The 72089-nt window shown below is 43.4% G+C and overlaps 2 protein-coding genes and 2 long non-coding RNA genes across 4 annotated transcripts; 1 reads left to right on the forward strand and 3 right to left on the reverse strand.

The window, feature by feature from the left end:
• Positions 1-4027: 4027 nt before the first annotated feature.
• On the reverse strand, positions 4028-5201 carry LOC311022756. Its single transcript, XR_014598141.1, has 2 exons — positions 5126-5201; positions 4028-4304 (listed from the first exon to the last, which is right to left on the reverse strand). It is a non-coding gene; the product is annotated as an uncharacterized lncRNA (long non-coding RNA).
• Positions 5202-11297: 6096 nt separating this feature from the next.
• On the reverse strand, positions 11298-12848 carry LOC311022755. The gene is made up of 3 exons (XR_014598140.1): positions 12561-12848; positions 12374-12482; positions 11298-11574 (listed from the first exon to the last, which is right to left on the reverse strand). It is a non-coding gene; the product is annotated as an uncharacterized lncRNA (long non-coding RNA).
• Positions 12849-17959: 5111 nt separating this feature from the next.
• prkab1b (protein kinase, AMP-activated, beta 1 non-catalytic subunit, b) lies at positions 17960-53059 on the forward strand. The gene is made up of 8 exons (XM_084024279.1): positions 17960-18319; positions 32058-32205; positions 37535-37704; positions 37787-37880; positions 38045-38159; positions 40638-40771; positions 40884-40952; positions 52261-53059. The coding sequence occupies exons 2-8, from the start codon at positions 32059-32061 to the stop codon at positions 52351-52353; spliced, it is 822 nt and encodes a 273-aa protein (XP_083880405.1). The 5' UTR covers positions 17960-18319; position 32058; the 3' UTR covers positions 52354-53059.
• Positions 53060-53076: 17 nt separating this feature from the next.
• On the reverse strand, positions 53077-54373 carry pla2g1b (phospholipase A2, group IB (pancreas)). Its single transcript, XM_084024281.1, has 4 exons — positions 54290-54373; positions 53547-53703; positions 53330-53457; positions 53077-53222 (listed from the first exon to the last, which is right to left on the reverse strand). Exons 1-4 carry the CDS (start codon positions 54324-54326, stop codon positions 53098-53100), a joined length of 447 nt encoding a protein of 148 aa, XP_083880407.1. The 5' UTR covers positions 54327-54373; the 3' UTR covers positions 53077-53097.
• Positions 54374-72089: the final 17716 nt, after the last annotated feature.

Raw genomic sequence — 72089 nt, forward strand, 5'->3', positions numbered from 1 at the left:
TTTAACTGTTGATGCAGGTAACTCTGCTGTCCTTGTGCTCCTAGACCTGTCAGCTGCCTTTGACACTGTGGACCACAGGACCCTTCTGTTACGTTTAGAACAGTGCGTAGGCATCACAGGTACTGCCCTCAAATGGTTCGAGTCTTATCTTTCTGATAGGAGTTTCGCAGTTCACCTGGGGGAGTTTTCCTCTACCGCTGCCCCTCTCACCTGTGGAGTCCCTCAAGGCTCTATTTTGGGCCCTATCCTGTTCTTACTGTATTTGTTGCCCCTGGGATCCATCTTAGCGAAACACAACATTTCTTTCCACTGTTTTGCTGACGATGTACAAATCTATATCCCTTTAAAATCCAAGAGTAAGGATACATTGCAGCCATTGCTTGATTGCTTATCTGATGTAAAAACTTGGATGGACATAAATGTTCTCAACCTTAATGAAAACAAAACTGAGATTATTATGTTTGGGCAAAATATTCAGGATTTTTCTGCTGGTTTTCTGGACCCACTTACTCCAAACTCCCGCACTCATGTCAAGAACCTTGGAGTAACACTAGACAGTGCTTTTAAATTTGACAGGCAGGTCAGCTCTGTTGTCAAAACAAGTTTCTTCCAGCTTCCACTCTTAGCCAAGATTAAGGCCTATCTTCCTCCCAAAGACCTAGAGAGAGTGATCCATGCCTTTATTTCTTCACGGCTGGATTATTGTAATTCTTTGTATGTTGGTGTCGACCAGTCGTTGCTCCGTCGCCTGCAGCTCGTGCAAAATGCTGCCGCTCGTCTTCTGACTGGAAAAAGAAAGCGCGACCACATTACACCAGTCTTGGCCTCACTACACTGGCTCCCTGTCCGCTTCAGGATTGATTTTAAACTTTTGCTATTTGTTTTTAAAGCTTTAAATGGACTGGCTCCACTATACCTATCTGAACTTTTACACAGTCACAATCCAGCCAGAGCACTGAGGTCGGCAGATCAACTGCTCCTGAAAGTCCCCAGGACCAGACTTAAAACCAGAGGGGACCGAGCCTTTGCGGCAGCTGCCCCGAAGCTCTGGAATAGCTTGCCTTGGCATATTAAATCAGCCCAGACCCTAGAGGTTTTTAAGTCCCTATTGAAGACCCACCTGTTCTCCATGGCTTTTAATTCTGGCTGAGCATGACACCCGTCTACTGTATTTTGTGTATATTTTTATTTATTTATTTTTATTATTCTCATTGTATTGTATTGTATTTGTTTTACTGAACTGTACAGCACTTTGGTCAACCATTGGTCGTGAAAAATGTGCTCTATAAATAAAGTTTGATTTGATTTGATTTGATCAAAACTACCCCGATAGGAGAATCCCTCCTTTCTTTTTTTTTCTTTTTTTTGTAACTGGTCGACTGTCGTCAACACAGTTCTCTGTGTCTTGCTAAATGAGTAGAAAACATTTCCATCCTATTTGGTAAAACCATTCTCGGCAAAGTTGAGAATCCTGGATTCAGCTACACGGTGTTTTTTTTTTTCTCTGCCTCAAACCCACGGACTTTAAACCTAGCAATCCTTGGCAGCTTCACAGAGTTTTTCGGGCTTCAAACCCACGGACTTTAAACCTAGCTGCACTACTGGGTTCAAACCATATTTTACCGAATGGTGGAAACCAACCTCACTCAGGAATTTTCCTTACAAAATGAGTAAACCCTTTTTTTTTTTTTTATCTGATTGGTTAATACTCTAACTAATTTCTTTTTGATGCCTCAGATTCCTCCTACGTTTCGGACCCCGTCACTGCTCTCCTCTCCAGCTGGGCCCGCCTTGCAAGGTGTTCAGGTCCGGTAGTTGGAGAAGAGAAACAGATATTGGGCCCCACGTTGGGCGCCAAATGTTTTTTTTTTTTAACTTTTTATTTGTAAGTATTTTTTCACATTATCCACACAATATAAACTGTGGAAAAAAAATAATAATGTAGGACACAAAACAGAAACAGCAAACACGTACACAAAAAAAATAAAAAATTTAACAGGAGGTCATGGGATAATCACTTAATCATGGCAATCTCGCCTATCTCCAAGGCGTAAAAGAAAAACGCTCGCGGTGCAATGTCTATACCAAATCTGTCTGACTAGCTAAATAAACTGACCATTTTTTCCATTGCTTTTCACCGAACTCCTTTTGAAGTTGTATGGAGTAAGTCATTCTTTCCAAAAGATGCAACTGCTCAACAGTGTTGACAAAGAGTCAACAGTAGGGGGCAGTAGGGGCATTTTTCTGAAGCCAGCACTTTGTGACGGCCTTTTTACTTGCTGCCAGCAAAATCTTTAAGAGGTATGCATCATCTTTACTTAGCTTATTAGGGAAATAACCAAGATAGAGAGATAAGAAAGTTACACTGATATTGAAGCCCAATGTTTTTGTAATAACCGATGCCACTCCCTTCCAGAAAGTCTGAATAAGTGGGCAAGACCAAAAGACATGGGCATGATCGACCATAATGTCCCCACAGTCCCTCCAGCAGCCTATCCCTTACTCTATGTAAATCCCCACCATACATAAAGCAATAGTCGATTCTAGAGTGAACTGAGTGTCGCGCAGAATAAAAAGTGTAGCCTGGGACCGATCCATGCACAAACCGCCATACATCATTCAGTCCAAGGTCTTTTAGTACTTTATTTATATATTTCTCAGTAGTGTTACTTTTTCTCTTTCTATTTGTTGTATCTAGTAGGGGTTTAAGTAGCATGTTAAAGTCTCCGGCACATATTAGAGTCCCATATGTTTCAGAGGCTATCAAATCGAACACCTTTCTGAAAAATGATTTATCACTCCCAGGGGGGGCATACACATTAAAGAGGGTCACTTCTTTTTGATCTGTTTTTCCTTTAATGAGAATGAATCTACCATCTTTATCACTTATTTGGGATATAAATTTGAATCTGGTCGAATTTGAAATTAGTACAGCAACTCCCCTCCGTTTTCCGTTTTTAAATGAAGAGTAAAAAGAGTTCCTAAAGCCCATTTTTTTTAGTTTTTCGTGTTCAGGACCAGAAAGGTGAGTTTCTTGCCAAAATGCAATGTTTACCTTCTCCTTTTTTAATTTAGTTATCATTTTACTTCTTTTGATCGGATTATTCAGCCCATTTACATTTAATGACAGTATGTTATAGTGTTGGTATTGCATTATGTGTACTCACGGCACATTGCACTTGAAATATCCCAGACCTCAAAACACAGAAAATAAAGTAGAACAAGAAAACTAGAACTATAAAACAGAACATCAAACTGAGCTTCCAACAAGTAAGGTGACATGTCGCCTCGACAGTGAGGGGAGCAGGCCACAAGGTGGGGCCCCTCTGTAGCAAAAAGTGAGAAAAAAAGATAAGAAAGAAAGTCTCGTGGCTCTCTGTCTGTGCGCACCGTAGGTATCAGCCTTGTACAGTGTATTTGTTAAGTCAAAAGAAAATGCTGGACAGGGGTTTAAATGTTATTAATCCTTGTAGGGGGTAGCCTTAATCCTCGGGTTTATATATAACAAAAAAGAAGCAGACCATGCAAAAATAGAATAAAAATATGAGAGAGAGTGACTTATCTCACCGTCAGATCCGATAATGAAAAAATTGACAGTTAAACCGTTCACCCGTCCTCCTGTGCTGCTCCCGACTCCGTCCTGCGGTACTCCTTTAGTTTTTCCCGGATCTGCCTCTGGTGTCGGTCCTTGTCTCTGCCGCGACGGGTCTCCGTTGTTTCCCAAGGGAGCAGCTGGGCCAGTGTTTCCTCCGTAACACCTGCACTCTTGGTCCCGCGAGTAACTTCACCCACGGTAAATCCCCGCTTGCGCAGATCCTCCGCAGCATGTGTCGCAGTGTTGTACATGACGGTGCCCGTTGCAAATGTGGCGGAACGTGGGGGAAGGGGGAAGTTGTCCAACAACGCCACCTGGGAAAGTGCCCCAGGAAATGCGCCCCAGGAAATACACTCAAACCCTGTACTGGGGCTACTACAGTAGGTCACACAGATTCGTTACACCAATTTATAGAGAGGACAAGAGACGGACTTCCAAAAATACAATTGTTTTTATTTAACAATAATTTACTAGGGTAAAAATGAGCACATATGTCTTTTACAACCTGAGTGTCGGCTATATCGCAGTAAACAAACTAAACAAAACAGGAACAGGATTAACGTTAGTGGGGCGGGCAGACTAAAGCAAATCAAACCACAAAAAGAAATACTACAAACCAAATCACCACGTGCCACAGCAAAACAAATTAAGGGATGTGAGATGGGACCACCACCAGGGAAGTCTGCCGCACACTGCACCAACTCCTGTCCTGAAAAGAAAAGAAAGCAAAATTATGCGGAGGGACACTCAAAGGTTCGACTGTACAGGCAGCAAAGATTAAAACAGAAGGCCTATACTAAACCACACACACAACACTCACACCCACGCACACCAACAGAAAAGATAAATATTTTAACCTAAATACAAATAATCAAAAATGTACTTGAAAAGAAACAACAATTCAGCTGTGGGTGGGACCAGGCGTAGTGATAGGCCCGTCTATACTGACAACCCCACAGCTAAGTAACTAAATAATCAAATTAAAGATAGACTGTTAACTCAAAAAGGAAATAAATTTATCAAGAAACAAAAAAAATGTTTTAAACAGCTGGCCCACAAAGAACCGAACCCACAAAAAAACTAATCAAAAAAACAAAATAATTCAAACCATAAACAAACCCAAATAAGTAGCAAATTAAATAATTAACCCAGACAAATAAACAAACTAAATTAATCAAAACAAAAGTTGTGGTGAGGATGAGAATCCGGCGCTGCCTGGACAACAGCCGCAACGGGAGCTCACAGTGGACTGTGAGAAAAGGACGTCGTCGAAGACGGAGCAGAAGACGGAGCAGAAGACTCCGTCTGTGCAGTCGCTCCCAGGGCTGGAGGCCGTGAATGGTTTACGTTTGGATAGCCGCTGTGGTGCACGTCACTGGCAGTGCAGTGCAGCCTCACACAGAGTGCAGGAGGAGAAACAGAGGAACCGCTGTGGCTTCAACAGCTACAGCAGGACAGAGAGCAGAGGGCAAACAGCTTTTAGCATAAGGCTACTACAGCCAACAGAGATTAATAAGGGAGCACACTTACCCGAACGAAGAGAGCTTGAGCACCCCAGAACCAGTCAGTCTGCAGTGACAACAGAGAGCAGACGCCAACTCCTCACAATGTTGCAACCCAACCAGCACGGCCAACGACACTGAAAGTGACACATCCCGGCAGCTATCACACCATACTGTGCCATAAAGTTGCATGAAGTAGCAGCACCCACGCTTACCTTGAGAATGACCACATAGGAAACACGCCAAACACACCAAGCAAACCGGAGCACGCCAAGCAAACCGGAGCACGGCAAACCAACGGAGCACGCCAAACAGAGCCCTTCCAGGTGAACGCCAGAGAGAGAGTGCGCCCCGAGGGAGCGCAGTAATTCAACAGGTGGCACCAATGCGCAATCAAGCACCGGTGGTGCTGATTGAGTGGGCGTGGAGCAGAGCAACCCTCGACCTGCCACATTCCATCCCCGCTTTCTGCGTCGTCGCCCCGACGACGAACTACACTTGAAAAGTACACTAAACTAGGACCAAGGCCTAAACAGGACAGACTGCGAATTTACCACTGGCTGTGCAGGTTCAAGTACCGCATTACCCCTGATGCCAACAGGCTGGGGAAGACGATGAACATTGGAATGTTGACCGGCGGTGGAACGGCCAGTGCGACGCAAGGCCGACTGAGAAGGACTGGACTGACCACTAGAGGAAGGGGACACCGAGTGAGGGCGTTCTAGTTCCGCCCTTGAGCCTGAAGTAGGCTCAGCACTTGCTGGTGTCATCACAGCAGGCCCTGTAGAGCAGGGCTGGGCTGGTGCCTCGGTGGCAGAGGGTGCAGAAGTGTCACGGACCAACAACCATAGCTCACCACCTTCAGGTGAATCCGGAGAGCCTGCAAGCGCTGCCGAATCTGGTGGAAGTGGCGCCCTAGGAGGGTGACAACTGGACATGACCTGGGCCTTCAGCATGTCTCGGTGTACCTGCCGAGCCCTATGCAACTCTTCTACAGGGGCAATGGTGTAAACCGCTCCATCTCCGGATGGGGCTTTCAGCACCTGATAGAGCACTGAGCTCCATTTGTCATGAAGCTTGTGTCGACCCCTAACACCAAGGTCTCGGAGGTAGACGTGCTGGCCCACCTGCAAAGGAACCTCCCGAACATGCTGGTCGTGTCGCTCTTTCCGTCGACCTGCAGCAGCCAACATCCTACCACGAGCATTCTCAAATGCCACCTTGAGCCTCGCCTGATGCTCAGTCATCCAATCCTGTACTCCCCCTGGCTCAGCGTCCCGGACCCGGCCCAAAAAGAAAGTCCACGGGGAGCCTAGGTTCCCGACCGAACATTAAAAGGAAAGGAGACTCTCCTGTACTTTGATGTGGCGTAGTGTTGTAACAAAATAACACCTGCGGGAGACAAGAAACCCAATCCCGCTTCCGGGAGACTGGCAATGTCCGCAATAGGTCATGAAGAGTTCTGTTAAAGCGTTCACACTGCCCGTTGCCGGCCGGATGGTAAGGAGTGGTTCGTGATTTGGCTACCTCGTACAAGCGGCAGAGTTGTTGGATCAGGGAACTCTCAAAGCTCCGACCCTGGTCGGAATGAATACGATTTGGAACACCAAACCGGAAAAACCATTCGGTCAGTAAGACCTGAGCCACAGTCGCTGCCTGCTGATCTCGGGTTGGGACTGCCACCGTGTATTTAGTGAACACATCGGTCATTACCAAGACGTTTTCCAACCCGTTCCGTGAGGGTTCCAACAACGTGAAGTCAATGGCGACAATCTCGTTCGGCCGAGACGCCAGCACGTGGCCCATAAAACTATGGGGAACCGACCCTGAATCTTTGGCAACTTGGCAACGTTCACATGTCTGAACCCACCGTTTGATGTCGGCGGACATCCCTGGCCAGTAACAGCGCAGCCGCACCAATTCCGTGGTGCGCTCGATACCCTGATGGCCATGGTCCTGGTGCAACTGGGTCAGGATCTCCTCCTTAAGAACAGCAGGTAGGACAAGCTGGAAGCACTCTTCCCCCCCATCCGAACGAAAAGTCCGGCGGTACAGCACGCCCTCCTGTTCGACCAAGCGGTCCCACTGTTTCAGGAGTGTCAAAGCAGATGTGGGAAGTTGCTGCCTTTCCTCAACAGTAGGCTTAGCCCGCCTCTTCCAAAAGGGCAGAAAATGATCACGCAAAAGAGGATCCACCTCTTGCAAAGAACAAAGGTCAGATGGAGAATGGCCCCGGAAGACAGACACCATCGCCTGGGCTGCATGTACCACTGGGGCAGAGGCTGAAGCTGGCTGGGAGAGTGATGGGACCGAAGTGCCAGGTAAGACATGTTCAGCCAGGCTGGACCCTGACAGATACTGTCGGGAGAGAGCATCAGCATTCCTATTGATGCGTCCGGAGCGATACTTGATCTCAAAATCAAAGACAGCTAGTTGAGAGGCCCACCACTGCTCTGTGGCTCCCAACTTAGCTGAATTGAGGTAGCTCAACGGGTTGTTGTCTGTGAAAACCACACATTTGTGCCCCAACAAATACTCCCGGAACTTTTCCCCCATTGCCCACTTAAGCGCAAGAAACTCAAGCTTCATCGAACTATAGTTATCCATGTTGCGCTCAGTGGGTCGAAGGCCTCTGCTGGCATATGCTACCGGTCGGACCCCATGATCAGTCTCTTGTGAAAGGACAGCACCCAGGCCACTGAAACTTGCATCAATTTCCAAGATAAATGGGCGTGAAAAATCTGCGTAGGCCAACACTGGGGCCGAGACCAACTTCGCCTTTAAGGCTTCAAAGCTTTGTTCGCACTGGGGTGTCCATGCAGAGCTCAGATCCTGCCCAGATCCTCGCTTGGACCTGGTACCTGCGAGTGTTGCCACCAACTGATGCAGAGGGCCCGCCAGCTTAGCGAACCCCTCCACGAACCGCCTGTAATAGCTGGCGAACCCCAAGAACGAGCGCAGCTCTGACACATGGCGGGGCCGCTGCCATTTTGCCACTGCCTCGATCTTGGCAGGGTCTGTGGAAACTCCTTGACTGGAGATGATGTGCCCCAGATAACGGACCTCCTTTTGGAAAAAGGCACACTTTTCAAGTTTCACCTTCAAACCTTCTCTCTGCAGCCGACTGAGGACCACCTCCAGTCTCTGCAACTGTTGTGAGACAGAAGAGGAAAATACAACGATATCATCCAAGTACAAGAGTAGGGATTGGCACTGTTGATCTCCGAACATCCTTTGCATGAGTCTTTGAAAAGTGCTGGGCGCATTGCACAAGCCGAATGGCATCCTGTTCCATTCAAAGAGCCCAAAGGGCGTACAAAAGGCTGTCTTCGGCTTGTCCTGCTCTGCAACAGGAACCTGATTATATCCACTCGCCAAGTCAAGAGTGGTGAACCAGCGAGCTCCGGCAAGGGAATCAAGGCTTTCCTCAATGCGAGGAAGAGGGAATGCGTCCTTCCGTGTCTTGCTATTAAGTAGGCGGTAGTCAACGCACATCCGGAGACTACGATCCTTTTTACGGACGAGGACAATGGGGGAGGCAAAGGGACTATTGCTTTCCCGGATCACTTTGGCTTCAAGCAACTGATCAATGTGAGCCTTCACCTCCTCATACTCAGAGGGGGGGATCCTTCGGTACCGCTGTCTCACTGGAGCCTCGTCAAGCAACGGGATTTCATGAGAAATGAGGTTGGTACAACCCAAGTCACCTTCATGGGTTGAGAAAACTGTCTGATATCTCTGCAACAAAGCATGCACCTCCATCTGTTCTTGTTCTGTTAAAGCAGACAGGTCCATGGCTTGGACCCCGCCCGGTGCCACACCTGAAGCTGCCTGAGATGAGACCGAGGCTGTAGTGGGCTTCACCTCAGTTACACCAGCAGGTAAGCTTACAACCTGGGCCCTACTTAAAACACCAAGACCAGTGCGTGGGTAAAGGAGGACATCGGTCGTCCCCACATTGACCACTGGGACATAAGCTGTACCACGGGTAACCTGGACAAGACAAGGAGACACTAGTAGCCCTGCGGGCAGGCTGGACTCTGCTGGTTCAAACACCACGGCCTGATCAGCCAGCTGTTCCGGACAAGTGGTTGCCACAAGCTTCATTACTCCACCAGGTATGCGTACCGCCCATCTGCCACGAACCCTGGCGAAACCAGTGATGTTCCTCTGGGGTTCTGTGGTGGCCCGATGGCACCGTTGCAAAGCTTCAAGGACAGGTACTGGAGCTTGAACCACTGAGGGAGCATCGAAAAGAGCGGGACCGTACACCGCAAAGAGTTCCCGATAACATCGACGGATGATGTTGCTCCCCAAGATCCCAGGGGCAACAGATGCAACACCGGGAGGGTCTCTTACCACTAAGATCCCACAACCAGGGACCACCTTCCCACATAATGTGACATCCAGCTCCAAATAGCCGATGTAAGGAATACAAAGACCATTGGCTGCCCGCAGTTGCAGCCAATTACAAGACCGGAGGCGCTCTTGGCCCCATGGCGCGAAATGTTCTACAAAGAAACTTTCAGGGATCGTGGACACCATGGATCCGCTGTCCAACAAGCACGAGACAGTGATCCCACCCATCAGGACATTAATATGTGGACAGGACGCCATTATCCAACCGATGAGGTCTTGTTGCGAGCCTCCAACCTCCCCATCTGAGCTTTGGCTCCTCAGCTCAGTGGGCTTCAGTTTTCCGGCTGGGGTGCGGGGCGCGAAAACCCAGCCACATTAGAAGACCGACCAGTGGCAGAACCAACACGGGGACGAGGGGGGACCCGCTCCCCGTCACACTCACTGGCATAGTGACCCGGCTGTTGACACCTTCGGCAAATCACAGGACCGTTGCGAGGAGGCCGCGGTGGAAAGGGGCGAGCCTGCAAAGAAGCCATGGTCTGGGCCAACTGGTGAAGCTGTTCCTGTTGACGCTTCAAGAGTATCTTCACTTCACTCAACTCTGAATCATGGGGTGAGACAAGTGGGGCGGGGCGAGAGCTACCCTGTACCCCATACTACAGACCATAGGCCGAAGGAAGAGAGTGGCTACGTTCCCTTGCACCCCTTGGGGACCCCTCCCTCTCCCATCTAATGGCCTCTCCACGTGTTTCAAGCAAAGAAACAGTGGGGTGGTGGCGAACGAACTGTTTCAATTCCCTGCGAAGGGCACCATCAAACACATGCTCTACGAACTGATCGCGAAGAAGAACTTCAGCATTTGGCAAGGCATCCGGTGCAGACTGTTTAACACGCTCCATCAGGGCCATCAAAGCCAAGGAAAATTCTAACAGCGTCTCACCTTCCTGCTGCTTTCGGGAGAAGAAAGATTGCTGCAGTGTTACATATGACTGAACACAGCCATAAAGTTCAGTCAAAATAGCCAAAACCTTGGCTGGGTCTTCTCTCTCCACACGGGGGCGATATTTGATCTCCTCTCTGGCCTCCCATTCCAGATGGTCAAAAATGAAAAAGGCCCGATCGCGAACAGACAGGTGGCGTGCTTGCATACATGCCTGTAATTCCTCTTTCCACTCAACTATGCCTATACCCGTTCTGCCGTTAAACATGGGACATCTACGATCTCTAGGTATAACAACTAACCGTTCAGTGACCAGGGCGCTAGTACCTGCAGCTGGAGGATTACCTGAAGTGACAGAGGGGGAATCCGCTCTGCTGGAACTGGCCTGGGAAGCATCCCTCGCTCGAGACAGCTGCTCGTTGTCTGCTTTAAGCTGTGCCACTTGCTCTCTGAGCTGCTGCAGTTCCTCCTCCATGGCAAACCGCAGAGGCCACACTCACTGCCTTCAAAATGGAGACCTGGTGTTACCACTGGCAGAAAAAGAAGAGAGAAAAGAGAAAGGTGCTGCCGCTCCGTCTTCACTGCTGCCTCAACACACCACCACAAAACGTAACTTAACAAAAACAAAAGAGAAAGAAAGAAAGAAAAGAACCAAACAAAACAAACCCACACTAGTAACAAAAAAATGGAAGTCACGTCTCTGTCCTCTAACAGTGCATCCTGTCAACAACGCCAATTTGTGGCGGAACGTGGGGGAAGGGGGAAGTTGTCCAACAACGCCACCTGGGAAAGTGCCCCAGGAAATGCGCCCCAGGAAATACACTCAAACCCTGTACTGGGGCTACTACAGTAGGTCACACAGATTCGTTACACCAATTTATAGAGAGGACAAGAGACGGACTTCCAAAAATACAATTGTTTTTATTTAACAATAATTTACTAGGGTAAAAATGAGCACATATGTCTTTTACAACCTGAGTGTCGGCTATATCGCAGTAAACAAACTAAACAAAACAGGAACAGGATTAACGTTAGTGGGGCGGGCAGACTAAAGCAAATCAAACCACAAAAAGAAATACTACAAACCAAATCACCACGTGCCACAGCAAAACAAATTAAGGGATGTGAGATGGGACCACCACCAGGGAAGTCTGCCGCACACTGCACCAACTCCTGTCCTGAAAAGAAAAGAAAGCAAAATTATGCGGAGGGACACTCAAAGGTTCGACTGTACAGGCAGCAAAGATTAAAACAGAAGGCCTATACTAAACCACACACACAACACTCACACCCACGCACACCAACAGAAAAGATAAATATTTTAACCTAAATACAAATAATCAAAAATGTACTTGAAAAGAAACAACAATTCAGCTGTGGGTGGGACCAGGCGTAGTGATAGGCCCGTCTATACTGACAACCCCACAGCTAAGTAACTAAATAATCAAATTAAAGATAGACTGTTAACTCAAAAAGGAAATAAATTTATCAAGAAACAAAAAAATGTTTTAAACAGCTGGCCCACAAAGAACCGAACCCACAAAGAAACTAATCAAAAACAAAATAATTCAAACCATAAACAAACCCAAATAAGTAGCAAATTAAATAATTAACCCAGACAAATAAACAAACTAAATTAATCAAAACAAAAGTTGTGGTGAGGATGAGAATCCGGCGCTGCCTGGACAACAGCCGCAACGGGAGCTCACAGTGGACTGTGAGAAAAGGACGTCGTCGAAGACGGAGCAGAAGACGGAGCGACTGCACCAGGGCTGGAGGCCGTGAATGGTTTACGTTTGGATAGCCGCTGTGGTGCACGTCACTGGCAGTGCAGTGCAGCCTCACACAGAGTGCAGGAGGAGAAACAGAGGAACCGCTGTGGCTTCAACAGCTACAGCAGGACAGAGAGCAGAGGGCAAACAGCTTTTAGCATAAGGCTACTACAGCCAACAGAGATTAATAAGGGAGCACACTTACCCGAACGAAGAGAGCTTGAGCACCCCAGAACCAGTCAGTCTGCAGTGACAACAGAGAGCAGACGCCAACTCCTCACAATGCTGCAACCCAACCAGCACGGCCAACGACACTGAAAGTGACACATCCCGGCAGCTATCACACCATACTGTGCCATAAAGTTGCATGAAGTAGCAGCACCCACGCTTACCTTGAGAATGACCACATAGGAAACACGCCAAACACACCAAGCAAACCGGAGCACGCCAAGCAAACCGGAGCACGGCAAACCAACGGAGCACGCCAAACAGAGCCCTTCCAGGTGAACGCCAGAGAGAGAGTGCGCCCCGAGGGAGCGCAGTAATTCAACAGGTGGCACCAATGCGCAATCAAGCACCGGTGGTGCTGATTGAGTCGGCGTGGAGCAGAGCAACCCTCGACCTGCCACACAAAGAAGACGCGCATCCTGGTTAGTGGTGTCTGGAAGCGTATTCCCCTCTCCTTCAGCGCCTTCTTGATGGGTGTATATTCCTTCCGCTTGTTTTGCACATCCGTCGCATAATCATGGTCAAAAAATACTCGTTTGTTTTGGACACGCAGTTCCTTTTTCCAAGCTGTATGGAGAACTTACTCCTTCACTGAAAACCGGAGGAACCGGACCACTATCGAGCGTGGAGGGGCACTTGCAGGCGGTTTTGGTGCCAGAGCGCGATGAGCGCGCTCTATACCCAGGTCACGGTCCCTATCTAAGGGCAGACTGTCTCCGAGTTCGGTCTTAATCAGGTTTTCAATGAAGGTTACAGCGGATGTACCTTCGGCGTCCTCCGGGACGCCATATATCCTAACGTTGTTGCGCCTGGAGCGACCCTCAAGATCAGACACCTTATCCCGCAGAGCTCGTTGGTCGCGAAGCAGTTGGTTGAGGGCGTCCTTCACTCCAATGTCCCACCTTTCCATATCGGCCACGTTTTCCTCCATCTCATCAACGCGTTTCACCGCGCCCTCAATCTGGCCCTCCGTAACTTGCATTTTCCGATCTATTTCCGTGGAAAATTCCTCCATTTGTTTTTTAATGTCCTCCCGAAAACTGGCATGGAAGTCGGAGAGGTCTTTTTTCAATTCGGCACGGAACGCTGCCATCCCCGCGGTCATGACTTCGCCCACGGCTACACGGATTACGGCCAAAGTATCGCCTTCTCCGGGGCCGCCATCTTGACCTGCTAAAGTTTCGCTAGCCGCGACTTCTTTGTCGATTTGCCGATCGGCGTTGTTCCGTAACCCATATCCGCATTTCCTACTTTTATCCCCATCCATTCTTATTCAGTGTGTATCAATTTGAATGAGCAAAAACGCTTGAATTAGGGGGAAGTAAAAGGCTGGTACCGGAGCTCTGTTTCTAAGCTGTCATGCTGTGTCGAGCGCCACCGGAAGTCGTTCGGCGCCAAATGTTAAAAGAATTTTTCCGTAAACGAATAAATTCACCCAAGGAGGAGATCGGAGACATAAGTAAAGTCGACGTCTGACTTTAATCTTGTACAAGAGGAGCAGTTACAGTGCAACAACGTGTGAGGATGCTACAGAGGAAGTGCTCAAATCATTGTTGTGACTTGAGTCTTTTAAAGGCACAGGAGATAACGCGTCATTGAAAACATGTAATACAAGACATCACGTGCACAGGGCCCCTGATAACGGTTAGCTGTTCTGCAGGATAGCTTTAGGCCCTGTTTAGGTCATCAGTGGAAATACTTAAGTCATTAAAACACTAAAATCATGTGGTTATACAAAATTCTTATAACAGAAATACTTTATTCTTATTTATTTATTTTTTTACAAAGAGTGCATCGATTGATACAATGAGCATTTAACACAAGTGCCAGCCAAAAATAACATTGATTTATTTCAACGTACAAAATTCCACATTAGCGTTTGGGACTATCAGAGCCAATGCTGAAATGTGTAACATATGTAACGCCATAAGCAGACACCAATCACATATAACAAAAACAGTATTTTGAGGATATAAAAGGGTACAACAATGTGTTTTTCAACGTTTTTCAAGCAGGGACATTTTTACAGGGGCACTGGCCCATGTAGGCCCTGTGTAGAACCACCATTGGTTTGTATGTTTCTGTTTTCTGCAGGCAGTACATAAAGATCACTCAATATGTGTCAAGTCATATGAATGTGTCGATTATAGAGTACCAGTGGTTGTAAAGTACACATTATGAGATGATGGCTACTACAAGACTGGTCTCGATATGGCTTGTGTGTCTACTGATTAAGTAACAAACATATTATGTTACTACAAATAACTTCTAGTGTACTTCACCAAATGAGATACATAATTGAGAAAAGTCCATACAAATATTGGCCAGTGTACCAGTGTGAGATTAAAAAATGTGGTTTGAATGGAAGTCAATGAGGCGTTTTTGGCCACGAGGTGTCCAGAGGGACTATCTGGTACTACAGAAAAAATACTAATGCAATCAAATCAATTTTGTTGCTAATCTTTGACATATCCAAGACTCTAATACTCACAAAAGCCCCATCCACTTCCTATTTATTATATGGAAAATAATTCATTTTTGTGTTTTTTTGCGGTAAAAAATAAAATAAATAATTTAACTTGGATTTAAAGGGTTACAATCCTGAAAATGATTGAATGTTTGGTAGTTTTGTGCAAGTTGGAAGTTTTAAGTGTGTAGTAAATTTGAGGAGGGCACAAGGCTTAAAATGTTAAAAAAAATAAGACAATCTTCATTCTGTGCAGTAATCCAGGACACTGATCAAGAGAGAAAATAAAAGTTTAATCACCAATCAACCTCCAGTTCGAAAAAGTGAAGCCAAGGCCGAGGTGCCTTAAACTTGCATTCTCTCTACTGGTCATCAGGGGGAGACTCCTCTGGTTGCAAAAGAAGTCAGATTGCATGGAAGTCCATGATAAAATGACCCTACCCGGGCCCGGGTTCCTTCTGTGTGGAGTTTGCATGTTCTCCCCGTGTAAGCGTGGGTTCTCTCCAGGTTCTCCAGCTTCCTCCCACAATCCAAAGACATGCAGGATGGGGATAGGTTAATTGATTACTCTAAAATTGCATGGTTGTTTGTCTCTACGTGTCAGCCCTGCGATAGACTGGTGTCCTGTCCAGGGTGTACCCTGCCTTTCGCCCAATAACAGCTGGGATCGGCTCCAGCCCCCCCGCGACCCTGAATACGGGATAAGCGGTAGACAATGGATGGATGGATGGATGATTATTATCATTGATCTAAGGGACTGGAGTATACACTGTATTCCATATTTGCTTGGCCTGGCACACTAAACTTTTAAATCCCACTAACCTGCAAGTTGGATAGTCACTACAAGTTTGTGCTGTGCAGCCAAACATTGTTAAAACCCTAGATCTAGATCGCATGGTTTCCAAAGATTGTGGATCTTATTAAAATTATGCACATTGTGTTTGTTTGATGGAACGGTCCATGCAAGTCAGAAAAAACATTGAGTCTTGTATTTAAACAAACATCATATAGCTTGAATGGAGAGCAATATAAGAATATTTTCTTTTCAACTTGAAATCTACTTGTGAAACTAATGAACTCATATTGGTGGTTTCTGTCCGATGAAAAATCAGTGATTACAGATTCTATAGCTCTCAGAGTGACCTTTCCTAATAAATACTGCTGACTCTCTGTTATGATTATGTGTGTACAGTTACAAGCTTTTGACACGTGAATCGTATGAAACACGACAGCCGTGAGAACACCTCAGAGAAATCAGTGTGATATGGCAAAAGACAACAGCCCTGCTGAGCAGGAGAAATATTAAAAGTGTACTGACTGTCTGCGTCAGAGACTGTAAGCCATATGAAAATACATTTAAAAGTTCAAATATATGAGCCAAAATACTTGATAAATAATGTATAGACCTTTTACATTTAAATCTTACAGTGAACTATAGCACATTTTGGTGTGGCCAAGATGTGTTTGAGGTATTTTAAAATGATTCTGAATTAATGTAATCCTGATTTTAATGCAACCAAAAAGTAAAAGTAAGTATTTGAATCATTGTTAGAGGCTATACTACTCAGCGAGTTCAACATACCAGGTATCATCCAGTTATCCAGCTTAAGTAACCCTAACAAAGGCAATCAGAGATAAGCGGTCACACGAAGCTGGTAATCAACTCTGTAAGTCAACCAGGGTTTCCCTGTCCAGCTATGAGTGCATGCACATGAAAGAGGCGGGGTTTGCAGCATTTGACTAATCACAAACATGGATCAGTCTACGGGCAGCGGAGCGGCATATTTCACATACGAGGAGCAAACCATAATCTTACAGAAATACGAAGAAGTTAAACATATAATACAGGCGAAAATCAAAAATAATCTGCCAAATGCAGGAAGGACAGGTGGCAAAAACTCATTAATAGTCTTCTAATATGACTGCCCCACCATCAGGGCACGATTAGATCTGACTTTAAGTACATGTTTGTATGCCATGACATGAAGTGCCGTTGTTAATATTTATTAAATAATTAATTCATATTTAATATTCATGTTGTCAGATTTCACTGTGACCTTTAAAATCAGTCTTGGTTTACTTTACTCTATACTTTATGACAGGAACATTACTGAGCAGAATCACACTCTGAACCGATGTACAGGACAGTAACTGTGTAATTAAAGTCCATTCTTTAGACCAGCAGCTTATCTAATGGAGAGAGGAATTAGATACGCTATCACTTTAAGACACATTTACATCATGGTTCTAAGCAAGCAGCTTTAATAAGTCTAAAAGTTAACATGACAGTAACTCTTGTTCAACAGAAGAGACTGGAAGAAGACAATGTGCTTTTAACTTGTTAGCTGGACTACTTCACTGGTGTGTCGTTTTTGTATGGTTCTCCAGGGGGCTAAGCCCCCGTCTTTAAATCCTAGTGACGTCCCTGCTTACATGAATTCTCATAGTCTCATCATGACAATATCAGCCTCATTCTTTCAGCTGCAATCCTGGCCGTGTAAGACGGACTTGGGAGCAAATAAAAAATGAATATAAAAACATAATTCAAAGTGGTAAGCAGGCTTACTGTCATAACTTAGCCAGCACCTCTGTCAGAGCGTGTGCCACCGTACACTGGTTTAATCATCAACCAGTTATTTTAATTTAGCTTATTGAACTAAAACTAGTAAATGATGTGACAGACACGTCTGGAATGCTAAGAGTCTGGAAAACGTTCAGATCAGGCAGTAAAACATGTGAAATAAAAACCAACACTTTTAGATAACATTTTTTGTCAAGTAAAGAGACATGCCGAGTGCTGTCCCGTTTGTGTTAAGCATGTCAGACCGTCACAGCCTCTCACACTCGCCGTCTACCAGGTGACTTTAGGGGACATTGGGATTGACCTCTCTCTTTTGTATGGCAGTGACGGATTTGGGCTTCCGCAAAAAACAACGCAAGGGACAAACTAAAAAAAAGCACAGGAACATTTCGACGAACAGGAGACCGAATCACCGGTTCTTAAAATGACGACCGCGACATTGAGTCGGTTATTCCATCTCTTGGCGACAATCGGGTTAAATATTAAGACCGAAGTCTGACAGGAGGCGGAAGAGGTGTGCTTTCTTCACCGCACACGCGCGCGCGCACATACCGAAGTTTCCACTTAATGGCAACAACGCTCACGTTAACGTTGAAGCTTCCTCGGAGATCAGAAGGAGGACCGTGCTGGCTCCTGGCAGGTACACGGCTCTCAGGAAACAGCGAGCGGCCGCCCGTGTGTCGGTAGTCCGGTGAACGCCGCTCCGCCTCATGGTTGGGTTTCTAGCCGGACAGGAAAACTTCCGGAGTTCAAAGACGGAAACAAACAGCAGAAGATACTTTTTTACACCCAGAAACAACAACCAGATATACACGAGACCCGAGACCTTCGTTCGATAAGACTGCAGCCAACAAACCTCATCTGGACACATTGAGGTGGGTGTTTGTATTATCATGGGCTACTGTTGCTCGATACTTGAAACATTGGTAATGTACATGGCCCAGATCGGCAGCGAGCGTGGAGCTTTAGGTAGCCGAAGGATCCAAGTGCTACTACATTTTCCGGTTTCAAAATAAAGGCTAAAAAAACGTATATTATAAAAAGCAAATGTTTTTATATATACAATAAGTATAAAACACATCATCTATGTCTCTTATAAGTAAGTAAGACCTCTCTGACAACACACATCAAGAAAATCAACTACTACTACTGTGCCAATTAAGAAAAATTACAAATGAAATGTGCTACTTTTATACCAAATAATAGGTAGTTTGTGAGTATTCATGGTGCTCAAAAAATACTTTTCTCATTAATTCCACAATAGGACTGATGCATTTGTATTCAGGACATCTCTGACTACACACAAACAAGTAAAAGTCCTACATTGAAACCGATACATTTATAATTTATGAATATTTGAGAGGCTATTAAAATACTTTTCTCAATAATCCCAGGATGACATTGATATATGTATCTTCAGGGCATCAGTGTTTACACCCATACTGACAATCAAGCATTTTCACTACATTTGCAATTGTACAGCACCTCGGCCCTTCCTATTGTGCTCTTGACAGCATCCCACCCCGCCTTTTTAAGGGGGTTTTCCATAGTATTGGCCCCTGTGTTATGGACCTGATGAATTTATCTTTGATGACCGGCTGTGTTCCAGCTGCTTTAAAACATGCTGTGGTCCAGTCCCTCATCAAAAAGCATAACCTTGATCAAACAGTTTTATCAAACTTTAGGCCCATCTCCAAGCTTCCTTTTCTTTCGAAGGTCTTGGAGAAGGTGGTATATGAACAGCTTCAGTCTTTTATTTATCAAAATGATATCTCAGAGAAGTTCCAGTCTGGGTTTAAGTCACGCCACAGCACAGAAACAGCGCTTTTACATTTTTTTAATGACCTTTTGACAGCTGACTCTGGTAACTCTGCTGTCCTGGGCCCTCATTTATAAAGCTTGCGTACGCACAAAACGGGGCTGGACACGTGCGTACGCCACTTTCCACGCAAATGTTGTGATTTATAAAAAACAAACTTGACGGGAAAGTGTCCGTACCCTTAAGCAAACTCTGAGGCATGCGTACCGGTACGCACATTCTGGAGAGTGGAAGGGAATCAGCAGTAAACGTGAGAAGAACGTTATATTTTTGATGACTCGCACACATTTAATTACACTCTGTTAAAATGTAAGCCTATTTTTATGTTCTCAGGTTACATGACTGTAAATATTGTTTACTCTTAGAGACACAAGAGGGCGCAAGAGCACACACAATAATTAATGTAATGAATGTTCATGTATTGTATTGTGACCTAATGGACTTCCCGTACATGGACATTTTTATGCGGGACGTTTTTCATATTCCAGTCAGTCCGCGCTCAACCCAACCGGCAGATGGCCACATTTCATTGTTCTGAAATAAATGTTCTATAATGAGAGAAGTCGTCAGCCTCCTTCCTACGCATCGTCAGCAGCACCACTCTGCTGATAAAACTCAACACACTCCATATCATACGTTAGATCTGCGTTATCATGATGAACTCCAACAATGTTTTTGACGCTTTAAATGAGTGATAGTTTTTTTTCATGTTAACACTTTTTAAAATCTGACTTGTATCTTAAATCAAAATAATTTTGAAATATTGAATCAGCGCTGTCACCGCAGGAGGAGGAGACGGCATGTAGGCCTAATACATGCATGTAATACAGTATACGATAAATATCTTCCATTAGACACTGCAGAACACAGCGGGAATAACTAAATATTCTCCTTATTTATGTGCATATATCATCAACGCACATACATACAGCCATTAAGCCATCGTATAATTGTTACACTTATCCTCGTTTTTAAACCACCAGAGCGCAGAGGAAATGCGCTATAATGAGTGGCACGCTGGTGCGCGCTCAGTCGTGGAGCGTGGAGAGCGCAACTTTACCAAACTTCAGGAGGCAGGCTCCACTAGTAATGTAAGGAAGACAACAATCAATGTTCATTGTAAACGTATTATTTTATTAATCACAGTGCGCGTTTGCCGTAGCTCATCTGCAACGTTGTTGATGGCGGTGATTGTGTCTCGCTGAAGTTGCAGGACCGCATCAGTGAGCACCCGACCGCTTGATGTGCCATGCGCCCGGGGTGCGCTGCTGCTTTGCGCAGGACCCGGACGCTGTGCCGAGGGCCCGTCACCCTCCTCACATCACCCTCCTCACCCTCCTCTACAGCACACGCTGCAGACTCTGGAAGGACAAAAACTATTTAACGTTTTGTTTTATATACAATAAAAGTTTAAAATCTGTTTACCCTTATCCCTCTGGTCTCAGTCGCGTCCGTGTCTCCCTCCTTTTCAGACACAATCCCCGTCAAAGTCACATCAAAATCAAACCTCCTCAAATACTCTAGCAATACATTAAATTCATGTTAGGAGCGGAAAGATGTCATTTACCTTCAGATCGGACCACTTTTTCGTAAGTTCTGCCACCGTCCGCTCCGTCCAGCTGACGCCGACTGCAGCAGCACCACTGGCACTGCGTCTTTTTATTCGTGATCCCGCTGCTGTGACCACTAAATTGATTTATTGTCCGGGCCTCCACCTCCCCAACAAGTGTCTCTTTCTCCGTTTCTGAAAAGTTACGTTTCTTCGCTTTTTTCCTGGCCTGTCGCCTTGATTCACAACACGGAAACGATTGCATGCCGGCTCATTAACATAGTAAAATGTGGGCGTGTACAGGGCGGGATTCAGGTACGCACACTTGTAGGTGATCCTGTGATTTATAAAGGGAACATTGCGTACAGCTTGCGTGCGCACAGTTTTATAAATCGGATTTTTGTTTGGCGCACGCAAACTTTGGCTTTTTGGCGTACGTACACTTTTAGTAACTCCTACGCACAGTTTTATAAATGAGGGCCCTGGTCCTTTTAGATCTGACAGCTGCCTTTGATACAGTGGATCATAAAATTCTGTCATGTTTGAACACCTGTGTGGGCATTAGGGGCACTGTTTTGAAGTGGTTTCACTCCCACCTCTCAGACCGGAGCTTCTCTGTCCTTCTCTTGGGCCCCCTCCTTTTCTCGATATATATGTTGCCTCTGGGATCCATATTTAGAAAGTACAACATCTCTTTTCATTGTTTTGCCGATGATGTACAACTCTATCTACCCCTAAAGATAAATGGGCGAGCCTCTGTTCAGGCTCTACTAGACTGCCTTAAAGATATCCAAACTTGGATGGAAGTTAATTTTCTGTCTTTGAACAAAAACAAAACTGAAATCATTTTATTTGGGCAACAAAATCTGCTTGATGGATGTGACAGCGCCATTGGCTCCCTTAAGTTTTACTGTCATCCTTTTGCAAGGAACCTTGGTGTCATTTTAGAGAGTGACTTTAGGTTTGACAAAAACAGATATCCTCCATAGCCAAGACAAGCTCCTTCCAACTAAGGCTGTTGGCAAAAGCAAAATTCTATCTCCCAAGAAATATATTTGAGAGATTAATTCACACCTTTATTACATCTCGTTTAGATTATTGTAATTCGTTGTTTGTTGGCCTTGACCAGAAAGCACTGCGCCGCTTGCAGGTTGTTCAAAATGCGGCTGCCCGCATGCTGACTGGAAAGAAAAAATGCGAGCACATTACTCCTGGGTCATTCCGTGCCAACTCAGCCACCCATGTACATGACACCTCTCAGATTTTGCTGAAAAGCGGTGAAAATATGCCTTATGTTACCAAACAAAGGAATCTGAAGTTTCAGGTCAATATCTCAAATGGTTTGCCCATGGCGTCCATTTGAATTTCAAGTGCCACACCCCTTTTTGACACATTGGAATTTCGCATTTAATTTGTTGGCATTTTTGGAGGCCCATAACTTCTGTTCTAATAGTGATAGAAGGCTGATAATTGCTCTGTTAGTTCATTGTAATGTGTACTTCACAATTCTACATGCATCAACATTCCTTACTGTTTGGGTGAGAGGTGGGTCACCAAAGTCCAATTTCTTTTTGACGGCCAAAATTATTTTTCACTTTTTGGGTGCTCCTAGCACCACGATCAATGATCATATTTATTAACAGGATTATTTGTTATATTTGGGACCTTTGCTCTTGCCAAAATGAATTTGAAGGGTATGGTACCACTGGTGGGGGTTTTATGGGGGTCCAAAACCCTCCTGGGCAGAGGTGACTCTTTTGGAACCCCATATTTGGACCCCCAAATGACCACATGGGCACTTGATGATCCTAATGGGATTTATACCAGATAAAGTTACATATTTTTTCTTTCTTTTAATGAAATAAAACCTTTGACTATGAAGCTCCTTAATATGAATTTCATTCGTCAAAATGCACCATTTTGGACTTTTTTTTTTCCAGAAGTCTGGAATGTAGATCAGTGAGAATTGAGTGATGAAAAAGCATTAAAATAGTGGAAATAACTTAGTATTATGCTCAGTGATGGCAAACAATTAAATATTTAGACTGCTGGCCATTCATTTCCTGAAAATCACAAATTAACCCCTTATCCCCGATGAAAGAGACCCGCCTGTGACAAGCGAGTCTGCAGGCCACTGATGCAAACCATATTCTGACAAATTCATCTATGGATAACTATTATCCAAGAAATTGTGGAACAGTAACATAATTTTGTCATGGTCCTTTTGGTCACGTTTGTATTGGCGAGCACTGCGTCCATAGATGAATTTTACAAAAACATCACCATGTTTATCTGAACCTTCAACAATGTTTCCAATGAACTAGTCATCATCATAGATACAGGCAATGTATTTTCCTGGCTGGAAAATGTAGTTTTGTGGCTGATCTGACTGCGAGTATTCTCCCTCCGGGTGTTCTGTATCCAAGTGTTCTGAATCTGATTGTTGTCCTGCATCGACATCTGTGAATATTGTATCCTGTGATATACTTTTCATCCGTATCTTATTTTTGGAAATTGGTATAAAGCAATGATGTGATCGTGTTCCACTGAACGTTTTGGCCAAGGCGTAACGTCTCTCCAATTTGTACGTTTCCTCGTGTTTTTTAATATTTTCTGCACTAACAAAGAATAATGTAATGTTCTTAATGTTTTCTTTTGCCCATTGAAACATCTCCATTGGTGTCAGAATGTGGTTTGCATCAGTGGCCTGCAGACTTGCTCGTGCTGCAAGTCGCTTGTCACAGGCGGGCGGGTCTCTTTCATCGGGGATAGGGGGTTAATTTGTGATTTTCAGGAAATGAATGGCCAGCAGTCTAAATATTTAATTGTTTGCCATCACTGAGCATAATACTAAGTTATTTCCACTATTTTCATGCTTTATCATCACTAAATTCTCTCTGATCTACATTCCAGACTTCTGGGGAAAAAAAGTCCAAAATGGTGCATTTTGACGAATAAAATCCATATCAAGGAGCTTCATAGTCGAAGGTTTTATTTCATTAAAAGAACAAATATGTATCTTTATCTGGTATAAATGCCATTAGGATCATCAAGTGCCCACATGGTCATTTGGGGGTCCAAATATGGGGTTCCAAAAGAGTCACCTCTGCCCGGGAGGGTTTTTGGAAACCCATAAAACCCCCACCAGTGGTACCATACCCTTCAAATTCATTTTGGCAAGAGCAAAGGTCCCAAATATAACAAATAATCCTGTTTAGAATAAATGTGATCATTCATCGTGGTGCTAGGAGCACCCAAAAAGTGAAAAATAACAGTAAGGAATGTTGATGCCTGTAGAATTGTGAAGTACACATTACAATGAACTAACAGAGCGATTTTCAGCCTTCTATCACTATTAGAACAGAAGTTATGGGCCTCCAAAAATGCCAACAAATGAAATGCGAAATTCCAATGTGTCAAAAAGGTGTGTGGCACTTGAAATTCAAATGGACGCCACGGGCAAACCGTTTGAGATATTGGCCTGAAACTTCAGATTCCCTCGTTTGGTAACATAAGGCATATTTTCACCGCTTTTCAGCTAAATCTGAGAGGTGTCATGTACATGATACCCCGATTTTGGCTGTTTTCACATGGAATGACCCTCCTGTCCTTGCATCTTTGCACTGGCTGCCTATTAATTTTAGGATTCAGTTTAAAATTGTATTAATTGCTTTTAAATGTATGAATGGTCTAGCACCACCTTATTTATCTGAGCTTTTACAGTTGCACACCACTGCTAGGGCACTTAGGTCATCTAACCAGCTGCTCCTGGCAGTACCCAGGTCCAGACTCTCCACTCGTGGAGATAGAGCCTTCTCAGTCGCGGCTCCTAAGCTGTGGAACAGCCTACCTCTCCATGTTAGAGCTGCACAGTCTGTTGAACATTTTAAAACACTCCTAAAAACATCTTTTCTCCTTGGCATTTACTCCCAGCTAAAGCAAGCATTCTTGGCTCTCTCTTTCTTTCCCTCTCTCTCGCTCTCTTTTACTCTTTTTATTCCTTCTTTTTAATCTAAATTTGTTTTAAATTGACTACTATCCCTTGTGTTGTTTTAATAGTTTGTTGTAGTGTTGTGATTAACTCTGTTGTGCTTTTGCAATTGTACAGCACTTTGGTCAACTGAGGTTGTTTTAAATGTGCTTTATAAATAAATTCTGACTTGACTTGACCAATTATGAGTATTGCAAATTAAAGTCATACCTCTGTACCTAGAAATTTAAAAAAGCTAACTTCAAAACCCTTGGGATTCTGGCAAAACATACTGAAAGATGATCATAGTAATTATTTCTGACAATGACTGATACAAACGTAAAAAAAAAAAAGATCTAAGAAACCAAAAAACATTTCTACCCTGACAAGCTCAACCCTTAAACGAACATTACAAGGAAAAAGATGTTAGTAGAGCAGGTCTTGGAAAAATCTCTCTTTGCTGCAACAACTTGCAATGTATTTTTTGCGTTCCATTTTTCGTTGGTTTTTGTCACAGTGAAGCAACATTTCAAAGTTGTGGAATATCACACTCTGTCGGTTGTCTTTTTTCACAATGCCAGCAGGTAAGTATTTGTAAATAAAAAAATAACTCCTTAAAGTGTAAGTTTGGCGGAAATTGAAAATAAAGCTATTTTCTGAATGAAAATACATCAACTAAGCCGTGGAGGAAGTAATTATCGCTCATCACGCAGTTCAGAGCTAGCGCGGGTCGGAGCTAGAGTCCAAAATCGCAAACAGTGGGTTAGCATGGGGCAGACAGCCACACGCTTTCAAAATCGCATTTTTAAACCACTAACATTGCTCAAAACAGCGCCAAACCTCGTCAGCAGCTTGCTCTGGGTGTCTACACATAAAACGAAGCACCAACAACTCAGTTCATGAACCCGAAGTTTATAACAGAAGACAGTTAAGAACACTCACCAATTCTACCCCTGCCAGCTCCTCGCGAAGGATAGTCCGTAAGTGTCGATTACCGAACGAGTTCCCGTGTGAGATCTCGCGTGACATGTATGTGCTTCAGATAAGGCTGCTGTCTAACTATCCCGACGTTTTTACCCACCGTTATTAACTTATATTTGGCCAAACTGCCACTAATTTAAAAGTATACTCGTTTTATTCTGGGCGAAATCTTCAGTTTCACTTTCACTTTTGCATTGCGTTCGGTAATCGACACTTACGGACTATCCTTCGCGAGGAGCTGGCAGCGGTAGAATGATGCGTGATGAGCGATAATTACTTCCTCCACGGCTTAGTTGATGTATTTTCATTCAGAAAATAGCTTTATTTTCAATTTCCGCCAAACTTACACTTTAACTTACAGCTTTATCGTTTGATTGTATTTGTGTATTAATTGAGTAGCCTATTATCAGTTTAAGTGTGACAAAACACAACCATCTATGCATTTAGCCAGTAAACTGCTGTATTTCACATCTAGCCAAATAGCCAAATTAGCTCACCTTCAATTCAGTTGTGATTAGCACATGGACTGTCTTGTGTAGATATGCCACCACTCTGTTGTGTTTGTCTGTGGACCCGGACTGAGAGACCAAAGGCTGAGCGGCTTTAAGTGTTTATTTACAACAGGTAATAGTGCGGCGAGCTGGTGCAGGTGACGTGGCCGTGCGGGCAGGTCGGCAGTAGACAGCCGAGGAGACGAGCAGGCAGGTAGGCAGGCAGGAGTCCAGAGGAGAAGCGCTGGGGATTTCCTGGAGAGCGAAGCCACAAGACAGGCGTTAGCGGAAACAGCTACGGTACAAGGAAGTACGTCCAGGTTTACAAAGAGAGTGATACGGAGCACGTCAACATCACCGTAGGGACTGAATCATCTGGCGATGAAGTGGTGGATAGACCAGGGTTAAGTAGGCTGGAGCTGATGAGCTGAATGGGAACAGGTGCGCCTACTCTGTCTCGGCTGCCGGCACACCCACCGGACACACCCCGGTGGAGGGGCCAGTGAGGGAGAGGAAAGGAGGGGGAAGACAGACAGGGAAAAACACACAAACGGGCACAAAACCCCAGACTGTCCCGGCAGAACCGTGACACACTCATTGTTACAACCATACATTAGACTTTAATTGGTGCTGTTTAAATACTTCACCATTGTTGCACTCAATTTATTAGGCTATATTAATCAAGATTGTTTTGGCTTAATTTATAATATAGCCTAATTTTGCTATAATGTAATAACGTAGGTCTATTACATAAACTCAAACTGGTATCATGGTATGCACTCATTATTATTGCATTAAGACTTTTATAACATTTAAAGTGATGGTTCGGAGTGAAATGCACCCTAGGTAATTTCCACCATGACATCCAGCCAAACACCCCCTCGGAAGCATTTTTAGCGATGATCAGCATTGGTCAAGATAGGGCGATCAGCCGAATGGCTTAGTAATAGCGCGATGGTGCATAGTGTATATCTCGTAAATTTCCCCACTAATAATGCATGGAATGTTACCAAACTGCTGCAGTAGTACACATAGGGTCCGTACTCACAAAACGAGGCATTTTAAAGTTTGTAAGTACATCAGGAGTTTATTTAAAAGAACACTTGCCTGATAGCTTCTACTGCTAAAGCTACCGCTGTTGCGTAGACGGCACTTCCGTGTTTACCCAGCTTCTTCTTCTTCGTTGGTGTTTAATGGCAGTTGGCGTTTCCCCAGCTGTTTCCCCAGAGAGTGCCCCCACGTTGAGACTCTGAGGCCCAATGCCAGGTGCCCTCGACCCCAGTGTTGGGTCACCGACGAACTTCTGTCTAAGGCGCATGACGCAGCGGTGCACATCGGCCCTATCCGTAACTCCCTCAGCCTCAGTCATGCTTCACGTCAGGCTTTTGTTCTGGCGTCGAGAGAGCTGGGGCGTCTGAGGTCCATGAGGGTTCGGGCTCGTCACCAGGTTTGGCTTGAGCAGGCGCCCTTGTCAGGAGACATGTAGGAGACCCTCCGTACTGTCCCAATGGAGTGCTCTACCAGGCATCAATATAACTTTCGAAACTAAAGTTTGATCCTCAAAGATCAAGCGGCTGGATTCCAATTTAATTCACTAATGTTCACACAAGCTTTGTCAATACATATTATAATTCTTGTCATATCATCAATCAGTTTTATAATTGGATGTCTAGTTATCACGTTCTGTTTATATGAACAGCATGCCAGGCCAGAACAAGCTTGGTTACATTGCTAAAATGTTTCTTGGTGATTCAATTCAATTCAATTCAATTTTATTTATAGTGTCAAATCACAACAGAAGTCATCTCCGGACACTTAACACATTGAGCAGGACTAAAATACGCTCAAAATTTCAAGAGTGATGTTAGAATGTTTGGTGAATACACTTTAAAATAAGTAATGTAAATCATCAATATACAAGCATGATTTTATTTATAACTGATTGTATGTTGTGTTCACTTTAGAGTATGTATTTGTCCCATACCTTTGGTAAGGTGATTGCTTTTTTCTACTCAACTGTAAATAGTCATGATTCTCAGAGTTTTTCTAAGTTTTTCTAATTTACACATGTGAAAAATATATATGACCCAAATTAAATTTACTTGTTATTTCTATTTAAGTTCAGAACAATTTCCAAAACAGCCGAGGATATTGTGTTAGTGTGTTCGTTGAAAAACCAGCTAAACCAGTGAAGGAAGGATGACACAACTTTCTGGGGTGAAGTGTGCCAGGATCTTCGAATTCCATATGTCTATCTCAATAGGAAGAGATTTAAACATGCCTATAATCGACACAAAAAGGTAATTTTATCATTTAAATATGTATTAATATCTGATCATCTCTATACAGAAATTAATCTATAATTTTATTTTAGATGTTTCCTGTCATGTGTAGACGGAAATTCAGCAGTGAGCCTTCCACAGATGACGGGGTGAGTGCCTACATCCCCACAAATAGATGTCCAGACATCGGGGCCAGAGTAATTGCTACAGTAAAAATGCTTGATTTTCGGTTAGTGTGTAATCAGGGAGGTCCTGAACACATCAGTCCTGGAATTATTGAGAAAAGTATTTTTTATAGCACCTCAAATATTCACAATGTATCAGTTTATCGGATTAAATGTAGGATTTTACTTTGTAATTTCTCTTAATACAGTAAAACAGTCCTAGGTTTTCAGTATGTGTGTAGTCAGAGATGTCGTGGATACAAATCTATCAGTCATTGTCTGAAATTACTTATCCAATTATTTTTTCAGCAACCCACAGCATGAAGAATAAAGACACTTCCTCACAATTTTGTGCCACTTTCCTGAGTGATTGATTTATTGTGAATGAGTTAAAAATATTGTGGTAATGCAATTAATATCATATACAAAATACTTGCTTTTTATAATGCTTTGTTTGGCCTTTATTTTTGAAACCGGAAGGTCTAGCACTTCCGCTAACTTTGTAAAATCCCACACTCGCGCCTGATCTGGGCCATCTGAATGACTTAACCATGAATGTGTATATGGGTGCACAACAATTTTAGTGTCGGCTGATTTGACCAGACTTAAGTGTCGCCTGTTGGTCTCTGTGTACTGTGTCCCCCAGACCAGGTAGTTGGGTCATCTATAGAAGTTCCGTGACCGTGGAGAGGAAAGGTTCGTTTCTCACTGGATTTGTCATCTATAAAGGTTAAATAAAAAAAATGAGCCGGGGTGCCCCTCACAAAAATGTGGGGAAATTTTGGGAGAGCCCTATGTCCAAAATGGCTGCTGTCAGCCAAGCTGGAAATGAACTTTTTAATGGTTTTGCCCACAGTGCTGCATAATACATGGTTTCTGAGACTATTTGGGTCAAGAAATTCATAAATGATATAGATGTATTGATTTGACCTATTTTTGACCTTCAAATTCAAAATGGCTGCCACCTTTGGCTCTTTAAATGTACATTTTTCAAAATCGTCATAGAGCCTTAATATTAGGCTCAAATGAAAGGTCTGCTCATACCGAGTTCATTTCTGGACAGTAAAAATTACAACATACACATATGTCATCATATGTCTGGGGTGGAACCAGTGAAAGTGAGGAGACAGAGAAGATTCTTTAGCTCGGAGTTGTTTATTAACATAACATTAACATTTTTTTATTATTATTTATTTATTGAATTAAATAAAAAGACTCATCTGAATCTGTTGAATCTCAACACTGACTCCACTCATCATCACTGCTACTCTCATCTGAGCAGTCATGAGGTGTGAGCTGCTGGGGCAAGGGGGGCAGGGTTTAACGGCTAGTTCCCAGTCGTGACCAATTGGAGAAGGATGCTCTTGTAGGTTGTAATGGAGCTGGTAATATGTAAGGTAGTTTGACCTTTCCATATGAAGATTCAAAGAGTCATCATCAGGTGGGGGACGGATTGTATTCTTATTCTTCAGTTTGTGCCATTTGGAAACGCTGGCCTGCCCGCAGCTCACATCTGCACTCTCAGCATAAATGATGGAGAGGACAAATGCCTTCATATCGTCTCTGACTCCATGTTTTAATTCCAGACTCTCGCCCACTCATCCCAAGAGCTCTCTTGCTCCAAACTATTTGATAACTGCTATCCCATTTATTAGCTAGAGTTGGAAGAACAGTTATTACATATATTTATGTCAAGAGTGGTGGAATGTAACTAAGTACATTTACTCAATTACTCTACTTGAGTACAATGTTGAAGTACTTGCACGTAAGTATTTCTATTTTATACAAGTCTACATCTCTACTACTGCTACTTTTTACTGCACTACATTTATCTGAAATCAGATTAATATTAAAACAAAATATAATCAACTAAAGAAGGCAAGTTTTGAAGAATTTGCGGTTGTGAATGCTCCCTGTTGACAAGCTGGAGCCAAATGCGGATTGCTGCCTTTGAAAACTTTGAATAATGTATAACAATATATAAAAACTGTGAAATAATGTAGGTTTTGTTGAAAAGCTAAGTGACCAATATTTGAGCTGCGACTGTGCAAATGTATGAATAATATGACAAAGTTGAATTCAAGTGGAAAAAGTCCTAATCTCACAGTTTGAATGCAGTTTCTATCTGGAAGTGTGAATGATGAGATGAGCTTTGAAAATGCTTGAAAAAGTGAATTTTGAGGATTTTTAAAGATGTAATATGTAGAAAAATAAAGAATTTGTGCACAGAAGAACATTCACCTGCCTCCTCCATTCACAACCAACTAGAAAATGCATTTCCTGCTCAAATGCGTGGGAATGCTTTAATACTAAAGCTACACTCCATTGCTGTCTTGAATTTTTAAGAAGAAGCTGAAAGTGAAAAAGTCATAGTGAAAATTGGAAAAGTGGAAACAAGTCAGAGTAGAAAGTGAAAAAAGAATCATAGTAAAAAGTATGGGGGGGGGGGGGGGGGGGGAAATATGAAAAAGCTTAATGAAGGAGTTAAGGGCCAAACTTTCTGACCCGGAAGACATAACAAGTACAACGCCTCCTGCATTCACAACCAACTAATAAATGGTGATGTATTAGTACAGATTAAACTATACCAGCAGTTTATACAATAGTAAAATGAGCTTCACCTTCACTAGCTGCAACATCAAAGTCATGAACACATGAATGCATCAATCATTAGAATAATGTATATATTATTCTGCATACAAAAAGTTCTTTAACTTTTGGTTAAGAAATGTGTTTGTAAAACTTATTTTTGTTAATGGATTTATTTTACATTTTTACAAACCAATATCCATTTGTGTGTGTGTTGAAATGTATTTGTGAGAAGAGAGTCATTCATATATAAATCACAAAATAGTACGTGATGATGCTGCACCAGCTTCTGGCTGCAGGAGAGGGAGGTGTTTGGAGGTGGCTCCGCTTTATCTGATAAATGCAGCTGCAGGTGGTCAGGGTAATTAATGAGCATTGGGTGCCCAGACGGTCCCTCACACACACCAACGTGGAGAGGAGGAACTGTAATTTAGGTCCATGCACTTTAGTCGAGCGCATCATTTACGCGGACTAAAACGAAAAGTGTTTGTGCGTGCAACAAGAAAAATAACTTACGAACGTGTCGCTCCACTAATTGAGCTATTGAGAACGCCAGTGGCATCAGTCCATGCTACCGTTCCCAACACTATCGCTCACTCACAGACATTATGTTTTTTGTTCATCTTCTCAGGCTTACATTTCAAATGATGTTCAGGGTTACACTTGAAACATTCAGGGGTTAAACCTGGTAAAACCATCTGCTGACGCCACTGCTCCCAGAATACAGAGATACTGACTTGATCTTGATGTTTTTTCTTTTGCCAAAAGAATGGGGAACAGCAGCAGTGACAGGTCCAGTGGGGGTCAGGGTGAGAGGTCGTACAGAGATGGACAACCAGGAGGGAAAGAGGCACGTCCCAACATCCTGATTGACAGCACAGAGGACCCAGACCTTTTCCAAAGGGAAGATGCAAAGGTATGATAACAAGTTTATACCTGGGGTCTATTGCATAAAACCTAGATGAGGGATTAAGCCGGGATTTCCCTTCATCCTGGCTGAAGTTATCCATGATCCGGTTGCATGAAAGCATGTTGCATATGTTTCAGCACCTGGATGTCCATCACATGCACGTGCGGGTCGAGTGTTTATATCAACAAAGTCACTGGTGATAGGGGTGGCGTATGCCCCCCCCCCCCAGTACTTAAGGTACGCTCAGCCCGGAAGTGACCTCTTGAAATCTTCTTGTGCGGAAGCAGGTTGTTTGGAGTGTAAACATATTATCGTGGACAAACGCTGGTGTCTTTTCAAACCCAACTGTTGGAGCTGGGATTTTTCTCGCCCTCTTAGCCAGAGGATGGCCACGATTAGTGTCCAAGCTGTCTAGGTGTGGAGCACTTAAGGCAAGGGGTGACAGAACAGGCTTGCATAAACTGCAGTTTCCTGAGAGTAGCAACACGGGCTGCGAGGCTAGCCCAACTAGAGAGGGGATTGAACCCCCAAACACCCCCTGCAAAGAGTTGCTTAGGGTCCCCAAAAGTGCAGAAACACAGGGCAGACACTCCGGAGGTCCCTGGAGTCTTATGGCTCTTGCACCCAGGATACTTCCGGACACAGCTCACCGAGGGGCTCAGTTGCTAGCCAAACATCAGCGATGAAACTCGCGATGAAGATGGCGCTGGCACGCCTGGGCTTAAATGGGCAGAGCACCTTTTTCAGGCAGGCCCCTTCTACAGATCATTTTAGCATTCCTCCTTCAGCGCCCTTCACTGAGGAGTTATGCTGGGCAGACCCCAGACGTTTCTCCCATCTCCCCAGTGACTGCAGAACCCTGGCTAGTATGCAGGATGCAGCCAGTCATGGCCTAGACTGCATGCCTTGTATAGAGCCACCCTTATCTTCTCACCTGATGAAGCATTGAGGCCAGAAAGGGCTACGACTTGGCAGCGTGAGTGGCGCATATAGGCAACTCCATGTCGCACCTCATACTGTCCCCAACACAGACCCTCCAGACCTCTGGAACAGACCAGTCGGCGGAAGTCCCGAGTGAGGCCTCACTGAAGGCATTTGCCTATATGGCGAGAGAGCTAGGGAGACTAATGTCGTCCCTGGCACAGTGCAGATATGGTTTGCTCAGTCACCACTGTCTGAGCCCTGCAGGAAGGCTCTTCCCTCCCTCACAGTGTTTCCAGGGCAATTCTTTGGGCCTGCCGCACAGCAAACACTGGAGTGCAGCCTACAAGTAACAAGAACCAGGCAGCAGTTTGCTAGCCTGCGCCGCAGATCAGTTTGGGGACAGAGGCCCACTACTCCTCAGCCAACAACGTGGACCTTTGCACAGGTGACATCTCGCAGGGAACCGCGCACACCTCGCGCACATCTCGCGCACATCTCGCGCACATCTCGCGCACATCTCGCAGGGAACCGCGCACACCTGAGTATCCCCCCTTTCAGAGTCGGAGGGGGCGAGAAGGTAGGCAGTGATGTCTACAGTCTGGCGGTCGGACGCTTCACCAGAGAACAGCTCGATTACTGGGAAGCAACGAAAACAGACCCCTGGGTGGTATCACTCCCTCACAGTGTTTCCAGGACAATTCTTTGGGCCTGCCGCACAGCAAACACTGGAGTGCAGCCTACAAGTAACAAGAACCAGGCAGCAGTTTGCTAGCCTGCGCCGCAGATCAGTTTGGGACAGAGGCCCATTGCTCCTCAGCCAACAACGTGGACCTTTGCACAGGTGACATCTCGCAGGGAACCGCGCACACCTCGCGCACATCTCGCAGGGAACCGCGCACACCTGAGTATCCCCCCTTTCAGAGTCGGAGGGGGCGAGGAGGTAGGCAGTGATGTCTACAGTCTGGCGGTCGGACGCTTCACCAGAGAACAGCTCGATTACTGGGAAGCAACGAAAACAGACCCCTGGGTGGTATCAACCCTGTCAAAAGGGTACACCATTCAATTCAACCGCCGACCACCGAGATTTCAAGGGGTCAAGATGACCGTGATGAAGGACTAGGGCAAGGCTCTGGCCCTACGCCAAGAGGTCCAGGCCCTCCTGGAAAAGGGGGTCATCGAGCAATTAGGGCCACCATCAGGAGAGAGCGGGTTCTATTCCACATATTTTTGAATTTCGAAGAGGGGTGGACTTTGAACAGCCGTTGAACAGCCACCCAAAGGTATTCAAATTCAATATGCTTCACACAGCAGTGGTATTACAAAGACTCCAGCAAGACACCTGGTTTACAACCATAGACCTGAAAGATGCATATTTTCCAATTCCAATTGCACCTCACCACAGGCAATTCCTCCACTTCGCCTTCAAGGGGAGGTCTTACCAGTTTCAGATCTCCCATTTGGACTATATAGTCTTTCACATTAATTATTTAATGGACTTTTTTTTACCCCGTAAAGCTGAACCAATACATTGTGCACAAAGTAACATTTTTGGGAGAGAGGCCCCGATTTTGTTGTGGCATTCAGGTGCTGGTAAGAATCTGAGATTTGAGAGCCAGCTCATCTTTTTTTTTTCAAAAACAATGAAATAATCGTAGATAAGATGATCATAAATCTTAAGGTCTCTCTGCATAAATAAAGGATTGATACACAATAATGACCGCAAGGCTTTTTCAAGTCACACGTGACTAGGAATGGGATGATATACAGAGTCCATAGACATGCAGGATGGACCTGTCTGTCTCTACATGTCAGCCCTGTGATAGACTGGTTACCTGTCTGTCTCTACATGTCGGCCCTGTGATAGACTAGTTACCTGTCCAGGTGTACCCTGCCTTTGCCCAATGTCAGCTGGGATCGGCTCCAGCCCCCCGTGACCCTGAATACAGGATAAGCGCTATGCGGGAAGCGGATGGATGGATAATATCCTACATCGTCCCAGGCTGAAAATAAAAAGTTCCTTGTAGTAGCTTAAACAGAACTTACCCAAAATTTGCCCAGAGTTTGCAAGAACACAAACTGTACATTTTTCAAAAGCATACAAACACACAAACCAGTTGACTCCTTCTTCAGCTCCCTCTTAGCCGACCAGTCAATAGGGTTGGGTATCGTTTGAATTTGAATGATTCCGATTCCTTGTTGCGATTCCGGTTCCAAACGATTCTCGATTCCGATTCTTTTAAGAGGCAGGGTAAAAAAAGTTTAGGATATTTTAAATGAGCTAGCTAACCAATGGTCTTTCTGAATGCAATTGTAACCCAGGTTAAATATCTGTATTAAAAAATAGTTAATTGTACATTAAAAACAAACAGTTGAATTAAAAACAGTGAAAATCATAGTGGAAAAATCAATTAATTAAATATGTTTTGTTAATGATTAAAAAAATGTATGTTCACTTAAAAAGAAATAGAACTGTAACAAAATAAGTTATAGAGTTTTAATCTGAAAGAGCTGGGTTGGAGACGGTCTTTCATCCAATCAGAAGAGAAGCTCCCGCCCATTGACCCGATCGGAGGCTGGAGCAGGTTCACGTTCTCTGAAGCTGCTAGGAAAGAGTTGAGTCACGACACACATTGGAACGGTGAAACAATCAAAAAACGTGGATAAAACTCAGAGGAAACCGTTGGAGAAATCCCCCGGACGACTATTGTTTGTGTGCTAATTACCATGTAAAGAGCAAAGAATATGTTGATACTGTTGATTTTGAGAAGTTATTTCAATAACATAATATGGTGAATAACATTCTGATATTTGAGTGTTGTTTATTTTATTATTGAGAATTGTGATGTCATATTACAACAGTAATTCAGTAAAAATAGTTATTCTCTATTGAAATAGTTTGTGTAGATTTATGTTCTATAATTCATTGAGAGTTGAGAAAATTAAAATGAATGCTCTGATCCTAATAATCGTAGGTCAGGTTTTTTCATTGGACCCCATTGAGATTTGGACCTACCTGGATATTGGAGCCAGTCGATGTTTGATGGCGAGCCAGTACCTGGAGGATACCCTGAATCCTTTTACACTGTTACACACCCACACACAAGTGAGGTTGGACTAATTTTCCACCAATTAGGTGTTGATTGAACTGAAACTTAGAAACAAAAGCAGCTGCAAAACTTCATTTTATTTTTTATTTTCTATACTTACCCGGGTAAGAGTTGTAATAAACTGTGTTATTAATGTGGTCTTCCCATCCTGTAATAAATAGGGAAGCATCGTTGTTCCTTAAAAAGTAAACTGTGTTTGTGTCGTTTCTGTGCTATCGGCTGGTCAATCCTGGGCTCCGTAGTCGATCTTAGGACTTCTGATATCTCTGGCCAGTGAATCTAATTACTATTCTTCCTTCTTTAAAGGGTTACGTGTTACACAATAGTCTGACATTCTCCATCAATTTTAATTCTATGAACTTTTTACTTTTTATGAACTTTACTATGAATTTCTCTTGAACTTGAATATAAATATTATAAATTATGAATACATTTTCACAGGGGTACACTTTCCTCAAGAGAGCTTTATTTTTGAAAACCTCATGAAAACACATTTACACATGAGTGTATGATGCTGCAGGTACTTTAACATGTTACCGTGCTCCCACTGATGTGCTAACCTGGTGCAGAATAGCAAATAAACAATAAGAAACAACTTGTAAAACCTTCCTTTTGTTGCACCGACATCTTCTCCTTTGTGGAGCACATTGTGGAGTCACCAGCCTGGCTAACATTAGCAGTCTCAGGTCGTAAATTGTCTGAAAAAATACGTGGGCTAATTTGTTAGCTGCCTCAATGTTGGCGCAAGACATTATTTATTGTTTAACTTTCCGGATTTGGACTGCAGTGCAGCCACTGCGGTGCCACGATGGGGGTCGGACCCGGAGCCAGAGGAAGCGGGAGCGGAGGACGGTCGGTGCAGCAAAGACGGGGCACACATTTTTTTCTACTCTATGCACTCGGGAGGAGGTGCTTTTTCACGAAATAATCTTGTTGCAAGTGTTGCATTTTGCCGAGATTTCGTTGTTTTTAGAAAGGTCAAGCCACACTTTTGACCGCCGACGCACGCTAACCAATGCACGACTCACTCGGTTACGCAAACACTTCCGGTGGACACTTCTTTGTTGGTGTTCAGCGGCTTCTTCTTCTCCGGTCGGCGGACTGGGTATCGAAACTAGGAATTGAAATTTAAACTTTTGAATGATTCGGAAAATCGGAAAGCTAGTCCCGGTTCCAATCGATACTCGATTCTCGATACCCAACCCTACCAGTCAATCAGTCAGGAAGTGTTGTGTTGTGGAACAGATGCAGCGGCTGAAGTTGCTCTCATTAACATGCCAACAATACATTGATCATCTGTTCAGGCTCCACAGGAAATACAGGAATTTCTGGCCTGGCAGCAGGACCTAGAGATTGACAGCAAAAGTCCTACACTGGCAAGTCCAACTATGTTCAGGTGGCCAGGGGCTGCCAAAGAAGTCTTTGTGTCCGGCTCTTTTAACAACTGGGCCACCAAGATCCCTCTCAACAAAAGGTAGTTTGACTGCTTGACAACATAGTCCATCATATGTATGTACTGATGAAAATGTAACACATGATTGTCTTTTTAAACCCAGTCAGAAAAACTTTGTGGCTATTGTGGACCTGCCAGAGGGAGAGCACCAGTACAAGTTCTGTGTAGACGGTCAGTGGACCTTGGATCCGACTGGGGTGAGTTTAAGTTTTAGAGATCACCCACCTTTTTATTTAATATATAATACTACGTAATAGATCACCAATGTAGTGGTATTTTTCCATGTCTGTACAAGTGCCTACACCACACACACACACACACACAGTGTCTGTATCAAATTTCTGTTACCATTCTCTCTCAGGCTGTGATGACATCTAAAACTGGCACAGTTAATAATGTAATCCAGGTGAAGAGAACTGACTTTGAAGTCTTTGATGCCCTCAGGATCGACTCGGAGGATTCTGCAGACATTGCAGGTACTGGCGCCTGTATTTATTGATTAATAACTACTTTCAAACACACCAGATATCACTAAAAAGTGTTTTAATTAGCTTTAATTATATGTAGGCCATATTTGAATAAATGATTTGTGTGACCCTTAACCTGGTAAAGTAAAGTCAGTGTCCGTGATTATAGTCAAATTAACTCAGGGCTCCAGAGTGCGACCATGCGAAATGAAGAGAGGCAGAAAGCCTGGCCCGGAGACTCTAATTAAAAAGTCAAAAAATATGCCTTCAGACAGGACTGGTTGAAGCAATTTCCCTGGCTGATGTACGATAAAGAAAGGGACTCAATGCACTGCATTTATGTCGGGAGTGCGGTCAGAATATGGCCGGTAATAGTGCGTTTGTGGAAGAGTCAACAACATTTCGCATTGAGACGTTGAAAAAGCGCAATATGTCCAAAAAGAATACTACATTCCGTGATAAGTGTGTTAACAAAGTGGCCCCTCTCCCAGCTGCATTTCAGCGTCAGGCTGTATCAATCAGGTCCGCTGAGGAATCTGAAATGATTATAAAATTCGATGTCACATATAATATTGCAAAGGAGGAGTTGCTGTTCACCAAATTTAAGTCAGAAATTATGATGAAAAAAATGCCGACACACTGAAGAACAAGACGGCTGCGGAGGTTGGAAACGCCACGTACACGTCATTCATGATTGACGGCGACACAGACGTCTCTACGAAGGAGTGCGTTATTGTCTACTGCCGCATTTTGCGGAAAGGGAGGCCGGTCAACATGTTAATTAGACATGTCGAGGTGGAGCATGGACACGCACAGTGTTTGAAGGCGCACATTACAGCATGAGAGATCGTGAATAGTAAATTGTATAATAGCCTATTCCTAATATTATTAAAAATGAATAACCCAAGTAAAAATATAAGTAGGCTAGGCTAAGATCACATAAACAGTTTTCCATTTGCAATCTATAGGCTAGTGACCTGTATGATCTTTTTATTCTTTAGGAATGTATACTGCCACAAAGCAAGCATTTGCTGCGCTTGGGCATCAGTGTGCAGATTGGCTGGAGAAAAGGATTGCTCTGGGTGCTGATGGTGCTGCAGTTAACCTAGGCCATAAGGGGGGCGTCATTATGTAAAAGGAGAGCGATAAAAAGGTGACTTTTTTGCGTTAAAGGCGACACGATGAAAAAGGTGGGTGCACCTAAATTTTGCGCTGGTGCACCTTAAAAAAGAAGTTTGGCGCACCAGTGCAACCAATGCAAAAGGTTAGTCTGGAGCCCTGTAACTTAAACATTTTTTGAACAATTGCTTTTAGAGAAGTATTCATCAACATTTGCTAACTTTGAAGAATTATTTCTTCTAGTCATGGGATGATACAAAATCATGTCACGATTATCCTGGCCAAGATAATGCGATTCACAATATTATTCTGATAATCATCCATGCATAAAAACACCATCAAATTATCTTAAATAAGATCATAATACATTCTAAGGTCTCCCAGCATGAATAAAGCATAAATACTAGGGACCATTTTCTTCTCTGTTTATTGTTGTGGAAATGGAGGACACCCCCCCCCCCCCCCCTCCCCCCCCCTATCTCGCTGTCCCCCCCCTCTATCTCGCTCTCTCACTCACCAGACCCTAGCTAACATTACGTTGGGCTATAATACATTGGTGGAAACCCTGACCAGAATGCAGCAGGCAGACATAAAGCTGACAACTTGACAGCTGATTTTGTTGATGTGTTGGAGACTCACTAGACTGTTTATCTGTTTATCTCACACACTGCAGCTAGCGATGAATTTAACATGCTTCTGCAATCTGCATCATTTTATTGTTACAGCTGGGTGGCTTATTAGGCTCAACTGATGAGGTTAACGTCACATTGCTGCAGTGGTTGTGTCGCAGTAGTTTTGTGAGGCAGTTAGCCCCGGAGCATGAGAAGGCTTCGGCCCAGGAGACAACACTGCTTCTCCACCACGGTCTGGGAGCCCAACATCAAAAAGTCCAAGTCCAAAACAAAAAGTCCTTCCTGCAGTGTGTACAAAGCACTGCTTGTTTATTGATTGCTCCATCTTTGTTTGTTTATACCCGAACATCCCATCAAGTGAGCCAACAGCATTAATGTGTTAATTACACAAATTAATGAATTAATGACACAAATGAATCATCTTTAGCAATAGTTTCAGTGTCTTGTGTATTTTTTCTGCATTCTGCGAGTGAATGGCAAGAAAATACACTGATAATCTACTCTAAACAACAATAAATGATACGTTATGATATAAAGGATGATAAATGATGACCTTTCTCTGCTCTGAGTTTCAATTCCCCTACTTCACCTCCCACATGATCAAATTTTAAAAATCCATCCACGATATCCTACAGCCATTAATATGATCCACGATAATATCCTATATCATCCCAATCCTACTTTCTACCTGATTCTTGATGTCACAAAGTTGTGTTGTGTATTAATTCTCTCCCAGACTTGTCCAGTTCCCCTCCTGGCCCCTACCTCCAGGATGCGTATGTGACCAAGCCAGAGGACAGAATCAAACATCCTCCTATCTTACCTCCCCACCTGTTGCAAGTTCTGCTCAACAAGGATACAGGTATCTCCGTAAGTACAGGCTTGATGCTGGAATACATGCATGTCTCAGGCGTGCACCGACAACCTGTTACTACAGCATGCAATTTAGTCAAATTGATCCCCTCTCTCATCCCCTCATCAGTGTGACCCGACGCTGCTTCCAGAGCCCAATCACGTGATGCTTAATCACCTGTATGCACTCTCCATCAAGGTAACCAATCCTCCTGTATCATACTGGGCCCTAGTTTCGTAGACTAGGCGTAGTCAACGCGCAGCGCACCTGCGCCACGCCGACGGGGTGTGTCCGCCTGGACTTTGCAAGTTTCGTGCACCGCGCAAGCTAGCGCAGGCAAGTGCAGGCACGCCTCCCGTCTCGCCCACCCGCGCAAGTGGGAAAGAGGGAGGAGAAGAAGGCGTGAGTGGGAGACGAGGAGGAGACAAGGCGTGGAAAGGGATTAATACAGCCGATTCAGATCTCGCCAATCAAATGAGCTCCTCTCCTCACCTTTAATTCATCAGGGGAGGTTCAGTGCAATTTCCGAGATGGCTGAGTTTCCGTGACGTGTGCCATCCGCCTTTGATCTGACGTCAGATATGACGGGGCAATCTATATAGATATAAATTCACGTGTTGATTCAATTAGTTGCATTAAATAGTGTTTGTTGTGATTATTTATTGCATTTAAATGTGCCTGGAACTGTGGAAACCTGCCTGTACACGTCTTGGCGACGTGTACGCACTGCACGCCGGTCAGCCAAACTTCCACTCCGCCAGCTGTAATTCGCCTTGAATGAATGGACTTTATTTGCGCCTTACGCCAAGAGTAGACAAGGTTGGAGCTGGCGGGCTTTTGGCGAAGTCTTGGTGAGGCTTTTTGCCACGAAACTTCCGCTACACCAAGCTGAATCTGTGACGCCTCCCCTTGCTGCGCCGCCACACCCATCTTTGCTCCGCCACCCTGTGCCGCCCTGCACTGCGCCACGAAACTAGGGCCCACTGTATGTGCTTCTTTCACGCCTCCGCGCTGGCCACAGCCGTGGCCCAGAGGCATCATGGGTTGTCCACACGGGAGGAACATTCTCACATTTTGGCACCAATGTCCACTCAAGGCTCTCAAGTATGAACTGATTAGAAAGTGGTGGTCAAAGGTCACTGTGAATGCACCAACATGTTTTTGGCAGGCGGTAACTTACAGTTCTTATAATAATAATAATAATAATTATAATTAAAGCCAAAGCTGTGAAGTGCCTTAAACTTACATTCTGTCTACTGGCCATCGGGGGCGACTCCTCTGGTTTCAAATGTTGAGACCTCACCAAAGAGAACAAAGAACGGCCTGCATGGAGGCCAAAAGCCTTCACATGCGGTCAGAACAAAGGAACAAAGGGGGGCGTGGTTAGCCGGCAATGGAGTAGGCAGCAGAAGCAACATGCTCTGCTGAATTTCAGGTCAAAACGATTTTTTAGGCACCTTATATCAACGAAAAACCATTACACACCGCTCTGAGCAAACTTTTTTTTTCAATACACGTTATTTTTATTGAGAAACTGCAGCGTAGATGTCCTACAACTTGCGGAAATTCGAGTTCAGAAAAAGAGCTAACGCTACTGGGCCCAAAGCCTCAAACCCGAGTGAATCACCATCCAGGTGTGATACACCTGAGCCTGAAGACCAAATGGAGCCCGCGAGCCTGAAAGCAGAAATCCTCACGGAACTGAAAATGGACATTGCTATGCTGCTCAGGTCGGAGCTCAAGACCGCTCTGGCTGACGATTTTCAAAACATTAAAGCCGAGCTACAGGCAGTAAGAACGGAGCTAGCAAACAACACCGCGGCTATTCGCGCCGACGTGGAGACGATGAAAACAACAGTGGCGCATATGGAGCAGGGGCTCTCATCATGTTCAGACGACGTGACATCTTTGCTGACTAAAGTCGGGAAACTCGAGACAGAAGTCGGCAACTTGCAGAAGAAGTGCCTTGATATGGAAGGAAGAATGAGACGCTCCAACATCCGTATACTAAACGTCCCAGAAACTCCAGACTTAAGCACACCGACAGCTGTCTCCAAACTACTAAAAGAAGCGCTGAAGTTAGACAAAGATGTCCTGATCGATCGGTCCCACAGGGGGCTACAGCCGAGAAGCCAGGACGGCAGACCCCGTGTCATTGTGGCAAAAGTCCACTACTACCAGGATTGTGCCGACATCCTCCGCCGCGCGAGAGAGTCCGGGCCGCTCCGGTTCAGAGGGACGGACATCTCCATCTTCCCTGATTATCCCCCCAGCGTCGTGCAGGCCAGGTCCGCTTTCAGCGAGGTGAGACGACTACTTCAAGGACGAGAGGGTGTCAAATACGGTCTTCTCTATCCAGCACGGCTCCGGATTACGCATAACGGGACTGAAAAACAGTTTCAAAATGCCGGAGAAGCCATGGTTTACGTGAAAAGCAGAATCTTACCGGGATCTTCAAAAGACTGATCTTGACTTGAAAGGAGTAAGAACATGTGAAATCCACGTCTGAATAAGGTGGGTGATGTCCACTCTGTCAGGCAAACACATCACCTTGACTGTTACAGAGCCAAATGGCCCCAGTTTGTCCCAGAGGAAGAGGTAGAGAGCACATATGTATCAAAACAGTGCTGTTTTTTCACTCTTTTTTTTTGTTTACAACAGGTTCAGCAAGTTGATTAATACTGTCGTGTGCCTCTATCAGTATAATTTTATTCTCTGTTTATGCTCAGCAAGCAATCACCTGTTTTTTTTTTTCTTTTCTTTTGAAAAAGATTGAAATATTTTATTTTCTAAGGTACCTAATACAAAACTATGTTCTACAGCAGAGCTTTTTCTTCTAGTACTGCTAGTGCGTCCTCACACAAGCACTTAAATGTGTAGATACTGTTGCGAGGGGTTTGGGATTCACCTTGTTCCTTCAGGTGAGTATTGGGGAATTACTGTACCTGGGTTTACATTCAGTTTTTTTTCTTTCTTTCTTTTCTTTTCTCTGGTTTCATTGCTCATACTTATTTATCCTTTAAAGGTCCTTTTAGTACTTTTGAAGACACAAGTACAGGCAGACTTAATGCACCGCCAATCTTTCCCTTTTCTTGAACATGGCTGCGGCTAACACGGACTTCTCAAACAAATTAACCAATTGTGACGTAACCTTTATAAGCTGGAATGTTAAATCTTTAAATCATCCCTCTAAACGAAAGAAAGTACTGACTCATTTGCAGAAATTAAATGTGGGAATTGCTTTTCTCCAGGAGACGCATCTCCGAACCTTTGACCACTTTCGACTCAGGGGTGGATGGATCGGGCAATCATATCACTCTAATTTTCATTCCAAATCTAGAGGTGTGGCCATCCTTGTTAATAAGAACATCCCTTTTGTAATGTCAAAGGTTGAAACAGACTCCTCTGGGCGTTATGTAATTGTGGTGGGTAGACTGTATAACACGCCAGTCATCTTAGTTAATGTATATGCACCACAGGTCGGCCCAGGTTCCTTCTGTGAGGAGTTTGCATGTTCTCCCCGTGTAAGCGTGGGTTCTCTCCGGGTTCTCCGGCTTCCTCCCACAGTCCAAAGACATGCAGGATGGGGATAGGTTGATTGATGACTCTAAATTGCCCGTAGGTGTTAATGTGAGTGTGAATGGTTGTCTGTCTCTATATGTCGGCCCTGCGATAGATTGGCGTCCTGTCCAGGGTGTAACCTGCCTTCGCCCAATGACAGCTGGGATCGGCTCCAGCCCCCCCGTGACCCTAAATACAGGATAAGCGGTAGAAAATGGATGGATGGATGGGATGACAGCTCCTTTTTTATAAATTTCTTCGCTAAAATCCCCAACATGGATACACATCATCTCATCCTCGGAGGCGATATGAACTGCACATTATCAACTACTCTGGACCGCAGCTCGACTAGGAATGTATCCAAATCCATCGCAGCATCTCAACTGCAGCTTTTTCTTAACACGAATGGCATAGCTGATGTGTGGCGCTTTCAGAATCCTACGGCTAGAAGCTATTCCTTCTTCTCTCCGGTCCACGGAACATACTCGCGCATAGACTATTTATTTTTGGATAAAAGCCTTCTATCACTATTAAGAAAGTGTGAGTACCAAGCCATAGTTATCTCAGACCACGCTCCCCTGTTGATGACTCTGTTTACCAATCTCTCAAGCCAACGACCGCCCTTGGCGACTTAAAGGAGAAATCCGGTCATTTTTGACCCCATTTCCATTGTCCTCAGGGTCATCCCGACTTATTAGAAGCAAAAAACCCGACAAAAATTGACGTTGCCTAGCCCGAGATCTGTACCTGCCTGGCAGCCTTCCAGACTCGCTCCAATGCTAACCCATTGGGGCACGTTATATCTGCTTTCCTGGGCCTCAGAAAACAATTCCAAGACCTATGCAACACAGGTTGGGTCCGTACGAGACACCACGGTGCTCGTTTAGCTCAAATAGTGTGGCAAAACGACATAAATATGTGTGTTTTAGCATGAAGTTACTCACCTCAAATCACCCCGTAGACGTTAGCAGTAGATAGCCGAGCGCCTGTCGTCCCTCCCAGTCACTGCAGAAACGAAAACGTTTTCCTCGTAGTTTTGATTTTGTATCCATAAAGAAACGACCGAGCTGTGCAGTCGTCCTGTCCGTAATAAATCCAGGAAGCTGTCATGTCCATATGTATGACTATGTTACACATAGCAACGATGTTACACATAGCAACGATAGCTTCAGCTAGTAACGTGCTGGGCGCTCGTCCGTCCGTCCCAGTCACCACAGAAAACGTTTTCCTCGTAGTTTTGATTTTGTATCCATAAAGAAACGATCGAGCAGTGCAGTCGTCATGTCCGTAATAAATCCATGAAGCTGTTATGTCCATATGTGTGACTATGTTACAACATAGCAACGACTGCTTACAGCTAAACAGTAGCCTGGAGCCAAAACAATGCAAGTCTCGCGCAAGTTCCCGTCTGCCGTCCTCACTCTGGAGCTGTTTTCAAGCCAATACAGTGAAAAACTTCTTTCCATCGAGCAGTGCCGTCATGTCCATATGACAGTGTAACTAGCGCTAGCCTACATAGTAAGATTGCTTAGCCTGTGTGACAGTTGAACCTGCTACAAAGACAACAAACCTCGCGCAGTCTCAGTAGGCTAGTTGTGTTGACAGCACGAGTGGGAGTCGCGTGTCGCGTGTGCAGACTGCAGTCTCTCATCAACAGAGTGAGATCAAAGTGACCCTCGCGCGACTGTCCAAGATTTTTCACTGTACTGGCTTGAAAACAGCTCCAGAGTGAGGACGGCAGACGGGAACTTACGCGAGACGTGCATTGTTTTGGCTCTCGGCTACTGTTTAGCTGTAAGCAGTCGTTGCTATGTTGTAACATAGTCACACATATGGACATAACAGCTTCATGGATTTATTACGGACAGGACGACTACGCAGCTCGATCGTTTCTTTATGGATACAAAATCTACGAGGGAAACGTTTTCGTTTCTGCGGTGAGTGGGACGGACGAGCTCCCGGCACGTTACTAGTTGAAGCTATCGTTGCTATGTTGTAACATAGTCATACATATGGACATAACAGCTTCATGGATTTATTACGGACATGACGACTGCACTGCTTGATCAATTCTTTATGGATACAAAATCAAAACTACGAGGAAAACGTTTTCGTTTCTGTGGTGAGTGGGACGGACGAGCGCCCGGCACGTTACTAGCTGTAAGCTATCGTTTCTATGTTGTAACAGTCATACATATGGACGTAACAGCTTCCTGGATTTCTTAAGGACAGGACGACTGCACAGCTCGGTCGTTTCTTTATGGATACAAAATCAAAACTACGAGGAAAACGTTTTCGTTTCTGCGGTGACTGGGAGGGACGACAGGCGCTCGGCTATCTACTGCTAACGTCTACGGGGTGATTTGAGGTGAGTAACTTCATGCTAAAATACACATTTATGTTGTTTTGCCACACTATTTGAGCTAAACGAGCACCGTGGTGTCTCGTACGGACCCAACCTGTGTTGCATAGGTCTTGGAATTGTTTTCTGAGGCCCAGGAAAGCAGATATAACGTGCCCCAATGGGTTAGCATTGGAGCGAGTCTGGAAGGCTGCCAGGCAGGTACAGATCTCGGGCTAGGCAACGTCAATTTTTGTCTGGTTTTTTGCTTCTAATAAGTCGGGATGACCCTGAGGACAACGACAATGGGGTCAAAAATGACCGGATTTCTCCTTTAACACTTTACTACTTTTAGATGAAGACTTTGTTAAATTTATTTCCTCTGAAATAACTTTCTTCCTCGAGCATAATCAGACCCCCGGAATGTCTCGTTTAACAGTGTGGGAATCCATGAAGGCGTATCTAAGAGGGCAAATAATATCATACAGTGCACAGCAAAGAAGACGTCGCAATATGAAACTCGAGGAGCTAACAAATGATATTCTTAAATTGGATACTACTCTTGCTGTCACCCCGTCGGATGATTTATTCAAATTGCGATTGACTCTTCAAACCGAGTTCAATCTGCTATCAACGAGACACATTGAAAATCTGATAAATAAATCACAGAGTAAAATATACGAATGTGGGGAGAAAATAGGGAAGATTCTTGCCCATCAGCTTCGCCAGAAAACTGTGGATAGAACTATAGCTGAGATAAACGATGAACTGGGCACTAAACATATGGATCGCTCTGAGATTAATTCATGTTTTCACAGATTCTACTCAAAGCTGTATGATAGTGAGTCTCTTGAGGACCATGCTCTACTTGAGTCTTTTTTCAGTAAAATAAATATCCCCACAATCAATAACCAAACTGCATCCGAACTAGACAAACCATTTTCTGTACAGGAACTCATGAATGCCATTAAACTCATGCAAGCTGGAAAATCCCCAGGACCTGACGGATTCCCAAGCGAATTCTTTAAAAAATTTGCGGACCAGCTGTCCCCTATTCTGCTCTCTGTTTTTGAGGAGTCGCTCCTCACTGGATCTCTTCCTCCAACTATGCGACAAGCGACCATCTCTCTTATTCCTAAAAAAGACAAAAACCCTCTAAATTGTGGCTCTTACCGTCCCATCTCGCTATTAAATGTAGACAGTAAAATTCTTTCCAAAATGCTGGCCTGCCGCTTAGAAGCGGTCTTGCCCTTAATTATAGCGGACGATCAAACTGGCTTTATTAAAGGTCGTCACTCCTTTTTTAACACAAGACGCTTATTTAATGTTCTTTATGGTCCCACTCCACCTGATGTCCCAGAAATATTACTATCGCTTGACGCCGAGAAGGCATTTGATCGGGTGGAGTGGGATTATCTCTTTTATACTCTGAAACAATTTGGTTTTGGTGAAAAACTCATTTCCTGGATTAAAATTCTGTATTCCTCTCCACTTGCAGCTGTTCGAACAAACAATAACCTCTCCTCTTACTTCCCTCTGCGTCGTGGCACCCGGCAGGGTTGTCCTCTGTCACCACTCCTGTTTGCTATTGCGATTGAACCACTGGCGTCAGCAGTACGTGGCGAAATCAATATAAAGGGAATACGGAGATATGACTCGAATAATAAGGACTCTTTATATGCTGATGACATGCTTTTATATTTGTCTTATCCTTTAACTAGTCTTCCAAATACTCTTGACTTGCTTGAAGAATTCAGCAAAATATCGGGATACAAAATTAATCTACATTCGAAATTATGCCAATGAATATAGCAGCTAAGCAAATCGATTTTGGTTTATTCCCATTTAAGGTCAGTCCCCAAAAATTTTAATATTTAGGAATCTGGATAACGCATGTCTTTAAAGACCTATTTAAAGCTAACTTTTCACCACTACTGACTAACCTCAAGCGAGATATGGAACGCTGGAGTTTACTCCCCCTGTCACTAGGAGGCAGAATTAACATAATTAAAATGAATGTCTTGCCTAAATTCCTGTACGTTTTCCAATGTATTCCCCTACATCTGTCTAAATCCTTTTTTATGTCGGTGGACAATTTAGTGTCGGGATTCATATGGAACAAGAAAACCCCCCGAATACGGAAAGGGATTTTACAACGGCGTCGCAAGTACGGAGGACTATCCCTTCTTAACTTCCAGTTATATTACTGGGCTGCCAATATTAGATCTATGCTGTTTTGGAAGGGCTCTCCATCTGGTGATAATCCTGAGTGGTTACAAATGGAAAACTCCTCCTGTCCACATACTTCCTTACACTCACTTCTATGCTCAAAACTCCCCCTTTCGGACTCCATATCTAAACTCACCTCAAATCCAATTGTGAAACAGTCTTTCAAAATTCTGACACAGTTCAGACAAAGTTTTTCTCTCAAGGATCTGCCGACCTGTGCTCCTATAGCAAAAAACCACCAGTTCTTGCCTTCAATCATAGACAGTACTTTTCGTGAATGGGCCAATAGAGGAGTCACCACAATAGAGAATCTATTTGTCAATAATATCTTTGCATCTTTTGAACAACTGAAGCTTAAGTTTAACATCCCAAACTCTCATCTTTTTAGATTTTTGCAGCTCCGTAGCTTCGTTTCTACATCATTTACTCAATTCCCATCTCAACCACCCAATACTCTCCTAAATTCCATTCTGAAGCTTGATTCAGGCTCCAAAGGAAATATTGGGAAGATATATTCCTTACTAAATACATACAATTTGAAGCCTTTGACATCATTAAAGACTCAATGGGAGAATGATTTGGGGCTTGAACTTTCTGAGAAGATGTGGGGAAAAAGCTTTAGATAGAATACATTCCTCTTCCATCTGCCTACGACACACAGTTATCCAATTCAAGGTCATGCATCGCCTTCATTGGTCAAAAGTGAGACTAGCAAAGTTTACACCTAGTATTGACCCCATTTGCGATCGATGCAGGCAAGCACCAGCCACCCTTTTGCATATGTTCTGGTATTGTTCAAAATTAGGCAATTTCTGGCAGTCAATATTTAAAACTTTTTCAAATGTTTTACAAGTACCTATTGAATCTTCTGCAATTACTGCCATATTTGGAATAACCCCTCAAGACACTCACCCGAACCGCCGGGCACAGAATATGATAGCCTTTGCATCTCTTATAGCTAGGCGATTAATACTTCTTAAGTGGAAATTTCCCCCAACCTTGTTGGGGTGCTATGGGTAGATTTAGCCATAAAAAAAAAAAATCTTTCCGTGTAGAACGATGGTACTATGACCATAGACGTTGGAACTAGGGGTGCGGGGGATGCGGCCGCACCCCCTCCCATCCGCCCCCCATCAGCCTCCCCGCGGCATCCGAGCGCTCTTTCTCAGCCTTGCGCAGGTTGAACACCTGGCTGCGCAACACTAGGAAGCAGGAGAGACTTACGCATTACGCTAATCATAACTCTACACTATGTTAATTAATCGCTGTTGTTAGCAGGTTCCATGAGCTGGACACCGACTCACGGAGCGGCTCCCGGGATCAACAGCTGAGTGGCGGCGGCGAAGAGGCAGAGGCTCCGCTTTTATGTCCACGTCGTAACGCTTTTGGTGCGTGTTTAAAACAGTAGGTTTCAGAGCGTTTATGAACAGTGTTTTACAGCTCCCTCTAAATGTCTCAAAGTAGGCTTTCAGGTAATTTAGCGGCATAACACAGCGCCTTCCGGGTAAAAAAGATGTACGGCAAAATCTGGAATGAAAAATGGCACTGTTATTTCATCCCCGAATCCCATTCATAAACACAATATCTAATATCAGTTAACGAGTCGCTTTCCATTTCTCGTTTTCCGTTTTTAAAACGAATAACGGGATACAAGTCATTTTTCCGTTTTTCGTTCTTTTATTTTGAAGCGAAAAACGAGAAACGACTCGTTATCCGTTTTGCGATTGTTGACTTCAAAGCGAAAGTCGGATGGCCATAACGCACGGACCGTTTATCCAGTTAATCATTGTGTGCGTCTCTCCCCTGACCCTCCCAACAAAAATCCTGCCCCCCCTCTCAGAAAATAGTTCCGACGTCCATGACTTTGACCCGCCCAAGGTTGCGTAAAAATGGCTGGCCACTTCCCAGAGGGCCAGGAGGCCATTTACAAAGCAGTGGCCAGCAGACAGTCTTTAGACTGGCAGTGTTTTAACGCCTGTTATGTAAAAATGAGTTAAAGTGTAATAAAGATGCTTCTTCTGCATTTTTAGGGTGTGCTACAACTCTCTGGTCCTGTGCTAAAAAACTGTCAGCCTCTGTAGCACTAGTGCTATGTGCTTTTGTTTAGCTTAGCTTTGTGTATATTTAGGTAGTTAGGTAATAAGGCTTTGTTAATTGCAGTGTTATTGATTGTGATCATTATAACTGATTTAATAAATCTTATTATATTATAAATAGCAGTCTCTTGTGCTTGTTGTGTATATGTCACTGGATAACAGCAGGTTGTGAAGGTTTTTAATTGTTCAATTGTTTTTTTTACTTCTATGCCAATGATCACAATGATTGGCATGTGAGTATAAAACCTTTATATTGAGAGTACAGTTTTCGGTTATTTTTTCCCTGATTTCAGGGATGGTGCCCCGTACATGTATGATCATATCATAATAATATATTAAATATAATTATTAATAGCAATAATTATATTGCTATTAATAATTATCTGTTGATAACCGAATCTTCTCCTGCTAGTACCCCAACACACATAATTCAATGTCAGATTCTCACTTCATTTATTACCTCAGTAAACACTGTAGGAGTTTATGGTCTCCATCAATAATTTCAAGTCTTCTTCATTACAGCATGATGTTCATTTAGTCAATTATGATCCCATTTAGATTAAATAGACCACAAAGCAGAGTATGTTTTAGGGCGTGGCTACCTTGTGATTGACAGGTTGCTACTGCGGCCTAGCTACCACGCTACTAATGCAATTTGCTACTAAGATGACGTCATCACTTAGTTGTACATAGTGAGTTTACTTTGAATTATGGAACCTAACTTTACTTCCACTTCTTTTATACAGTCTGTTTTTCAGCCATAAATCAAGAATAGTTATCTCTATTTTCACAATGTCACAGAAATGTCTAATAGGATAAAATGATGAAGCTCTGACATGCAAGGACGTAAGCGGCAGCATGACTGGTTAGCAGAGCCCGACAACGGCGAGGTGCTAACTCTAGTGTATCATTGTTCCTCGCTGTGAAATTCCATGGGAATTATAGCTCAACAGGCTCTGTCTGTGAAACAACATATATTGGACAACCACATGGACTTTGATCAAAGTGGTGGACATAAATGGACGCATACGAAATACAACACACACAGCACATGAATCCACTTTATCTTGAATCTAAAGCGTAGTATTTAATGACTTTCTCATACTTTCTGTAGTAAAGCAAACAATCATATCAATCAAATCATATTTCTATCATTTTGAAATTAAATCTTAATGCTGTAGCTTAACTTCTTTTTATAATGAATTTCTGCTTGAATAGTGTAAATCTCAGCTACAAACCACATTTCGATCAAAATACTCTTCTTGTCATTGTCTTTCAGGATGGCGTGATGGTCCTCAGTGCCACCCACCGATACAAAAAGAAGTATGTGACCACTCTGCTCTACAAGCCAATACAATCCACAGAGCCATGATCCTGCCTCTTATTTTGAAATGCTAATAATTCATCTGTTGCTGTACAAAGCTGCTGCTTGGGCTGTTTTGTTAAAACTGCACTAAAACTAAATTAAAACTGTTAAAACTTAATCTGTTTTTACCATCCTGTAATCTCATAATCAAATACATATATTTTAAATTAGCAGCACAATGTTACAATGTCAATTTATGATCCAATGCTAAGTGTAACCTAAAGCTGAGAGCAGCAGATGATAAGTCAGTATCAATCCAAAACTCCAAGAAACACACACAAAGCACAAAACTAAAGGATTGTTTTTCTCATTCTAACATTCTGCTATTCTCATTCTAAGATTTGTAGTCTATAGGTAGGCCACGTGATGCATAAGTGGAAACCAACCTGAACTTCAACATCAAAGCCTTGAGTGTTGCATTAAAGGCTATTAAGACCTGAAATTACTTGAAATTGTGTTTGGAACAATGTGAAAGTGTAATAGTGCAACAAGCACTGCTGCAACCTTTGCTCCACAAGCTCTCTCCATACATGAGAGAACAGACATAGGCACATTCAGAGGTTGAAATTCAATGGAGAGGCCTGCAACTGAGAATCTTTCTTATTTTATTTCGAAATTGATGCTTCTGTACAAAAATCAACCTCCTTTTCCATCTTGTTTAGTGTGCAAATTACAAAGAAATTAAAAAGAAATGGGTGAGAAATCTAATGTCTTCCTGTGTTTGTGTGTATTTTTGGTTGGTTGTATAACTTAGTCGACACAGTGGACTTTGGGATCCAGGTTCTTGTTTTCAGGGTTGTATGCGGCCTGAGCAAAGCAGAGAGCTGCCACCCGATCGCACTCGCACACGGCATCCTGGCACTTGTTGTTGGTAGCTGTGGAGAGAGTCGCGTCTGTGTGTGTGTATATATATATATATATATATATATATATATATATATATATATAATATTCATATTCATATCATTCATGTGTGTCTTACCTGAGCAGGTCACTTGTTGATTTGAACAGGTGAAATCATAGACGAGAACATAGGGAAGGTCAACAATAGCCGTGCATCCAGGGGCCCTTCTGCTTGCTGCATAGCATTTATCATGAACTTTACAGCACCTAAGGATGCAAGAGGAGAGGATGCTGGTTTGAGAAAAACATGGTGCTTTCTTCCTTTAAAATGGTTAATATAATTGGCTGCTTCCTACGTGTCCAATTCATCCCGAGGGCTTCCCCTCCCCCCAAAGCCACACCAGCAGCCATAATCGTTGTACTTCAGAGGGTTAACACCAGGCTGAATGCACTCAATCAGCGTCCCAAACTGCCATAAGGCCTTGGGCAACATAGCACTGCTGGCCATACAAGCTGGTAAGATGGAGACAAACACATGATAAATACATCAGATGAAACATATCCTTGAGACAAAAGTGACACAGAAGTTCTTTGATAAGGAATGGGACGATAGAAGATTCTATCACGGATAAAAAGCACTCACAACAAGTTAATTGTGGTGAATTTTCCTTTATCAGGATAGTTGTAAAAATTGTGATTTGAAAAAGCTGTTTAGCTCGCTAGTAGAGAAGTGAAAAATAGAGTATTTAAAACATACAAGATTCAAATATATATGGGAGTAAATTTATTCTTTAATTATGGAGGAGACCTTATGATTTATGATCATCTCATTTAAGATTACTTTTCACTAAAGGGGATGTTCACTAAAAAAAGGTGTCTTATTTGTGACGCAATAATAATATTTGTTAATTAGCAAATTGTTTGGAGTTTTAAACACATTTCGCTGATTATCGAGATAATATTGCAATTGTTTTGGCCAGGATAATTGTGACAGCTGTGGTTGGTTTAAAAAAAAAGGAATAAAAGAGTTTCACAAACTTTCACAAACGGCATATATTTCCAATCATTTTAAGGTGTGATGCAGCTTTTTCAGTCCTACCTGTGAGAAGCAGCAGCAGCGGAGCAGTCAGATCCATGGCTGTAGGCGGAAGGACATGAAGTTTGGTTTTGTCTGCTCTTATATGACGGGAGGGGAGAGAAACCCAGAGATAAGACAGAGACAAGAGGGTGGGGGCTTTAAGTTAGGATAACAATGCTCCAAAGTTTCTACTGGAGAATTGTTTTTAACTCCACTTGTATTTAAAACCTTCAATTACAATGTGTCAGTTTGCAAATATAACACACAATCTGGTACAATCAGTCCATTCTGCTGGTTTTGTTTTTAAATCCAGCTATCTCTAAGGAGATGCAGTCAAAAGTGAGCAAGAAGACTGACAGCTTAAACTCCACAAAATCACTTTTTTTAATTAATCTTTATTGAACTGTTTTCACCATCACTTCTAATGAGCTTCTTATGATGATGAAGTGATGTCAATTAAATAAAATGTCAATGAAAATCAGCTGTCCAATCATAAATGAGGTCTGGACAATATAGGAACAATATTTTTCAAAATGTTTTTCAAGTCAGGGCTTGAGTCTCAGTTTGATGCCAAATCCTACAACAACAAGCTATAAGAACGATTATTATTTTAATAGAACATATTGATGATGATGACCTGTTTGTGTTAAGTGCCATTTGTTACATTTCTAAATCCCTCTTGGTTCCTGTCAGTAGTGGAAGCTTTCAGGTAAATACAATGATGAGGTGAATAGTAAAGGACCCATTTATTCTCCCCTCACAGGTTAGGAAATAGATTTATTCACAATTTTCATCTGGTATATATATATTTTCCCTGATCTATTTGTTTTTGTTTCTGTTCACCCTGTCCTCACTCGGGGTTTGCCTTTCCTTCTTTAAACAAAAGTTTACTTTAAAAATAAGTGGCCAACACAGCTGTGTAAATAGTGAGCACCTGCCAGAGTTCCCACGACTTTCCACTGCACATTACTCAAGCTGGGTGTCTTATGTTTACACAAAAGGAAGCAACAAGATCCAACATGACATAAATCATTTGCCAAATATGTACGTAATGAAACATATTTGCATTGCACATGTTGCATAATCTATAGAGCGGTTCTGAGATTTGAAGCCAACACTGAAATGAAGGAGTCAATATAAGGCTTTAGCTTTACAGTCAACATCTCCATCTGCAAGATGCATGTGATTGCACATCTGTCTGCTCAGCCTCCCAGCCGGGGAGTACTTCGATGTAGAAAACCTCCCAGGATCACATTGAGAGTTATGTGTGATTGATTGATCAGCATACGGGACATTTTGATGGCATGGCAGTTTTGAGATACTTGCTTTGTCTGTTCATTTCTAACTGTCCCGTCGTGCTGTGTAACCGAGCTGTGTGGTGCTTCAGGGCGATGATCCTTTGCACTGTATACTCTGTAGAAATATGGGCCAATCTACAGTTGTAATATGAGGGAGTTTTCTGTATTGAAGTAGAGTCCATGAATGGTACAGATGTATAACAAATGTATGGTGTATGTGCTTCCTGCTCTGAAAGTCCCCTTAAGCACAATCCGGTATAAACCTTCAAATCCCAATTTAAAAAAACAACAGAATTCTGACATACCTCTAGTGGTGTTGTGGCAGTTTCAGTTTTGTGTGCAAAGGTTTCATGTAACATTACTCACGCAAGTTTGGTCATAGTATCAGTTGTGTTTCTTCACGTCGCCCGGGCTGGACACACAATTCTGTGTACACACCAACAATGTTTCACCATTCATGGCTGAAATAAACACTGTTACTGCTTTGTACATATTGTGGAAGTCCCAGATACACCGGGAAACTAAACGTTCAAAACATAATCCAGAGGTGCTCAGTGAATTTCATAGAAATGTATTCAGTGTGAATAGCAGGACACATGCCTGATGGATGGCAGCGCTATGCTCGGAAATCAAATAACAATGTTGTGATTTCATTTCAATAAACGGATGTATGCCGAAGTAACGGCGATTTAAAAAAGTCAGAAGTCATGGTTTAAGTCTGTCCGCAAGAAGATATGAAAATTACTTTTATAATGGCAATGGCGTTGGGACTAGAGCTAGGCTACGCTAACACTGTAGCTGCTCCTTAAACACTGAAAATAACGTCGTCTCAGCAGAAATACGCCAGCAGTCTCTGGTTTGTACTCATAGTTTGGTTCGGTCTCTGTATGAAATGCAAGATACTATCTTACTGCTGCATCCATCATCTGTGCGTTGACTTTACATGTAATTTCGTCACGCGAATGTCTGCCACTTGTGTTTGTCAGATCCACCTGTAGCTCCTCCACTGTCCAAACATGGTCACTTCCATCACTAGGCCGAAATGCCCAACTCGAGGCTTCAAAACTGTAGTACACAAACCAATGGGTGATGTCACCATGACGATGTCCATTTCTTATATACAGTCTATGGTTTCCTCCCACTCTGCCTCACTCCACTGTACTTGTCATTTCGATGACATCACTCCCTGTGAGATGTTCGTCTGTGAGTGCGACAGGAAAGCAGCCATGTTGACAGGGAAGATTATAATGGAGGAAAAAACCTTCCCGGTGGCTGCTGAAAGTAAGCCGAGGGAGAAACACACTGTTTGTCTTTATTAAGAATCAAGTGTCACTTTATTAATAGTTCTGTTTTATTGTCCAAAAAAGGCCTGCGTACTGTTTTTGTGAGTCAAAATTAATAAACTGATATCAAAAACATATTTTCCATCGGCCTTTGACGCATTATTTTCCAATATATCAGACCTGTTGTGGTGAGCATTCGGTAGCTCAGACAAGTTTATTTTATCTCATGCCCTGGTTTCACAAATGTATTTACATAACAGTTTGCAATCTGCATCATTCCACATCCTGCGTTTGCGTCTCTCTGAAGAGTGAAGCTGGCCACAGTCAGGCTGATCGATATCCCAGAAACTGAACACCGAGGGAGGAAGGACAAGAAACAGTTGATATGCTACATGAAGTTTAACATATCAAAACTATTTTTATCAATCATGTTTTTTATAGCTTTGTGTGTCTCTTACGTTGGGGTTGAATTGAAGTCGGTTCCATCCACCCAGCTCCAGTGTCCCTCGTGTTCTCTCTCCACAAGTCCAATCCAATAGTTAGACTGGATTTCAACTATTTTTGAAATGTAGTCCTAGAAATTTAAAAAATAACAACCGGTCATTTGAGCCATTTATTGATTCCGTTATGTTGTGCATGTGTGTATGGGATGATACATGATTTTATTGGAGATCGCGATAAAAAACACTCTCAATAAATTGATTGTCACCGGTGGCTTGAAAAAGCTGTGTAGCTTGCTAACATGGCAGACCAGTGAAAATGCATTCATTATCATTTATTTATGAGACTTTTTGACTTATAACTATAACTATACTTCAATGTCACAAAAAAGTATTACTTATTTAGACATTAGGAATTATAATTATTGTTATTATATTGTTTTTTTTCATAATTAAATTAATGTGTCTGAATTCAATTACTTTTTACGATTACATTTGCAGAAAGAATATTATTTTTTGTGAAGCTGAGCTGGATTTTCCATATGTCTTTAAACGCATTACAGCTCCGTGGACATGCTCTAGTAGTATTGCTAGCTTGAAGCCATTTCCTATTTGGTTATAATAACTTTAACGGACGTGTGTCATCAGCCAATCAAATTTTGATGCATAGTGACGCCCCAGAGGCGCCCCAGAGGCCCAGCGATGTGTCTGGCGCTAGCCCCCGCTGATGTCATCAACAAATTTGAAACCTTTGGCGGGTTTTTCAGAGCGTTGTGAGTGAACTAAGCTATGGCCGCTGCTTTCACACCACCTATCGATCCTGTTTCTGATCTCCTTCGTGTGCCTTTTTCAAGGCACTCATTTGGAGAGAAGACAGAAATAATTTCAAGAGGAAGACCTACACCTAAGCTGGATGGGCTGACCAAGGCTGGCAAAGGTTTGTGCGGCACTTCACTGAGGCTAACTACGACCCCTATGACTGGCAAACAGCTAGCACCGAGCGGAACAAGCTATTTTGCTGGCCGTGTTTGCGAGCAGCAGAGATGAGAGACGAGCCTGCACAACGAGAGGGTGAAAAAGAACTGGGACATTCTGAAGCGCCTCATCGATTGTGTCATATTTTTGGGACAGCAAGTAATGTCTTTCAGGGGACACGACAAGGGGAAAAAGTCCCTGAATCGAGGTAATTACTTGAAATTACTGTCTCTGCTATCAGAATACGATGCTGACTTGTGAAACCACCTTGCCAGGGGCCACGATTTTTATGAGAACATCGGGGAAGATTCATATATGATCTCATAAATGCTATTGCTGAGGAGCTAAATGATGCCATCAAGAAAGAGATCAACAACACCAAGTTTGTCACAGTTAGTGGATGAGACCACAGATTTCGGCAACACTGCACAGCTGTCATTTGTGGACATCGGCGTAAAAGAGAGATTTCTGAAGTTTGAGGATGTCACAGAAAGAAAACGAGCGCATGATCTAGCAGCTTCAGTACTTGAAGTGTTGGACAGCTACGATTGCAAAACAAAGTTAGTGGCACAGTGCTATGATGGAGCCACTGTAATGGCATCGGGACTTAATGGCATACAGGCTCTTCAGTGTTTCCCCTAGAATTTTTTTCAGGCCCGGTGGTACCCACCGAAAAAACCCTAAACAGACGTGACGCGTGGGATGGTGTATTGGTGCAGTTGGATTAAGTCAGGTGGCACAGCAAGCAGTCTGCAATTCTGCAATTATTATATTTGCATTCAACATTTTTGTTCAACCAGAGTGTATTCAAGATCACAAGGAGAGAGTGACTTATTAAGGTGCTGGTTGATGGAAATGATCAGGGTCCAGAAAAATATGGCTGGAAAATGATGAGCATCACATTAATAGCTACAGATACTGTAAAACACAATATATGCACGACATATGAGTGCATATATTGTCTTATTTTATCAAGTAAAATATAAGTTATAGGTTTACTCAACAGCAGTTAACTCAAAGTTCCACATCTTATCAAAAACAATCCTTTAGGGGGGGGCAAATGGGCTTTGGCCGGTTGTACATACGTCATCACGTCCTAATACTACACACACATGGCGTGATGTTGTTTTTAAGGAGCGCCGTCTCTGCTTATATTTCTCGACAACACTCGACCTGCATCAGCGCATGTGCGCACGAGCGGATCTGTGCGAGCAGACAGCGCGAGCGCGGCGGGTTTTGGACGGAGACACACAGCGGCATTTTTATTATATAAAAATAAATAATAATGTAATGTAATAAAATAAATATTATGGACCCTATGGACCGGTTCCGCTCACACCACGAGTCTGAAGAGTGCAACAGCTTATCAAACTACAGTGTATCAACGTTCAGTGTTTTCAAAGTAGAAAGCGACATCGTGGAGGTTTAACGAGGCGGAACGGCATCAGAACAACATCAAGCGTGTAAAGTACACGAAGAAAAAAGTAGCGGGAGCGCGCGGCGAGGATTGTTGCGGCCGCGGCCGCGCATCTTGCGGAGCAAGTCTACTGCACGGAGGCGCTCCTAATGTAAATGATTATTGATTTATGAATGAATTGATAGGTGGCTTATTTTTGGTATATTGATTTTTTTTTTGGCCTGGCGGCAGGTCTCCTTGGCCTGGCGTGCCGCCAGGCCTGTACAATGGTAGGGGAAACACTGCTCTTTTTGTGCACTGTTATGCACACACGCTAAATCTTGTGATCTTGTGAGGGAGCATCAAAAATTAAGGACTGCAAGATTTTTTTTGGCAAATCTGGGAGGATTGTCTGCATTTTTTACACGTTCTCCCAAGCGCACAAAACTGCTGGATAAGCTTTGCAAGAGGCGGCTGCCACGGGTCTCTCAGGTGAGATGGAACTTTAACTCCAGGTTGGTGGGCACGGTCCAAAAGAGTTGAGCTGGTCGAGCTTTTCCAGCACATCCTCGATCACGCTGAGGATTTTGACCGTGAAACAGTGTATTGTGCATCAGGACACTTGTCACAGCATGCCCCTGGACCCCCCTATAAGATTACGAGCCCCCCCACGATAGTCTCCAAAAATCCTGTGGGAAACACTGCTATTGGTACGGCTGAAAATGCCCAGGGTCTGCGGCATCGTATCTCTAAGTATCCTTCAGGATCTGGCTCGCCATCAAACATCGACTGGCTCCAATATCCAGGTAGGTCCAATTCTCGATGGGGTCCAATGAAAAAAACCTGACCTACGTTAAGTAGGATCAGAGCATTCATTTTAATTTTCTCAACTCTCAATGAATTATAGAACATAAATCATGTTAAATCTACACAAACTCTATTTCAATAGAGAACTATTTTTACTGAATTACTGTTGTAATATGACATCACAATTCTCAATAAAATAACACTCAAATATGAGAATATGTTATTCACCATATAATGTTATTGAAATAACTTCTCAAAATCAACAGTATCAACACATTATGTGCTCTTTACATGGTAATTAGCACACAAACAATATCAGCCATTAAGAAAATAAAATATATAATGTGCACAGTTGGTAAATTGTGGCTAAATGTGCTTAAAGTTCAGAAATTAAGTGCTAAACACACACATAATACAGCTCAGTGTGCATAGAAAAAGAGTAAAGAAAAGAGAAAACAAATGCCTCACATGCACCTTTAAAATGTCGGAGTAATGCTTCAACATTAATGTATCTGGTGTGTCTGCCCTGACGCTAATTAGCACTGGGAGCTAGCGCTCCGACATTAGCTCATATGCTAACGGTTAGCTCTTTTCCCCCAACCTCTGACACTCACATTGCAATTCGCATCTCGGACTGTCTGGCTGACATCTCTGTCTGGACAACTGTTTTATTCAAGCTTAACCTGAATAAAACCGAACTCCTCTTCATCCCGGGGAAAGACTGCCCTCGCATGGACCTGTCGGTCACTGTCGAGGGCATCACAGTATTGCCTTCCTCAATTGCAAGGAACCTGGTTGTAATCCTCGATGACCAACTTTCCTGCACCCCAACATCACTGCTGTGGCCCGATCCTGCAGATTTGCCCTCTACAATATCTGCAGGATTACTTGGCAAACGTCCAGTCATTGCCGAACAAGACGGATGACATTTGAGAACTCCCGTGCCAACGCAGTGGTTATAGTAGCTGGTGATTTTAATAAATGTCATCTTAAAACTGCTCTTCCCAACTACTATCAGCATGTTAAAGATCCAACTAGGGGAGCACACATCCTGGTCATTGTTATAGTAATGTGAAGTCTGCTTACCGATCCAGCCACTGACCAGTTCGGAAAATCTGATCACTCCTCTGTACTACTACTTCCTACATACATACAGAGGAGTAAACAATCAAAGCCTACATTACGTTCTGTTCAGTGTTGGACAAAGGAGGACTAAATTAAATTACAAGGATTCTTTGATGCTACAGATCGGTCTGTGTTGGGGTAGTAGCAGGAGCCGATTTGGTTATCAACAGCTAATTATTAATTTCAATATGATTATCAATATTAATAATTATATTTAATATATTATTATGATATAATCATGAATATACGGGGCACCACCCTGGGATCAGGGAAAAGATAACCTAAAACTGTATTCAGTCTCAATATAAAGGTTTTATACTCACATGCCAATCATCGTGATCATTGGCATAGAAGTATAAAAACAATCGAACAATTAAAAAGGCGTGAATTCGAGCACTAGCCTTCACAACCTATACACAACAAGCACAAGAGACTGCTAGTTATAATATAATAAGATTTATTAAAATAATAATAAAAAGTAATAATGATCACAATCAATAACACTGCAATTAACAAAGCCCTATTATCTAACTACCTAACACACAAAGCTAAGCTAAACAAAGGAAGAGACACATGTGGAGTGTGTGTGTGTGCGTGCGTGTGTGTGGAGAGAGAGAGAGAGATAGAGATGGCCGGGCGCGACCACCAGGTGGAGTTATTCCTCACAGCGATCAGGGGCGGAGCCGCTGACGTCAGATAGAATAGCGAGAGGGAGAGAGAGAGAGATGGCCGGGTACAGCCACCAGATGGAGCTATTTTCCACAGCGTTCAGGGACGGGGCCGCTGACGTCAGATAGAATAGCAAGAGAGGGAGAGAGAGAGAGAGAGAGATGGCCGGTTACAGCCACCAGATGGAGCTATATCCTTGGCGTCTGGAGACGGAAACAGCAGGATACGTGTGGGGGCGGTGTATGTGTGTGCACATGTGTGTTAGCCGGAACAAAGAGAGAGAGAATGCGTGCGTAATGCACAAAGGATCAGTAAGCGATTACCATCACACGGGAGCTCGTGAATGAACTGGCGTTCGTTCGGCGGGACCCCGGTCTTTTAACTGATGGTAGATCACTTACTGAGCTCGTGAATGTGTCCGAGGTTGGACACACACTGTTACCGAAATGAAACCCAGCGGCGTGGGTACACACTCAGCATTCGAATACAACAACACAAAAACAACGGACTTGGCGGTCCGTGATCAAAACTTAAAACACGTTAACAAGAATAACAAGAATATCCTACACTATCAAACTTATGTCTCTGCCCAGAATGATAGCCTCTTACTTTGTTGATGTGCGTGTTATGTTCTAATAACATGGTCACACTGTGATACATGGGTTTGCTGTATGTTGCTAAATAGTGGTTACGGTTCCTTTAAGAGACTGTGTGATTATTATGGGATGCGACGTGACGTGTAATGCGCGCGCATTGTAAAAACAGTTGATCTACACATGAGACTGAAGTAAAGAAAGGCACTTGGACATCTCGGGCCCTGACACCCACTGAGCAGCGGTACTCCGTGGGTGAACGTGAAGCATTGGCCTGTGTGTGGGCGTGCGAGAGGTGGCACATGTATGTCTATGGCCGTCATTTCACCATCAGGACGGACCACCAGGCCCTCACAACAGTGCTCTCCACGTCAGGTTCGGGACACAAGCCTCTCCGACTCCATCGCTGGGCGGAACGCCTCCGCCAGTACCACTATGACCTCATCTTCACGCCGGGCAGGGAAAACGTGGTGGCAGATCTCCTTTCTCGCTCCATCGCAGCCCCAAACCCTTCTGTACCATCACACGATGAAGAACCAGCTCTCATCCAAGCGCTCTATGCACCATTGCAGCCAGTAGTCACACTGGAGGAACTGAACACTGAATCAGGACGAGACCCGCAGGCAAACAAAGAATCGCGCGGGTGTGGCGATCTCTCAGGATCCAAAAACGGGTAAAAGAAAAAGGGCGAGTCACGGAAAACGGGGGAAAACAGTCGTTCGTCCAGCAAGTTTGGGAAAAGACTGTGGCCTAAGACAAAGGAAACGCTGCAGCGGTGTGCTGCGGTGGAGGAGCTCACCCTCTGTTGCAACGTTGTGTTGCGATGGAAGAGAAAGTTCTTAAGGCGACGCCAGGTTTTATACCTCACGGCTGCTCCCGGGGACCCCCTGGGGTACCTGTGGTTGTCAGCCAATAGGGCACCAGTTGTGTGACGTTGCACTTCGCACCTGGGTGAGAAGTAAAGCCAAAATGGCGGTTGTAGTTTTTTTATTATCCCCTTTTTCCCTTTGTCCCTTTGTTCTGACTGCATGTGAAGGCTTCTGGGCCTCCGTGTAGGCCGCATTGTGTAGTCCTGATGGTGAGGTCCCTACATCTGTATTCCACTCTGAAAATCTAGATGAGTATTGTGATTCAGTCACTGGGAACATTGAATTTTGTATTGACTGCTGTGTTCCAAGGAGGGTAATTAAACGACATGCTAGTCAAAAGCCGTGGTATAATGCGGACGTGAATAGGAAAATTCAACAGCGGACTGAGGCTTTTAAATCTGGAAATGCTGCAGCTTATAAGCAGTCCAGATATTCATTGGAACGGTCCATTAAAGCAGCTAAACGAGCCTATGGAGCCAAGATAGAGGGACATTTCATGGAGGGAGACCCACGATGTATGTGGCAGGGGTTAAACTCCATCAGCACTTGGAAACCTAATGGAGGATCCATTACAAATTTTGTCCCATCTTTGCCAAATGAACTTAATAAGTTTTATTGTCGCTTTGAAATTGCAAATGTTGAGCCTGTTTCTTTTCCTGTTTGTAATGAGCGAAACGGCTTTACCATCCTTGAGGAGGATGTCAAGAAGGTCCTCTCCAGGACTAAAGTTAGGAAAGCTCCTGGTCCAGACCGTATTCCTCCCCGTGACCTTAAACTGTGCTCTGAGCAACTTGCCCCTGTTCTGACAGATCTTTTCAACATGTCACTCAGGATGTGCACTGTCCCACTTAGTTTTAAAAAATCAATTATAATTCCTGTGCCCAAGAAGACACCTGTGATGTGTCTGAATGATTATCTGCCAGTGGCCCTCACATCTGTCTTGATGAAAACCTTTGAGCGGTTGGTGCTGGATTTTATTAGTGATCAAATCCCTGTGTCTGCGGACCCGCTCCAATTTGCTTACAGAAAAAATAGAAGTGTTGAGGACGCCATTTCCTTTGCTTTGAACTCAGTCTACAAGCATCTTGACAATGGGAAATCATACGCTAGAATGCTATTCATAGACTACAGTTCGGCTTTTAACTCAATGGTCCCAACAAATCTTATTCACAAACTCAAATACCTTGGACTTGATGATGCCATTTGCAAATGGATTTTAAATTTTTTGACTTGCCGACCACAAAGGGTCAAAATCAATGGTTGTATTTCTGATGAGCTGCATGCTAGCACTGGTTCCCCGCAGGGATGTATTTTGAGCCCCTTGTTGTTCACACTGTATACTCATGACCTTGTAGCATCTCATGAAAGTAATGTGATAATTAAATATACAGATGATACAACCATTATCGGGCTCATTAGCCCAAAAAATGAATCACATTATCGTGAGGAGGTAGAAAATGGAGTTAAATGGAGTAAAGAAAACAACTTGCTTCTGAACACATCAAAAACGAGTGAACTTGTCATCGTCTTTTGCCACAATAGGAATCAGATGCCTATTAAAGGTTGTATCAGCGATTCTGGTTGCCCTCACTTCCGTTGCGAGATCCAAAACAAACAGAGCCAGCTAGCCCCTCCCTCCCGTGTTTTGAAAATGATCGTGGCATTTTCATGAACATGCCACCCATCCCTTGTCTGTGATTGGTTGGAACACTGTTTATTTTGCTTTTGAGGTGTTGGTAGTACCATTTGTTTTTGTGTGCGATCTTGGAGCCTAGGCTGCCTAGAGAGACGCGTTTTTTTGACGGCCTGCTTATGGGGCGGGCAGCTAGCGGATCGTGAGGTAAAAACAGATGAATGTGATAATTTATGTTTCGGCCCAGAATCGCTGATACAACCTGTCTATATGTCAGGCCCGCCGACGGGCCGTTTTGCACTAGTTTTCCCATTCATTCTGTTTACTCGCATATTATTTTTATGTGTCTGAGTCATATTACACATCATTTGAAAGCTACGAGTCTCGCGAATCGAAAAAGTACGCCGTTTTATGCTCACGGAAAACACATCAAAAGCAAACACAGCATGTGTGCAAGGAGTGCACAGAAAAATAACAACAATATGACAGGAGTTCCCTACCTTTCGAGCTGTCTCGAAGTCCATAAAGAACATGTTGCATGCTAATCCTTATATCCAGAGAACGGTAAGAGTCCAACGAACAAAAGTAGCTACTTCGTTTAGTCCCACGAGCACGCGATCTCTGGTAATCATCTATAACACGCCATGTGTTGACGTTGTGAGTTTCTGAACAAAAGATTGTTTATAGCTGTTTATCGCTAGTTATCGCTCTTCGATGACGGACTTTGCTAACTCCGTGTAGCGCTACTTCCTGGCGACAAAACAAGCCCCCTTCCACGATCCTGCGATCCGGATTGGCTGAAAAATCTGTCCATCAAGAGAGCCAGTGCGTCACTGCCTCTCGGCTGACCAACCACGAGAATCCCCAGGCAGAGAGCCAATAGGCAGAGGAGTACATTTTTGACTGACAGGTCTTATAGCCAATGAGCTTACGATTCCAGCGGTATGTTACATGAGGGGAGGGGGCTTGAGGCTGAGAGCGCAGCAGCTCCGAAAGGTCAGACTGTGACCTGCAGATATGATAGTTATGCAGCGTCTCATTACAGAAGGCTGTTATGTAAAGAAACATTAAAAAAATTTTGGTTTTATTAGTAGTAGTTGTAGAACTGGTGAAATAAACAAAAAAAAAAAGTAGAATTATATACCTAAAAATACCCATAATCTCATTTGGAACACTTTGTTCCAGATGCAGCTCCGTCTGACATTGCCCTACAACACTGCACTTGCAAAGCTCATTTTTGGGTGTCTTTTTATCTACTTTCTACCAGTTGTTGGTCAGGCTTGTGGCTGTGGCTTCATTCAACTTTTAGGCCTATCTATAACAGCCACAGCGAACTTGTTTCATTCAAAAAGAAAAATAATTTAGGCGAGGCAAAAACAATGCAATTTCCACTATGTTTGAGCTGCAGTAACTCAGTGTCAGTAACACTTAGAGTATATCTGACACCTGCAGAAGAAAATTCAAAGGGTTATCTTTCAGGAATGCTCAGCTGTGTGCCTGTAGTCATAAGGGTTCAAAAACAGTAACCATTTTACTTTGGGTATGTCGTTTTCAGCCTTTTCTTCAAAAATAGGACGGCAAAGCAAGAGTTAACATCAATGATTCTGAGTTGCAGATTGTTGAGGAATGTAAATTCTTGGGCGTGACTCTTTCTCATGACTTGAATTGGAGCTCAAACACCAGTAACATTGCTAAGAAAGCGAGACAGCGCCTCTTCTTTTTATGCAAGCTCCGTGATTTTACTCAAAACACGAAGATTCTTTTAAACTTTTTCTATTGCGTAATCGAGAGTGTCTTAACCAATTGTATTACTGTGTGGTTTGGAAATCTCTCCCTGAAAGAAAAAAAAAAGACTTTGAACAAAGTGGTTCGCTCAGCCAGCAGGACCATTGGCTGTACGCTGCCACTCCTGGAGGCCACACATAAAGCCAGACTCTTGAATCGAGCTCTACAAATTGTAAATGACGCCTCAGGCCACCCTGCCGGGGCCATCTTTGAAATGCTTCCTTCAGGGAGAAGATATCGTTCTATAAAATGCTCCACTGCTCGCCATTCGAACAGTTTCTTTCCACAAGCAGTGATGACTTTAAACATGGCACTTTAATTTTTGTATGGACTTTTTTATTGTACAGTTTTAATCTATACAATTTTATGTGGCTTTGATGGATTGTTTGTTTTTTGTGGCACTTGATTGTTTGTTTGTTTTTTATCGTGAAATTGTCTTTTAATTGTTTGACAGCGCACTTTCTGAGCTCCTTGCACATTTCTTTCCAATGTGGTTTTCATACCACAAATGGCCAATAAACTTGAACTTGAACTTGAACAAAGGATGCAACGCAACTCCTGGTCCAAGCACTGGTCATCTCCCATGAACACTAGAGCAGTGGAGACGTGTTCTCTGGAGTGACCAATCACGCTTCTCCATCTGGCAATCTGATGGACAAGTCTGGGTTTGGTGGTTACCAGGAGAACGGTACTTGTCTGACTGCATTGTGCCACGTGTAAAGTTTGCTGGAGGGGGGATTATGGTGTGGGGTTGTCTTTCAGGAGCTGGGCTTGGCCCCTTAGTTTCAGTGAAAGGAACTCTGAATGCTTCAGCATACTAAGAGATGAGACAGTTTGGTGTGGATGAACTTGACTGATTGCACAGTCCTGACCTCATTCCGATAGAACAACTTTGGGATGAATTAGAATGGAGACTGAGAGGCAGGCCTTCTAGTGACCTCACAAATACACTTCTGGAAGAACGGTCAATAAAATCACTCCTAAACCTTGTGGAAAGCCTTGTGCCTGTACGCACCTCCGACAATGTTTTAGCATGCTCCTGATGAGTCGGTGGATGGTGTCCTGGGGGATCTCCTTCCATATCTGGATTAGGGCATCAGTGAGCTCCTAGACAGTCTGTGGCAGTACACCAATACATAATGTCCCATAGGTGCTCAATTGGATTTAGGTCAGGGTAACAAGAGGACCAGCCAATGGCATCAATGCCTTCATCATCATGGGTAAGAATAAAAGTAAACTAAGGGGTCCAACATTTTTCACAGAGATCGCAAGTACAATCGGCCGAAATGAGGGGGGTTTGGGAGAAATGTGTTTTTTCAGCGAATGGTAGTTCCGGCCTAAATCAGATAGATAAATTAAGGCAGCAATTATACAGTGCTGAGAAAGAAATTGATGGAGGTTGAAAAGCTTTCAGTGATTGTAAACAGCAGCATTGCAAAGGGACATACAAAAGAATAAACATAGTGGGGAACTACAAATCCAGTGTGCTAACTTTCCCATGCAGAGTACACAAGGACCTGGACTGTGTCTCTGGTGAAGCATGGCCTCTTCCTCCCTACACACCTCCTTGAAGCCGTGCCACAACAACTATTACCGAGTCATTGGACCTGCTGCACCTTTGCCTGATCTGATAGATAGGATAGGAGTTTATTTATTTAAAACAGGGACAATGCACAAAAAACATTAATCTCGTAAAACAAGAAAACATGTATTGAGCCAGGTTATAGCAACTTTGCTAATTTCCGCCTGTAGTCCCTGGGCAGGTAAGAACAGATGAAACAACAACAATATTAAAATCGTTGAGATGTGACAGAATAAAAAATTATGTGATGGCCATAGTATTTTAAAAGTAGACAAAACAAACTAACAGAAACAGGGAAATGAGAGCACCAGGTCATGAAAATGCACAACAGAGCTTAGCCCAACAGCACATACTCTCTATTATTTTCATCACACATTCAATCACAAGCATTCAAACACAAGCACATACATAGATAACAGTCCAACCATCCCCATCCCCACCCTTCTCTAACAACCACACTCACACACGTATTAATAACCATACACATACATACACATACTCACATAACTCGGCAATGTGTGCAAGCTTGCTTACTTAATAACCAGCGCTTTGATAAACATGAGAATGTGTGGGGATTTGTACATGAAAAGAAAGAACTACCAAATCGAGTTATACGTTTTGGAATGCTACACTCACCCCTCGTGACAGATCGAGTTATTCGTGCAGTTTTTTCAGAGCAGAGTGTAACAAACTTTTTCAGAGGGGGTGCAGAAGCATTGTAAATAATTTTGTGAAGTAAACAGACATTTGAGTGTATGATCAAGTTTTCAAACCTCAGAATACCATATTTAGCAAGTACATGACAGTGATGGTAATGCCGTGGTTTTTTGGCATGGATCTTGAGGCTACTTTTATACAATGATTCGAGTGGTTTTGTAACTGTTTTACATGCCTGAGACCAGGATGTGATACAGTACCAAAAATGGGGGATGATCATTGCATTTAGGTATGTACTTGATGCCTCAATGGTAAGAGAGTTTCTTATGTACACTCTTAGAAATAAGGGTTCCAATAGGGTTCTTCTACAAGGGCTGAGGTTCTACCTGGAACCATTTGCTTCTGAAAAACCCTTTCCCAAAGAAAGGGTTTTTCAAGGGTTCTTGGTAACACTAATGGTTCCAGTAAGAACCATTTTGATCCAGAGAACCCTTTAAAATCCCTTTCCTGAATAAAGGGTTTTAAAGGGGTTCTTGGTAACACTAATGGTTCCAGTAAGAACTATTTTGATCCAGAGAACCGTTTTTGGAAGAAAGAGTTCTTCAGGGATTGTTGAAAGCATGGATCCTGTGTCACCAGGGACATACTTCCTGATAACACTTACCAATAATGGTGTAAAATACAATTCCTTGTGAGTACTGATACAAATACTTTTCATATCCAGTTTTTGTTTATTTGTTTTTTTCTACTTCTCCAGATCCTGTTGATCAAACTGTAACATAATTGCCCATCTTGGGATTTGAACACCTGCCAGCCAGTCTAAAGTCACTGGCAATAGTGACTGAGCTGACCAGCTAGCTGCATTGAGTCATCAGGTCCACCATACTAGTCTATTACCTTACACCTTCTGATCAGCAGTGTTGGGAACGTTACTTTAAAAAAGTAATTAGTTATAGTTACTCACTACTTGTTCCAAAAAGTAACTGAGTTAGTAACTGAATTACTTTATAATAAAAGTAACTAGTTACCAGGCAAAGTAACTATTTGCGTTACTGTAAAAAAAAAGTTGCTTTATGTCAAAGAATTTGGATTTTTCTGAGCAGTTTTCACAAGTCAGTTAAAATGAGTAGAACAGACATCTCCACCTTGAAAATGCCAACTTTTCATCGGATTGCTCCGGACTCGCTATCTCTGCTGCTTCTTCGAATTAGGGATAAAAATATTTTTGACCGACCACCGAGCCTCATTAACTGATCAGATTAAAATGCGCTATTAAATGTGCTATTAAAACCGACTATCACACACACTCTGCCCCGGTGCCGCCCTTCCACTCACGTCACTTTTTTAAATCCCCTACAGCGCGTAACATCGAGTCCCGCGGCTCATTTAGGAAAATGACAGCTCCGAGACGCTGCTTGTTTAGTTTGAGGAGATGGTAGTGCTAATAATAATAAAGCAAGATGATTATTATCATGACCTTATCTGTTACCATTGAAAATCCTGAAATGTAGTAATGTCCGAATCCAAGCCCATCCAAGATAAAACGGGCACCTTCGGAATGCGTAAAAGACGCACCGGCGTGAAATGTTTTTATTTGGGCTATTAAGTATAATTTATGAAAAATTCAGTGTTAGGGATAAGTTGTTCATTTCACACAAAAATATCTTGTAATGAGATGGCAAACTAGTCTTGTAGTCTACTCCTATAGTCGCGTAGCGTGTAGTCTTGTGTATAATAATTGAGATTGCATTCTCCGCACCTCGCATGCGGGAATAATTAAAACTTGAGGAGAAATTATACAGTGGGAGACGCTGTGTCTGTCATATATCACAAAACAGGGTCAGAGCGCACAGCAGTAGACATAATGACGGCGAGAACCCGGTGCCTCCACGAGCCGCCGGGCCGTTCATCATCATCATCATCACCACCGTCTTCACCATCCGCGCTCCACAGCTGCACCGGATTCCCGTCCAACACCAGAACGGCGGGACACCGGGGCCCCCGTGGCCCTCGCGCGCCGCTCGAGTGGCGCGCAAGCAGTACAGGATCCTGACTTTTTTTTTTAACCGACAACCGACAAATTAAATTAATAGTAACGCACCGCATTTAGCGCTCGGTAACGATAACGGCGTTGTAGCGACGGAAACAGTAATTAGTTAGATTACCCCGTTACTGAAAAAATAACGGCGTTATTCCAAACACTGCTGATCAGACATACAAATAATGGCAGTCCTATCACTGAAATGTTCTGTTACCAATTTATTTTCACAACCATTAATTATAAGAAAGCAAGACCTTCATCAGCAAATCTTGTTGACCCAGGCAAAGATTAGCCTTCACTGGGATTTTAACCCCCACCCTCCACCCTCGCCACACTCACTCACACAGCCAGGTTGACAGCTCCTTCATGTCAGTGGTCAGACAGAGGGAGCTGATCATGTGTCTGTTTAGCTCTGTCTGTACAATGTGTGACTTCTGCTTTTAGGTCACAGGTTCAATTCCCATGTTGACAGATATATGTTACTGGTTGCACTTCCAGACAATTAGCTCAGTTGGCTAGGAGCTGGTTCTTGGTGCCATATAATGTGGGTTCAAGCCCCAGCAATGGTGATAGTTGTAATACATCAAAATACCTGGTAGTTTTTGTGAAACAAATGTACAAAGTTTTAGAGTCATGGTAGATGATGTTTGACAAAAACATATCAGAAT

Source organism: Eutrigla gurnardus (genome assembly GCF_963514095.1).
Source record: "Eutrigla gurnardus genome assembly, chromosome: 13".
Lineage (NCBI taxonomy): Eukaryota > Metazoa > Chordata > Actinopteri > Perciformes > Triglidae > Eutrigla > Eutrigla gurnardus.

What these genes read in the sequence shown, in the direction of transcription:
- prkab1b (XM_084024279.1), top strand. Translation starts at nt 32,059, where the DNA reads ATGGGGAACAGCAGCAGTGACAGGTCCAGTGGGGGTCAGGGTGAGAGG. An exon ending in AAGATCCCTCTCAACAAAAG is followed by an intron (nt 37,705 to 37,786) that starts GTAGTTTGACTG and finishes TTTTAAACCCAG; the next exon opens with TCAGAAAAACTTTGTGGCTA. An exon ending in ACAAGGATACAGGTATCTCC is followed by an intron (nt 40,772 to 40,883) that starts GTAAGTACAGGC and finishes TCCCCTCATCAG; the next exon opens with TGTGACCCGACGCTGCTTCC.
- pla2g1b (XM_084024281.1), bottom strand. Translation starts at nt 54,326, where the DNA reads ATGGATCTGACTGCTCCGCTGCTGCTGCTTCTCACAG. An exon ending in GCTGCTGCTGCTTCTCACAG is followed by an intron (nt 53,704 to 54,289) that starts GTAGGACTGAAA and finishes CCATCTTACCAG; the next exon opens with CTTGTATGGCCAGCAGTGCT. An exon ending in TCAACAAGTGACCTGCTCAG is followed by an intron (nt 53,223 to 53,329) that starts GTAAGACACACA and finishes CTCTCTCCACAG; the next exon opens with CTACCAACAACAAGTGCCAG.